Here is a 67,994-nt window from a genome sequence, read left to right as displayed (position 1 = left end):
ATAAGTCCCTTACCAAACAAAAAAAAACACTTATCCACCATGATCTTGCCCCTAAAACTGCACGAATTTTGGGCCAAAATTGCAAGTTTTTTTTTTCTCACCAAAATTTTTTGATCATGAAATAATGATATTTTAATAAGGGAAGTTCTATTCATACCTCCTAAAATGGTATTTGGACCTCCAATAATTTTTGGAAGTTTTTAAATCCAACTTTGCCCTTCTAAAAATGAACAAAATGAAAGATAAAAAAAAATAAATAAAATCCGCACCTTCTTCTATATGAGGATTATTGGGCAACTTTGATTAAGGTAGAATGTTAAAGATTGCAAAATAGAATAAAGGACAAAAATATAGAGAAGAACAATCAAGAAAATAATGATAGAAAACCAATTTCTATTTCCTATTCTTTTTGTTTCTTTCTAGTTTGGCTTAATTGCGTCACTTCATGGAGTTGATCGTTAATTGTTATCTTGGTCTCTTTTTATGTTTTTTTATTTTTTTTTTGCTAGAGTAGACTATGTTGCTAGTCTGATTTGGGTTTAGGGAAATTGATTTTGATAATAGTTGTACTGTGGTATTGTAAATTGCACGTTTTATTAAGAAATAGAAGGAGGTTCATAAGAGTATCCAAGCTTACAAGGTGAATGATGTTAACTGTTAAGTCATAGCTATGAACTGAGTTTTAAGTGATGAAAGAAAAAGATATTACTAGTAGATTTGTATTGGAAAAAATTGTGTGGATACAAAAAAGGGCAAGATTAGAAGTTTTGTGTAAATTTGAGAAGGGGAAGTCCAAATATCAATTTAGGAGGTATGAATAGAAACTCCTTTTTAAGCAGGGGCGGATCCAGTATATAAGTGGGGCGGGCTCAAGCCCGTCCGAAAAATTTGGGCAAAAAAAAAAACTAGATGTATATATATTTTTTTAGTTGGGTATTGTCTATAACTCCAGCCCAAGCTCGTCCAATTTTTTTTTTCTTGTTCACTCTACTAGTCGACTAACTCGACTTCGATTCTTCCCTCGAGACTTCGACTACGCTCCCAGCCTCCGACCCCAGTTCGTCACTTCGTCTAATCTAATCCGACCCTCGGCTGTCGACTCCTCACTCCTCCAGTCCTCCTCCTCCTCTAAACTTCTGCAAATTTGCAGCTCTGGCCTCTGGGAGTTCGATTCTTCGACTGCGCTCTAACCCCAGTTCGTCACTTCGTCTAATCCGACCCTCGGGCCTCGGCTGTCGACTCCTCCAGTCCTCCTCCTCTTCTAAACTTCTGCAAATCTGCAGCTCTGGCCTCTGGGCTCTAGCATTCTCGGCTTCTCCAAGACATCAACATCAATTTGGGGCAATGATTCAATGTAAGATTTTGTTTAATTAATTGAATCAATCCAATTTGGGGCAATTTATAGGGTTTAAGTATTGATGTGAAATTCATGTTCGTAGGTTGTATTCAGGTGAAGATTTCATGGATTGAACTCATTGAAGAATGAAGGTTGCGGACTTCGGGACTTGCGGTCAAATTCTCTTCATCTCATCGTCTGGAATTCTGAAAATCTGGTATGCAAATCTGCAATTTATCATTTTATTGTTTAATTGTTGTGAACTGTGGGTTAAATGTGATGTGGGTTAGTGGGTTTGAATGTTTGATTAATTGATTAAGTGGGTTTGAATGTTTGATTAATTGATGAAGTGGATGATCCGACTGGAGAACTTATAAATGGAGGTATGATTGTATGAAATGGGAACATATATGTGATCTGTCACTGAATTGTGATTGATTTGTGTAAACTGTCAAGCGGTTTCATTGAACCAACCTATTTGCTGCTTTTTTTAGCTGCACTTGTTGTCTTGTTTGATATTCCAAGTCTGGAAATACGAAGTGAACACAAAGGGATTAAGTGAATGTCTTGTTTGAGGGGTAAGGCTCACTACGTCCCCCCCTGACTAGGTGTATATTTTTCTTAAATTAATAAAATTCTCTCGCACTGTCGAGATTCTCTATAATATATATATATATTTTTTTGTTGAAGAAATCCCAGCCCGCCCAAAGTTTCAATCCTGGATCCGCCCCTGTTTTTAAGGATCATGTTTTAGTATACTAAGCTCATGTCATGACACATGTTAATTTCAAATGACAAATGGAGTTCACAAACTATTCAATGAATTTAATTTTCTATTATTAATTCATTAAGTGATTTGATCTTAGTTCTCAATTGCCAAAAAAAAAAAAAAAAGATTGGAATACGCTCATCTACCTATGCAACCCTTACGTAAGGTTGCTCCTTTACGTAAGGTTGAGTGGTTGACTTAATAAAATTTTTCACATTGGTCGGTGTATATTAGCGCCGTGGATTTACTTTGTACTGGAGTCTCCATATTATCAGGCCACTGAGAGGAGAAAATGTGTTAATAGAGTAAAGATTATCTGGTGCAAAGTGATTAAGTTAACGTGACAAGACCCACCCCGAATTCCACCCTGGAATCCGAAGTGGCCCTGCGGGACCCACCTTTAAAGGAGATTTACCAAAAATTTCGGCATAACCTCCCTTAAAAATGGATAACCCAAAATCCTGCGGAAAACCAAAATTCACTTCTAATAATCCAACCATAACTCCTGGAGCCACCCTGCTCCCAAATTCAACCAATCCCATCTCAAAGCTAATAACATCATACACAATCTCCAAAAGTTAAAAGTTACTACAATCACCAAAGTTAGGTCGTAGACCTCAAATATAATTCATACAAGTTTGGGTCACATATCTCTTAGTAATCAGAGCATTCTAGGAATATAAATAGACAAGGAGTGCAGTAGGTTAAACAGGTAACCTACAGAATGTGATGGCGGAAGCAGGTACGGTCACTATGGCTCACACTCGTACACCGAGCAGCAATACTGCAATCTGGGCATTTGAAACCGAAGGGCCCAGGGAAAAGTATATAAAAACGTTAGCGTGAGTGGACAAAAATAAAAGATTTTTAAACCAAATGGATTTTATACTTTCCCATATTTATTTCTTTAAAATTCCCGATGCATGCAATGATTAACAAAAATACAATAAGAGGAGTTTCGCTCTTGAAGGCCGACTAGCCCCGCTAGTCACATACGAATAAAAGAAAAGGTGGAAACTCCGATACTCAAAGAAATAGAACCAGCCCCGCTGGCTAAAATAAATCGGACTAGCCCCGCTAGTCGAAAATAGTATAAAGAGTAGGGGAAGACGATAGCCATACGAGTGAGCCACCCAGGCTCGGGTGATAGCCTCTCAGGCTAAAGTACTCCCATTACTCCCGTAATATACCCTTACGCCACTAAGTGTAGCGATAGGATACTGGGCTTCAGAATCACTGTCACGGAGACAGTAATCAGCGCCACAAAGCGGAGGGCTTCGGTGATCCCATCACCTCGCCACAAAGGCGGAAGATCAATGCTAGTAATGATAAGTCACCCAAAGTATGGCAAAAGAAAATCCGAAAACTGTATAAATCCATAAAACTTCCCCAATTCTCGTAAATGAATTTCCCACGACGTGTCCCACACGCCAAGATAATCTCATCATCAAAATAAATAGGATATAAATAAGTATAAAGATTTACTCCATCGAAATCTCATTTCGAAAAAATCTCATAAAAATCTCAAATCGCCGAATATAAATATAATAAAAATAGTATAAATCCGGAAATCACATCGGAAATAAATAAATAATGTAAGATAAGCAAAACCAATGACGTGACCCCGCACGCCATAAAATCTTCAAATAATCAAATATCCAAAACCATTTCTGAAAATAACCATATGCTCGGGAAAGTAATACGATAAACAAATTATTATCTCAGAAACAAATAAATAAATGCATGCATCATTCTTTGAAAATAAACGCCCACTCACGATATATGCTCAATCCTGACGTCGCACGGTATTTTCCTCGTATGGAGACTCCTCTCGTCCTGTACGAATAACATTCATAAATATATATAATTCACATGACGGAATTTTAACTTTACGATACTTATAATTGGAAATTCAAAACATCCCCCTTCCTAAAATCCGACTCATCAACTCTCTACAACATCCATCCTTAATACTCCAACATTAATCTTTCATCAATGTAATATCTAAAGTGAATCCGAAAGGAAATCGGCGATCGAATTCGCGAAAGTCAATAATTAATCAATTAAACTCAATTCGTAATTCCTCCTATTTCCACCAAACTTCATGCATTACATTCTACAATCGTTATAGGGTATATGAGATTAAAACTACAATTAAAACGCAGCTCTACTCGCCACCATGCGACCACTACCTCCGATGACCACCAAAGTCCGGCACTAGCATCTACACAACAGACCCAACAATTTTCCCAACTACAACATTATCCAATTTTACCTCGAAGTGGCCGAATCAAACCGGTGAAGAAATGCCCCGAAACCTCAAGAACCCTAGAAATGAAAAATTGTCAATTCGATCACTACAATGCAAATTGGAACAAACTACCTTAGGGGAAATGATCTCCATCAAAAACCAAACCTTCGATGCTAACCTGGTGGCCGGAGGTGGCCGGAATGGTCGGAAATCGGCGAAATCCCAAAACTGCAGCCGGAGCAATCTTTGCTTCGATCCGGACTTTCACGGCCAAAACTCCAAAATCCTAGGTCATTGGTTTCAAGAGCGGGTTGAGGCGCCCCTGTGGTGACCGGTTGCACGCCGGATGGTGGCCGGAAAGTGAAGAATCGGAGGGAGGAAGAAAACCCGAAGGGAAAGGGGGAAGAGTCGGGGGAGAGGAGAGAGAAAGAGGGGTGGGTTTCCGGTTTTGGAAACCTACCAGGGTAACTTTCCATATTTATTCAAATTTTACCATGAACAGTAATTTTTGTATTTCACTCATAACTTTTGCATACGAACTCCGATTTTTACGTACCACATATGCACACGCTCGGTTTAACGCCCTCTACAACTTTCATGAAGGAAATTTTCTCAAATTAATAACTCATAAAAAGTCAATTTTTAACCACCTCCTAAACGTTAAAATTATAACCGCGAACGGTAACCATAACGAATTTCACGTAACTCAGTAAAAAGGTATATCAGATGTGGGGTGTAACATAACGTATTCATGTCTCCAAAATACTAAAATAACAACAACCAAGCATATTTACGGATTTATGTATTATAATCATGCAGTGGAGGACTTGTAGAATCGTATTTAATTAATTTATTTAAGTTACCATTAGCAATCAATCCCGAGGGACTCAATCCAAACACATCTTATCATTAACCAAAGAAAATTACATCCGAAATATATAGTTAATACTTGAAACTTGAGAGTTAGCTACAGATAACCAACAATCCAGTTACAACAAAAATGATGACAATGTTGAAGGATGTCGACATAATGTGTGCCTCTACAAACTAGAGTTTAGAGTTGTAATAGGTAAAGGTTCTAGGTATTCAATTGTATTCGGATTCTTACATTTTGTGTACCTTGTAACTCCCTATTTAAAGGACCCCTATTATCAATGAAAATACGCAATTACAATTCTCCTACAACACGTTATCAGCATGACGCCCTAACCCTAGCCTAATAAAAAAGAAAAAAAAAACCCTAAAACAAAAAAAAACTCCAGCCTCCCTGCCGCAGCCTTCAACCTCTTGCCGAGTCTGCATCCCCCTGCCGCAGCCTTCCGCAAGCCACTGCAACCTGCCGCAGCCTTCCAGCAGCCTCCTGCAACAAGCCAACCTCCTGCCGCAAACAGCAAGTCCCTGTCGCACCCGCCTGCTCCCTGTTGCACCCGCCAGCAGCCCGCGCTGCTCTCTGCTTTCCTGCGCACCCTCCTGCGACTCACCCCCGCGCATCCTGCAGCCCCAGCCTACTGCAGCCCGCCCTACAGCCAACACACATGCAGCCCACAAACCTGCAGCCTGCCTGCACACCAGCCCGCAAACCTGCTGCTGCTGTACTACTGTAGACCACTAGCTGCTGCTGCTTCTACTTGTCGCTGCTACTCACTGCTGCCCTAACACGCCTGCTCCAACACGCCCGTGTCCTCAAGCCAAAATCATCACTATGTTTCCTGGAGAGTTGGAATGCCTTGTTGATAGTGGCACCACACATACTATATTGCGACATAGGCAACTATTTTTATGGATGACGCCTAGTCGATCTTCTGTGACTACGATAGCTGGACCATCACAATTGATTCATGGTCGAGGACCAGCTCAATTTATGTTGTCAAATGGCACAGATATTAATGTCACCGAAGCTCTATATGCTCCTAGGGCTGAAAGGACCCTATAGAGTTTTAAAGATATAAGAGCCAATGGTTTTCATGTGGAAACACATTGTGAGAATGGACAAGAATTCCTTTGCATCACCTCTAATGACTACGGATATAAATGAGTATTAGAGAAACTTATGTGTTGCTCTAGTGGGTTGTATGCAACCACCATTCGAGTCATTGAATCTAACCATGTCATGAGAGATGACTTATGGGATTCTGACACATATAGGCTTTGGCATGACCGTTTGGGACATCCAGATGGTGATATGATGATCCGTATATTAAAGACTTCACACGGACATCCATTTTTCAAAACGAAAAGAAGTCAGAACCAAAATTCGGTCCAAGGTAGGGCCAGAGCCGCCTACCCCATGCTGCCCAACAGTGGTATTGACACCACTAATGCCTCCTTGATTCCTTTCTCTACTTCTAAAGTCAATTGTGACTTCGTGGCTCAACCGGATTCTTCCATGGTTGCTTCTAAAGCTCATCTTTCGTTCTGCAAAGCCTGCTCTTTAGCAAAATTAGGATAGAGACCATTCTATGCAAAGGACACTAAACAAAATATTCCATTTTTGCAACGAATCCAAGGTGATATTTGTGGACCTATCCAACCAACTTGCGAACCATTTAGATATTTTATGGTGTTGGTTGATGCATCGACACGTTGGTCACATGTCATGCTTTTGTCCACCAGAAATGCTGCATTTACTAAATTCCTAGCACAAATCATTAAATTAAGGGCTCACCACCTTGATCATCCCATTGAGTCAATTCGTCTTGACAATGTTGGAGAGTTTACATCAAAAACGTTTGATGACTATTGCATGTCCATTGGGATTGAGGTTGAACACCCTGTTTCTCATGTTCACACCCAAAATGGTCTCGCAGAAGTTGCCATTAAAAGACTTCAAATGGTCGCTAGAGCATAGGTTATGCGCACCAATCTCCCTGTTTCTGCTTGGGATTATGCAATATTGCATGCAGCTGTGCTTATTCGTCTGAGACCTACTGCCACTCAACCCTTTTCTGCGTCCCAGATGGTTACTGGATATGAGCCTGATGTCTCACACTTACGCATATTTGGGTGTGCAGTTTATGTGCCAATTGCACCGCCACAGCGCACCAAAATGGGTCCTCAAAGACGATTGGGCATTTATGTTGGATATGACTCTCCAACCATCATCCGCTACTTGGAACCCTTGACAGGCGATCAATTTACCGCTAGATTTGCGGATTGTCACTTCGATGAGATAGTCTTCCGGTCGTTAGGGGGAGATAAGAACAATAATGTTCAACAAGAACGACATGAATTGTCGTGGTCTGTCCCCACTTTGTCTCATCTTGATCCCCGAACCGCACAGTCCGAAATTGCGGTGCGGAGAATTCTCAATCTTCAGAACGTAGCAGACTCTATGCCTGATGCGTTTTCTGATATCGCTAAAGTGACAAGATCACATATACCTGCTGCAAACGTGCCTGCAAGGATTGATGTCCCTAAAAATAGTGGACATGGCGCCACCCCTAGGGGTATTGGGCATGGCGCCGTCACCACTAATGGTGATGGCAATGTGGCTCGGGCCGGGCTCCCAGCAAGGAAACGTGGGAGGCCCAAAGGTTCGATGGATTCTCGCCCAAGAAAGAAAGCGAGTTTGGCACAAAAAGATCCATTAATCATCGACATAAATAACCTGTCTCATGAAGATATTCTGGATTATGGTTATGTCCAAGAGACATCATTGGGGGACGCTCCAATGTCAGAACCAATTCCAGAGAATAGAGAGATCTCCATGAATTACACTAGTGTACATGAGACGTTGAGTCGAGATTCTATTATCCTTGATGATGTGTTTGCATATTCTATCGCTCAAGGAATTGTAGAGCATGATGATACCGAACCTCGCTCCTTTGAAGAATGTCAACGAAGAGCAGACTGGCCTAAATGGAAAAATGTGATCCAGGTTGAATTGGATTCACTAACAAAGAGACAGATATTTGGGCCTATATTGTTGACACCCCCAAGTATTAAAGGCTGTTGGCCATAAATGGGTCTTTGTTAGAAAGCATAATGAGAAAAATGAGGTTGTTAGATACAAAGCCCGCCTTGTGGCTCAAGGTTTCTCACAATGCCCTAGAATCGACTACGAGGAGACATACTCTCCCGTAATGGACGTTATAACGTTCTGCTACCTTGTCAGTTTGGTAGTTTCCGAAAAACTTGACATGCAGCTTATGGATGTGGTTACAGCGTATTTCTATGGGGATCTAGATTCAGAGATATACATGAAGGTTCCAGATGGACTTCAATTATCCAAATCAAGTGGGTCTAAACCACAAAGCGCGTTTTCAATAAGATTGAGACGCTCACTATATGGATTAAAACAATCCGGACGGATGTGGTATAACCGTCTAAGTGACTACTTGATTGGGAAGGGATATGAGAACAATGAAATATGCCCATGCGCATTCATAAAAAGGACAAGTTCCGGATTTGCAATTGTAGCAGTTTATGTCGATGACATGAACCTAATTGGAACTCTGGATGAGCTAAAGGAAACTGCTAAATACTTGAAATCCGAATTTGGGATGAAAGATCTTGGGAAAACACGGTTTTGTCTAGGACTAGAGCTCGAGCACCGTAGTGATGGGATTATGATCCATCAGTCAGCATATACTCAAAAATTACTAAGGCGCTTTAATGAAGATAAAGCAAAGCCTGTGAGTACTCCCATGATCGGCCGTAGTCTTGAGCCTGGAAAAGATCCATTTCGTCCAAGGGATGAGGACGAAGACTTATTAGAGGCTGAAGTGCCCTATCTAAGTGCAATAGGCGCATTATTGTACTTAGCTCAATGCACAAGACCAGACATCTCATTCGCAGTGAACTTGTTAGCTCGACATAGTTCTGCGCCAACACGCCGCCATTGGATTGGCATAAAGACAATCTTTCTATACTTAAGAGGTACGATCGATATGAGCTTATTTTATCCCTATAGAGAGAGAAGAAATGACGGAACGGTGGGATCAGACCGCACAAGGCAAAATGCCACCTTTCGTGCTCCTTCTCCTCTCCATCAAAATGACAACGATGTTTTGATGGGTTTTGCTGATGCAGGGTATCTCTCTGACCCTCACAAAGGTCGCTCCCAAACGGGTTATGTCTTTACATGGGAAGTACTGCGATATCTTGGAGGTCTATAAAGTAGACCCTCGTTGCTACTTCCTCAAATCATGCAGAGATTATTGCTCTACATGAAGCCGTGCGAGAATGCATATGGCTAAGGTTTGTAGTTAGACATGTTCGAGGAACTTGTGGTTTGAAGTCTACCACAGATGAACCTACATGCATTTATGAAGATAATGCAGCTTGTATTGAGCGAATGAAAATAGGTTTCATCAAAGGCGACAACACCAAGCATATATTGCCTAAGTTCTTTTACAATCAGCAACAACAGGCACTTCTAAATATTGAAGTGAACCAAATCAGATCTGAGGATAATGTAGCGGACTTATTTACTAAGTCGTTACCTAAATCCACCTTCGAGAAACATGTGAAGAGCATCGGATTAAGAAAGTTATCCGAACTCCCATGATTGTAGCAATCAGGGGGAGATATTGACATCAGGGGAGGTATGATGTCTACATGTTCGATCTCAAAGAGTGAATGACGTGTTGTGCTCTTTTTGTCCTTCGACCAGGGTTATTTTTGTCCCATGGGGTTTGTTACCTGGCAAGGTTTTTTAACGAGGCAACAATCAAAGTGTCATCACCAAGTTTGAGCGGCACAAGGGGGAGTGTTGAAGGATGTCGACATAATGTGTGTCTCTACAAACTAAGGTTTAAAGTTGTGATAGGAAAATGTTCTAAGTATTCAATTGTATTCGGATTCTTACTTTTTGTGTACCTTGTAACTCCCCATTTAAAGGGCCCATATTATCAATGAAAATACACAATTACAATTCTCCTAAAATAACAACAACCAAGTACATCTACGGATTTATGTATTATAATAATACAGTGGAGGACTTGTAGAATCGTATTTAATTAATTAATTTAAGTTACCATTGGCAATCAATCCCGGGAGACTCAACCCAAACACATCTTATCATTAACCAAAGAAAATTAAATCCGAAATATATAGTTAATACTTGAAACTTGAGAGTTAGGTAGAGATAACCAACAATCCAGTTACAACAAAAATTGATGACAATACTCTTTATCTTTTTTTTCTAAATTTCTAACGAAAACAAATGCTTGAATTATTAGATATATCATGTAAGGAGCTCAGCTATCTAATCCAATAAGAGCTCTTGGAAGCTGGCTTTGTCATTTCATAGATGGAGCCTTGTCAAAATGGCCGTTGGAAAGCTAGCTTGTAGACTATGCACTACTGTAGACGTGCTGTAGAGCTCGGTCTCGGTCCCCTTCTCAAATGAACCTCCCCCTCTGTCTCTAGTCCTTCTCTCTCTGACCAGTCTCTTTCACTTGGTCCATGGGCATCTTAGCACGCGCTGCAGGTCCTGTTGCAGCCACTACTACCCAGGTACTAAAATATTGTAGGGCCGAAACTCCACAAACAAAATAACTTACCCTAAGCTAAAGTATGGGCAACTGGGTAAGATCAGAAGAAGAACCAAACATACCATTTGGATCAATAAGCTAGATGGAGGCATGTGCGTAGGTTGAATATAATAGTGCCCATATGGCCCTTCTTGGTGGTCACTACTCTCACTCCACCCCAATAATTGTAAATGAGAGAGGAGAGCATTTGTTTTTGGTGAAATCGTGTGAAAAGGTACGCATGGGGAAGGGTCGAAAGGATTATAGAAAAAGGACACTAGAATTCTAAAGGCGATTTTGACCCAATGCCATCATCCATCGGTTTTGCCCTTTCTGGGTTATAGAGGATGTGAAGCTTCCTATACACACCTACCTGCTTGCATTATGTTGAATCTTCATCCACTATACTAATGGTCAAACTAAAAGCTAATTAATCTTTTTTATTCCTGTGAAGAAGTCTAGCTAGTCATCTGGAACTTATCCGGATAAGAGATAAGATGAAGTAAGCGTTACTTCATCTTACATCTATAGCAAAACAAAATTTAATCCATCGTCGTATATAATTGCATGTCAAGATCACCCTATATCAATCACGCTAAACCCTGTTACCCCACATTTAGGCGTTTAAATCATGTTTTTCCTCATAATTATCACAGTTGGTATCTGGAATCATGATGTAGGTTGGATTATGCTTTGGGTTGGCTTGGTGCGGAGTAGTGTTATAAATGCACTTTTCTCTTTGGCTGTGAAAGTTTGTATTGAAGTTAGCTGAGATGGGACCCTAAACAAAAATTAATAAAAAAGAAAAAAAAAATTAAAAAGGCAAAGTGGTGGAGGAGGTTTCCAAGATGAAAAATTGAAGCAATGCGGTAGGCAAGTACCTTTTGATAGGCTTATCTTTGCCTTTTGTCTCTGCAAAATGAGAGGTCTCCTTCTACTCTCTAAGCTTTGGGTAAAAAAGAAAATAAACGTCACATTATAGAGCTTGTCATGCCACGCATGGATTGAAATGTTTTCTCCAACATGCTCAAGTGAAAATCATTCCCCTCTTGACCCCATCATAACCACACACAACTCATCCAGACACAAAGAGTTTCAAAGTTTCGATCTCTTTTCTGGATTTCACTTGTTAATCATGGCAATAATTCTTCCATTTTGTCAAGTTAAAGTTGGTCTGACTTCTGTTAGATTACCCAGTTTTCCTCATGATCATTTCACCAAATTCTTATTCCACTTCTGACTTCTATGTTCCAAAGTAACTTACGGAGCATTAAATAGAATGGATATAAAAACTCAGAGTCTCATAATTAATCTTCATGGGAAAGAGGCTCAGTCTATTTCTCACACCTTAATCGCATTCACATTCAAGTAGTACCATCTTCTTTTGTCCACACACATGCACCAAACTAAATATGAAACTACAGCATCATCATCATATGGTATGTTAGTGAGTACACATACCTACTCACGATGGTTATCTCCAGTGAAGATCAGATGGTTGTCTCCAGTGAAGATCAGGTGAAAGTCAAATTCAAAATGAGTTTAAAAATCTAAATGCAATGCAAGTTAGATTAGAGATGGGAGCAGTTAAAGACTTTTCAGGGTTCTAAAATTTCGGCCCGGAGCTATCTTAGCCCCTCATCAGTTGACAAGTTGAGATTGCCCAATGGAGGATCAAAGGCATTCGTTTATGGGTTGTAGCATGCGTGTCTAGGCCAAATACCTTAAAGAAAAATAGACCATTATTAATTTAAAAAGCCACCTAGCTTTCCCCCTGTAAACAATTGACCATAATCAAAAGAACCCATCAAACCAAAATTTGAATAAATAAAAAGCTGGAGAAGGAAAAGGTGCAAACCTTTGCTTCCGTCCCAAGACTCAGAGAAAACGATTGCACAGTGCTTATGCTCATTGCTCTCCACCTCTGTTTTCTGGGCACACTTCCCAACCTTCTCTATCTCTCTCTCTCTCTCTCTCTCTCTCTCTCTCGCTTCAAAACCGACCCAAAACGCAGAAATGCTGCAATATTCCAAGTATATTTTGTTTGGTGGAGATGGAAACAAAATATTTGCATGCGGATTTAGGCTGTAAAGTGTGAGTATATAAAAAACGACACACGAGTTGGGGTAGTCCAAGTTATTGTATTGACTATTGAACAATGAAGATGCTTTTTCAGTAGAGTGGTATAGGGTTTGATACTTTCCAAGTTGCAATGAAGAAGATGGAGACTTTACCTAGCTCACAAGAAAACAGATATGGAGTAACGGAATATGTCTTGTCGTCTTTTGGAGTGAGATAAACAAAACCATGGAGAAGAGGTTGTTCGCCGCTTAATTAGTGCTAACTGCCAAGGTTAATTAATTTAATGTAAATGGTAAACAACATAAAATTAACGAGGATTGTGAATTAGTTAATGTTAAGTTTAATGATGGACTAAAGCAAGTGCTCGTGAAGGCAATCGTTATTTACTTCTTAAAAGCATGAGAATCATTAAACTTATAAAATATATAACGCAAAGATATTGTCTAATTTCATGTTAAAATAATGGTGAAGCTATCTTTGCTTTCACCCAAAATTATTTAATGAGGAAAATAGTTTGACTCAGCAGCAGTGCGGCGTTCAGCATTGGTGGCGTGGGTTGACGATGGTAACATCATGCCAGCAGTGACTTGGCTCCATCATACTGGTGCTTGTCAAAGTATTTGATGAGACGAAGAATCTTGATGTGTGCCTATATCATATTCCTCACTTAGTGGCTAAAAGTTACATTTCAATTTTACTCCGTTTTGTTGTAAACTTCAAAATGACAGATTACATTTCTTTAAACGATATCTAAACATAGTGCTATAAAGATTTGAAAATTTAATTTCAAATTATTTCACTTCCTTTACACCTGTGAATATGTCAAAATCTTCATATCATAAAAAAATTATAAATCAAAACCGAAAAAACTACCGTTGTTCTTTTTGTTTGTGGAAATTCTTTGCCACTGCCCGTCCCCTTCAACTATTTCCTGATCAAAATCAAAACCCTTTTTCCATTTTTTTTTTTATAAGAAAAACACTTTTTCCAGTTCCAGTTGTAGATTTTGGCAGTACTTCTCGGTCTTTACTCTGTACTCTCTACCACAAGAAAACGAATACAGTAGCCAATCTGTGCACACATCACATTCTCTCTTTTCATTTTCATGAACAGTAACACCCATATGCTGCTGACTCAGCGTTCACCTAAAGAGACAGCGAAAATGTAGAGAGAGAAGCTCCTGCTTCTCTCTAACCCAAGCTCTCTCATCTCTACAGCAAACCTTTCTTCTTTGATTCCCTCACCCATCTGGTGACTCCTCATCCCCTGTGGTGACTCCTCATCCTGTGTGGTGATTCCTCACCCAAGTGGTGACTTGACTTCCTTGTTTGTTCCCCTTCCTTTGCATCTGAGTTTCAGCCCTCACAGATCAAATTTGTTTTTAGATCTAGATCTGGACAGATTTGTTCTCATGGTCATTCTCAGTTTTTGTTCTCCCTTTGCTCCTCAAGATTCCCAAACCGTGAACAAATCTCCTTCTTCTTGTCTACCTTGTCCTGCCATGGAAGATTTCGTACACCTCTGCAACCACCTCTTCAGATCTCAGTTTTCTTTGCTAAGATCTATTGTGGTTTGGTTGTTGTTATCCTTTTATGCGAGATCTTTTCGTAATCGGTCAACTGGAGAATGTATGGCGGCTCTGTCCGTATCCTCACCTCTGCAGACCACCCTTGGTTACCAATCCTTGCTCGCGATTTCCGTCGGAGCTCCGGTGACGATTCTGCTATGGCGGCTGCAAAGTGGAGAGGAAGAAGAAGCTTTGATTAGGGTTTGGGTTTTGTTGGGTTGCTTGGGCTTTTAGTTTTAATTTGGTTTTTTTTTAGTTATTATCCTACTCATGTCTTAATTCTTATGAATTTCTGACTTTGAGGGGTTTGTTGCCTGCCCTTGGCTTTGTTTGGGCCTCCATATGCCTTTTGGCTTTATGAATATCAGTTTCACGACCAAAAAAAAAAAAAATATGCTGCTGACTCATCATTTACCCCCCAACTTTCAACCAACCCATTTTTCCACAGTTTCTCACATGATCATTACACACATCTGTTTCAGGGTCCAAAGTTTCTGTATGTCCATGTCCCCAGAGAAAAAAGCTTGAAAACAATATTAATATTAATAATAATTACAAAAAAAACAAGATGTACCCCTCTTTATATTGAGCCCACTAAGCATCAAGCATTTCTCAGCTGTCCCCCCAAAACCCAATTCAATCCTTCTCTCAAGGTTGTTTCTTCTTCTCTGCACTAAACCCATGATTTCTGTACCATGGAAAGCCATTGCAATGGCTTTGGTTTTGCTACAAATTACAGCAGCTTTCCCTCTTTCTGGACTTGATAGAATTACCCGGTTGCCGGGTCAACCCCAAGTCGGGTTCCAGCACTATTCGGGTTATGTTACCGTTGATGAGAAAAAACAAAGAGCTCTGTTTTACTACTTTGCTGAAGCTGAAATTGAACCAGCTTCAAAGCCTCTTGTTCTCTGGCTCAATGGAGGTTGGTCGCTACTTCTTACTCACTGGTCTAAAGTTTCCATCTTTTTTTCTTTTCCTTTCTGGGTTTTGATTTTGGTGTACAGGGCCTGGTTGTTCTTCTCTGGGAGTTGGAGCATTTTCTGAAAATGGGCCATTTAGGCCTAGTGGAGAGGTATTGGTTAAAAACGAATATAGTTGGAATAGAGGTATGTACTTCTTTTGGGGTTTGGTGATTTCACTGATGGGTGGTTTCAGAACAATCCAATGGTTCTGATCGTTTGACATTCTCATTGATTTGATTTTGCAGAAGCAAACATGCTCTATTTGGAGACACCAATTGGAGTTGGGTTCTCTTATTCAACTGATACCGCTTCTTATGAGTCTGTAAATGACCATATTACAGGCATGTGTTTTTCTCATTCTTCTATTTGTCTACATTTTTGGGTGATTTTATTGACATGTTCTGCATTTGAATTTTCTTCCAAATCTTCCCTGAAAGTAGAAGTCTTGCATGATAAGAAAGAAAAAAGAACCCCCCCCCCCCTTTGTTTTTTTTTTTTCTCTCTTTAGTCTGTACCGAACGTTCAAGTCAACTCATGTTCCTATCATTTTTCCAGAAATTAGAAAATATTTATGTACGTTCTTTTCTTTTTTACCCCAAAGTTCCATTTGAAATCTTTTCATTTCTTTTTTATATACACTGAAGATTCAGGAGAATATTTCATGATGGGGATGCACTAAGTTATTTATTGGGTTCACTTTACAGATGTGCCATGTTTATGATCAGTATAGATGTTTTGGATTTTTCTTCTGAATTAACAAAAGTTTACCTTTACAGGCTACCTCTAATTTCTAAAATGTGTCCTTGTTATCTATCTATAGCCAGGGACAATCTGATGTTCTTACAAAAGTGGCTGGACAAATTCCCTCAATATAGAAACAGAAGCTTGTTTATTACAGGAGAAAGCTATGCTGGTATGATTGTCTTGTTTACTGTGAAAAATTACTGTTCTCAATCAAGATGACTATAATAACACTATAGAGGATCTGATACCTTTTTTGTTATTACTAGGTCATTATGTTCCCCAGCTAGCAGAACTCATGCTCCAATTCAGCAAGGAGTATCACTTCAATTTAAAAGGAATTGCTGTGAGTACTAGAATCTGAGTTTACCAAATTTCTAACTTAGAACTTTGTCGATGTCTATACTTTTGGACTAAAATTCTTGTTCTCATTGCAGTTGGGTAATCCAGTCCTAGAATATGCTACTGACTTCAATTCAAGATCCGAGTTCTTTTGGTCTCATGGATTGATATCAGATTCAACGTACAAAATGTTCACTTCAGTCTGTAACTATTCAAGATATGTGAGTGAATATTATAGAGGCTCGGTTTCACCTATTTGTTCCAAGGTGATGAGTCAAGTCAGCAGAGAAACCAGTAAATTTGTTGACAAATATGATGTCACTCTTGATGTTTGTATATCATCTGTGTTCTCCCAATCCAAAGTCCTCAGTCCCCAGGTGAATTACCCTTATCACAACATGAAACTCGGCCTTCATTTTCACACCAATGGTATCTATCTTCTAATTGATTTGACTTGTTTGTTCTTGCAGCAAGTTACTGAGTCGATAGATGTATGCGTGGAAGATGAAACAGTCAACTATTTAAACAGGCTGGATGTGCAGAAGGCACTTCATGCTCGCCTTGTTGGTGTTCGGAAATGGGCAGTTTGCAGCACGTAATTCTCTTCAACTATATAAATTTGAAAGAAGCTTGAACTGATAGCTTGATTTGCTTATTAATTGTCTTCTGTGTTCGTGACAGTGTATTGGATTATGAGCTGCTGGATTTGGAGATACCAACAATCACAATTGTAGGCAAACTCATTAAGGCAGGAATATCAGTCTTGGTTTACAGGTATATGCATGCTCTTTAAGTATCACTCCATACTTTTATGCATTTAGACAACATCAGTCGACTTTAAATTCTTCTAAAGGTCATGGAAGATCACTAAAATTTGAGCTTTTTTTTCACTTGCAGTGGCGACCAAGATTCTGTTATTCCATTGACCGGTAGTCGAACATTAGTTCATGGACTTGCAGAGGAACTAAAACTAAATACCACTGTTCCTTATAGAGTCTGGTTTGAGGGGCAGCAGGTAAATCTTATTTCAAATCACTAGAAGGCAAGAACTTTCAGGTGTCTGTGTTAGGAACTATGACCTGATAAAAGGATTTTCTCTGTTTTCAGGTTGGTGGGTGGACTCAAGTTTATGGTAATATGCTTTCCTTCGCCACGATTAGAGGAGCATCGCATGAAGCACCATTCTCGCAGCCTGAAAGGTCACTTGTACTGTTTAAATCATTTCTGGAGGGCCTACCGCTACCAGAAGCATTCTGATCTACTGATCAGTTAGATAGGGTCCAGATTGAGATTGTAAGAAGTTTGGTTGCTATCTGAGCATGGGAATTGCATTTGTTTGTTATTTGTTTCTTGTCACATAGGTTTGTCCATGCTGTGGAAAGTAGATGAGCTTTGTAAACATCAGAAGGAAAAAGAAATGAAAAGAAAGAAATGAAGTGCTTTATTTGTCAGTCTTCAAGTTTCCCTTTGTATATTAGTTTCAAATAATTGATGAGCTTCCTAAAAATTATACTAATTTAGAACTTCTATTACAAGAAGTTGAATGTAAATTCCTCCCATTGAAATCCATTGATATTAATGTGCAGAACTACTGTATGCCAATGAAAGAAAATGGAATATTATATATGCTTATCATTGTAACACAACATGAACAAGAAATCAAGAGGTTGCTAAAGAGTTCTTAAAGTAGTTGGAAACTACAACCGGAGCTTCAACCTGCATTTTCATAGAACTGAACTCCAATGCCAAAATGGGCTTTGATAGCATCACGGCTCTGGTAAGGTTCTGCTCATTGTCCATGAATTCTTTAGTTGCTTGATTCTGCGTATTGCAACTATGAATTTCTGAACATTGTTTGTTCTCGTTCTCGTTCGATGGCACAGGAGATGGCCCCGATACTTTAGCTGGATGCACTACTCGCACCCTATACAATAACCATGAAGCAGAGTTCGATAATTCGATCCTTCAATGGCAATTGATAAAGTATGAAAGACACCACATTCAACCAAATAAGCATATTATTTAACGCTTGACGAGCATAACCTGCAGTCGATCTGGCAAGAGTACTTAAGAAGGTCAGGATAATACTCTGTACGACCGCTGCAATTTCACAACATAATGTAATAAATCAAGGAAATCCAATTCCAATATCATAGAGAAGTAGAGAAAGAGACTCGCCACAAATCCAAGAGAGGAGCTTACCTAAAACTTGGAAGTGACATTTTGATTGCTGGTCCCATCCACTTGTTAATGTCCAATGCAGGCACTGCCATCACCATAAACCACGATGAACATGGATGATCAAATTATCAGAAGGATGAGATAGAAGTAAGTCTAAGCACGTTTTTAGTTAGAACTGATGTTCCTCTCTAACTAGTTCAAAAGGATGTCAGCATAACCTATATGGTATAAGAAAAGAAGAAAAGTTCAGATTTAACTCACCGAAAGTGGTAAGGTTGACATTACAGGTATCTTTTGAGGCTTGACCCATGATTTCAGTCACTTGAACATTCACCTGCTCTCCTGGATCAGAGAAACCACCCTCCATACCAATTAAGTTTAGAAATTCACTTTGTTTGGTCTTTGGTTTCCTTGAAACTGCTGTAATTCTCTGTTTATGCAGAAACCAATTGATTATAGGAAACAGTAACGGATTTCTTGCAAGTACTTAATAGAGTGAAAATGCATCCCCTTGTATGAAGAGTTTACAATGCAGAAACATATAAGCAAGGCAGAGTCATCGTTTGTTTGTTTCAAGATTTCTATGCAACTATATACAAATGCTAATAAATCAGAAAGAAAACAAATATCGCGAATACCTTAGAAAACCTTGCAACTTGACTTGGAAGGCCTACTTCCTGCAAGAGGGGACTGCAAGCAATTAAAATCAGATATATAGATTCTGAAGCTAAAACAAGTTCGAGGTAAAATAAGATTGAATGTTGCTTCGAGAGAAATGCAGCCTCCCACCTTTCGCCCATGATCACAAGCTTCTTTGCTATTCACAAGTACCTTTGCTGCCCATCTATTTGACAAAAACAAGTCAGAGCAGCTCTTCAATAAAGTACCCCATTCTATCATACATTCATAACATAGCTTTCTGCAACTACCTATATCATTCATTCTGACAAGAGTAAAACAAGGAAGGACCTGTGACTAGCCGCATTTTAAATACATGTATTCCACTTAAAGGGCAAGCTTAGGATTTGACTAGCTCAGTACAAACCTTTCCTAACAAGATTGTATACTTATCAACTCCATATAAAAAAAAAAAAACAAGAGAAAGTTGAGCCAAACATACGCGCAAGACGTTGGAGGGCTCCATATAAGTCCAGCAATCACAACAAGCTTAGTGGGAGAAATAAATGCACATGTCCTGTTAGTAACTAGTTGAATAAAATGGACAACTGTTGCGAAACAAAATGCTGAACCAAGACTGATGTAAGAATCTTGGATCAGACAAATAAACAGGGAAATATGCAAACCTCATCAAAAACTCCAGCTGGGCTGTCATCATAGTTAGCAAGAAAAAACCCGCCAAGAGTATATCTGCAAACCGCAAATATCTTTTGGTGATCAAATTCCCAAAACCAAAATAAAAAAAGTGAAAGTGATCCACAAAGAACAATGTTAGTGTTTTTACCCAAATGCTTCAACCAATCTGAACTCTTTAGGGATGCATGCTCGAATAGTCGCTGCCTTGACCAAATGGAGTTGATACAATGCTCTGATTCGACAAATAACCAAGGCAATGTGCAGAGCCGTCTTTCAAAATTGAGAAGAAGACAATAAATTAACACCGCGCGAGTGCTGTCAGGACACTTACCTGCCTTTGAAAATCCACGGAGGCTTGCCGTACTTGAAGGAACATTTTGTTTCTTCCACATCCATGAGCTTAGATTACTTGAAGAAAGTGCTTAACCCAAATACAACTTCAAAAGTGCTTTCAAGTCTGAACTGAATCCAGAGAGTTCCAGAACAAAAAAAGCTCTATGTAACACAAGGTGAGAAATGATAACAACCCAGGAGAAAGATTCGAAAATGAGAATAATGGATTGAAGCAAAGGCTGTCTTTTTGCTTGAATTATGAGAGGAGAGATGACAATGAAACCCAGAAGGGAATTGAGTGTGAGCAACGAATGGCTGTGAGAGTGAGTGAAAGATGAACTCTATAATATTTATAGGGGAAGAGAAAACAACAGGAGTGTGACGGGGATTGGTTAGCTGAACCATCAGTAGCCGTAGGAGAGTGGATAGGACTTTATCCAAACCATGAGATGTCATTTGGCGCCAACTGATGGTACCACTACCAATAACAATACCAATCCCAATACCATGACCATGTTTGTTTTCTTTTCCACTTTCAGTAAAGTGGTTTAATTGGTTAATAATTAACCATGCTGATGATGACGCAAACCTATTACATGTGATTTCCGTTTGTTTCTCATTCTTAATGCTTTGATCTAACCTAATCCCAAACTCTATTATTATACTGGTTGTTTGGAAGCTTTTGCTTCTTAGGTTATGAATCTTAGTTTTCAACCCCTTAAAAACCTATATAAATTGGGAAGTTGGATTCTTCTAAACAGTAAAAAAAATACATAATGCTTCTTCCTTTTCCTTTCTTCAATCTTCAGTGGATAAAATATTTACCCTGGCGGCTTAACTTTTACCAGAGCCATTGCCAATTTGCCACGACTGAACCACTTGCTTTGTTGAAGAGGTTATTACAATTTACCTTTCACCATTGGTTTTACCACACCAGAAAACAGCGCAGTAAAGCAAAACCATCAAAGTATGAGGCTTCAAACACCAAGTTGCCCAGAAACTTCGAATTCAACCAATACCTACTTTAGGAGGTTTCATCCACAGTTGTGCAAGTAATGGTTATCATTTATGATGATGACCCTAGTTTTTGGAGCCCACAATAGAGAGCGGAAATGATATCTCTCACACAAAATCTTGAGATTCTCATACACAGACGTGTCAACAGGACTCGTCACAGATAATGTCACTGTACCTTTCATACTTTATAGTTCCACTAAATTACTGTAAGTAGGAAGAAAAAGAGGTCACTGTTATTCTTACCTCAGACTTCACTCATCTTTTGCACTACAGGGTTCTCTGGCACCCTCTGGTTCGTCATTCGTGTACTTGCAGCTAACTCACGCTTCATCTTAATGCAGCAACCAGAAAGTGACGTGTCTGCAGTAACACATGAAATGGTGGGCTGCGACTCACATCTTGAGTTTCGATACTGCGGAACACAGTCAATGCTATAGAGCACCGTAAAACACCGATCGTTGCATAGGCTTCCATGGAATTGCGAAAGTTACCAATAATCTCTGCAAGAACACTCGCCCAACTTAAAGTGATGGAATCTGTTGGAGTCTCTCACAATAATTACACGCCTTGTCACCATGGAAACATGCTTTGCAAACTCATGACAGTCTTTGCAGGCCCTGATGTTCTTAAAGACCACAATAGAGGCATTACTTGGTGTGGAAATGAGGCCAAATGCTATAGCTAGTCTCTCACTATGGTCAAGAAGCTGTTCTTTCCTCTCAGGAAAACCAGAGAGTACATCCTCCTCAGTTAGAAGTGAATCTTCTGCATCCTTGAAAGAGATGCTTAGCTCATTTAGCTTTGAGTATATCTGGTCTATTTGAGAATGGTGCTTATCGCCAACTATAAACCGGTGTGTTTTGCCCTGGACAGTGATCCAGCTGCAACCTATTTCTTTCCGCAAGTTTTTTTCAGCCATCATTTTTCGAAAATGGGCGGCTTCTTCCCATTTTCCCAATGATGCATACAAGTTGAACATGATTATGTAACTAGCAGTGTCCTCTGGGTCCATCTGGAGGAGGTTTTCAGCTACAAACTTTCCAAGATCAAGATTCCGATGTATCCAACATCCACCTAATAAACTTTTCCAGCTCATTGCATCGGGCTCAAATGGCATACTCTTTATCAGTTTAAGTGCCTCCTGTAGTAGTCCAGCACGAGAGTACACATCTATCATACAATCGTAATGATCAATGGTTGGTTCCACATTATATACACTACTCATTGAATCCAAATACTGCTTCGCCTCTGTTACCAAACCTGAATGGCTGCAAGCAGTTAGAACTGCTACAAATGTAACTGAATTTGGCTTTATGCCAGAGTTCTGCATTCTACTGAAAAGCCGAAGAGCTTCAGAGGCATTGCCATGATATGCATAGCCACAAATTATAGCAGTCCAGGCCACAGTATCAGGTTTATCTATTGATTCAAATGCTTGATAGGCATAGTCCAATCTGCCACATTTTGAGTACATCGTAATCATTGCACTTGCTCCATACAAGAATGTGACAAACCCTCTTTTTATTGCGTCCGCATGAACTTGAGCTCCCAAATTTATGTCTGCAATTGCAGAGCATGCTTGAAAAACGCTTGTATATATGAATGGATTTAAAGTAACACCTTTACCAATTAAAGATTGAACAATCTCGAGACACTCCTCAAATTCACCGTTCTGGCAATAGCCAGAGATTATAGCACTCCACGAAACATCATTTGGTTCATTTATCCTCTTAAATGCTCGCCGAGCAGATTCAAATTCTCCACATTTGACATAGAAGTCCACTAGAGGAGTTCCTACAGAGACCTCAGAATCCAATCCAAGTTTAACACTGTAACCATGGATCTGCCTTCCAGCATTCAAGTACTCCAAACCAGCACATGCCTTGAGAACTATCGAAAAAACAAAATCATCCACCTCTACACTTCCCCAAACCATCTCAGCAAACAATTCTAAAACCTCCCCCAGCTTCTCATCTTCAGTATACCCCACCATCAACCCAGTCCAAGCTACCACACTCTTCTTGTCACCCATCTTATCAAACACTAGTTTAGCACCATCTAACCATCCACACTTCACATACATGTTTGCAATCGCCGTCTCAGCCGAACCACCAGCATTCCCAGTTCTTATAACATAAGAATGCATCTGTTTCCCAAACTCCAAATGCGAAAACTCATTCAACGACTTCAACAAGCTAGTAAAAATAGACGAATTCGGCCTAACCCCAGACTCCAGCATACCCAAAAACAGACCAACAGCTTTGTTCAAAACACCCTTCTCCACATAAGCGGATATGATTATAACCCAAGAAACCAAATCCCTGTGAAGCATTTCATCGAACACCTTCTGTGCATCCCTTAAACTCCCACAATCGCAGTACATCTGAAGCGCATCATTCTCAAGAAACTCCGCTGGACTCGTCACAGTTGTTCGCAACCACTCGTGAACAAATCTGCCATCCGATAACGAACCCATCAATCCACACTTCTCAAACAAACACCTGTACGACCGAGCACTAACCGCCACACCAGCCTTGTTCATTTGCTGTAGAAATTCTCGTGCTTCTTTCATCTTCCCCTGTTTCGATAAAGAAACCAAGTGAACATTTTCGACTTGCCCAGTCTGTAATTGTTGGGTATTCAACAATGGAGCAGAGGATTTTAGAGAGACCCATGATGGAATCTGAGCAAAGTTTACAGCTTTTATAGGGGGAGCTTTGTCATGATGATGACTTGAGGAGCAAGAAGGTAGCAGAGAACATTGCACTGTGATGAAAGAAGAAGAAGACATTCAAATTAAGCTTGTGACTCCAAAACCTTAACCACACCAATCCAAAAATTTCCAGCTCTCTTTGAATTTGTTGCAGACTTATGGTAGATAAGCTTTGACTTCTGACTTGGGTTTAGGGGAGACTAAACGCACCGTTTCTGCAACACACAAAAGGTTGGTCCTTTATTTCCTTCTCATACATTTCCACAGAGAAACCCAAAACCCTAGATTTGATTGTCATCGAAGCAATTGAAGATGATGGCTTCACTGCATTTCGGCGGCGTTAGAATTCGGAGCTATTCTGCAACTCCAAGACTCGCACACTCGCCGCGCGTGCGATGGCTGTCCTCCGCCGTGGCCTCGCAGTCGCGGTCGCGGTCGCGGTCGTTGTATGCGGCGGTGGAGAATGCATGTAAAGGCGGAGGCTTGAGAGCTGAGAGACGGACGAAGAGAATCGAAGCTGTGGTTGGGGAAGAAAAGAAAGGTGATGAAACGGCGTCGTTTAGCTGCGTGATGAAATTCGGAGGGTCGTCGGTGGCGACGGCGGAGAGGATAAGAGAGATTGCTGAGCTGGTTGTGAGTTTTCCGGAGGAGAAGCCTGTGGTTGTGCTCTCTGCAATGGGGAAGACCACTAATAACCTCTTACTTGTAATGCACTCTTCTATTACTATCTAATTAATTTTGTTTAGCTCTCTAATTGTAATTAGTTGTTTGATTATGAAACTGGGTGGGTTTGTTTTTTGTGGATGCCAGGCTGGGGAGAAAGCTGTCAGTTGCGGGGTTTCGAATGCTTCTGAAATCGAAGAATTGAGCTATGTAAAACAACTGCATCTCCAGTAAGCTCAATTTTTTTCCCCTTTTGTTTGTTCTTGTTTTTCAATCGTGGGTTAGTGGTGTTCTCTGAAAGGCTGTGTGATTTCGTTGCATGTGATCAGGACTGTTGATGAACTTGGAGTTGATCCTTCTGTTGTTTTGGGTAAGCACTTTCCTAATGGAAGGGGGAAATGTGTGCATTTTTCTGTTAAGCACTTTGTCAAAGGATGGTGGTTGATTGGAAAATTTGGATGTCTGCTTTTCTATGAGACGTTATGCAGGACACTTGCAAGAATTGGAGCAACTTCTGAAGGGGATAGCAATGATGAAAGAGTTGACTCTGCGCACAAGAGACTATCTAGTTTCATTTGGAGAGTGCATGTCCACACGAATCGTTGCAGCTTATCTGAATAAGATTGGTGTTAAGGCGCGCCAGGTATGTATACCCATATTTAGCAAATTTTTTTTGACATTATCTTTTGACATATCTATAATAGCTCTGTACTCTTCTTGTTTGTTTACCACTTAAGATCTTCTTTGATGATGGTTGCTACATAATGTGTTGCAGTATGATGCATTTGACATTGGTTTCATAACAACAGATGACTTCACCAATGCTGAAATTTTGGAGGGAACTTACCCATCTGTTGCCAAAAGATTAAATGATGATTGGATTAGTGATCCTGCGATTCCCATTGTTACCGGCTTTCTCGGAAAGGTCTTTCTGCAGCTGCTGGACAGAACTCCTGCTGAAATGCTTTCTTTAAAGTCTCAGTTTCTGATTAAGATAACATTTATGAGCTGGGATTTCTAACATTACATATGCTGTATTGATCATAGGCCTCAAAATCTTGTGCAGTTACTACCCTGGGTAGGGGTGGTAGTGATTTGACAGCCACAACCATTGGTAAAGCCCTAGGCTTGCGAGAAGTCCAGGTGAGATTAGATTTTGAATACATGCATGTACATGCTGAATTGTTGCCTGGTTGTTTATGGATGTAGCTAAATGGCAAGTACTTTAGTGGAGATTGTGCATCTATTTTGTTTGTAGCAACTGTATGCTAATACAGTCATTTTGAAGTTTTAAGATCAACATATATAGAAGTTAATTTGACAGTTCTAGCAGGTGTGGAAGGATGTTGATGGTGTTTTGACCTGCGATCCTAGTATATGTTCTAATGCACAACCTGTTCCTTATTTGACTTTCGATGAGGCGGCTGAGCTTGCATATTTTGGTGCTCAGGTTAGATGTTCTCCTTGAATGTTTGATGTTACTTTATATTCAGACTAACTCTGTCCATGGAGACTGTTGCCAAGTCTAGTTACTTTCAGATAATAAGCATGGCCAATTCCTGTTATCTTGTATATCATTTCTGATTAGAGAAATCGTTTACTTAGTAACTGGTATGGGAACTAGACATGTAGCTTTTTATTGGTATTGAATACAAATAACATTGAATGCGGTGAGCAGGTTCTACATCCGCAATCTATGAGACCAGCTAGAGATGGCGATATTCCTGTTAGGGTCAAGAACTCTTATAACCCTAAAGCTCCTGGTACAATCATCACTAAAGCAAGAGATATGAGCAAGGTTTGTAGCAGCTTAATCTTTTTTCTTCAGAAAATGAAATGTGTGAAAGAATTTGAACATTGTCGCTCTTATTTATTACCCCCCATGTACTAACACGTATCAAGCTTAGGCTGTTCTAACCAGCATAGTCCTGAAGCAAAATATCACTCTGTTGGATATTGTCAGCACACGCATGCTTGGTCAAGTTGGTTTTCTTGCAAAGGTGAGAGACTCATTGGTGGCACAGTATTGCCTTCTTCTTTTTTCCCTTTCTTTTTTCTTTTTTGTAAATTTTGATTGTAACTGATGTGATGATTTCCTCATGTAAATAGGTGTTTTCAACCTTTGAAGATTTGGGCATATCTGTCGATGTTGTTGCAACAAGTGAAGTTAGTTTATCTTTGACGTTGGATCCATCAAAATTCTGGAGTAGAGAACTAATTCAGCAGGCAAGCTCAGAAATTATGTTCTTTGTTTATGAGTTCTTGTTTGCTTACTTGTAATTCGTGTATGGCTATATGTATTATTTTCCATGGTCCCTGTCAATATAGAAATTAAGGCTGCCTGTTGCGAACTACACAATATGGTGCTCAACACCATAGACATCAAATATGCAGTCCCCCACCAACTTTTTTGATTATTAAGAGCCAAACTCTGATTTATCTGTAGTTAAAAGTGTTGTCTGGAACTCAGTCTGTAGGTGGTGACAGACCCGACTGATAATCCAGCCTGCCCTTCCCTGTAGTGGGTGTGAATTGTCACAAGAAAAGGGGAGGTTGGAACTGAAACTAATCCTGAACCTGCCCTCCCCATTATGCAGATTACGACCTCTAAAAAACATAAAGCTACCGTTGTTAAAATCCTAACCCCCTCTATCTTCCATATGTAACAGGAACTTGACAAAATGCAGGAAGAACTTGAAAAAATTGCATACGTAAATCTTCTGCAGAAGAGATCAATCATCTCGCTCATAGGGAATGTTCAGTATTCTTCATTGATTCTAGAGAAGGTGTTGTATTTCACTCTGCCATACTCTAGAATCTGTTACACTAGTGTTACTTTCTTTCATTGTCTTGCTATTTTTCTCTTCTTTCTTATCTGATATAATTTGTCTATTTCTTCTCACAGGCATTTCAAGTTCTTCGAACAAATCAAGTTAATGTGCAGATGATCTCACAGGGGGCATCTAAGGTCTCTTCATATCTTAATCTTTCGCAGTCACACTCATTCATTATTGTTAGCAATTTTTTTTTTTTTGCCCGCATTCTTCTTGCTGTCTGATACTTGATTTGTTATAAACCAGGTAAACATCTCACTGATAGTAAATGACAGTGAAGCTGAAATCTGCGTGAAGGCCCTTCACCATGCCTTCTTTGAAAGCGGTGACCTGTCTGAATCAGTACTAGAAGGTGGATTCGGGAATGGCGCAGCTTCACCATTGCCGGTGGAAACATCCATGATGTAATCCGACAGTTCCTTTTAGAGCCCATATATGCCCGTCGGAAGTCCTCGAGAACCTGTGAATTCTATGTATCATATTCTTGTCATAATGAACCGAAATCTGATCTTGATCCTGACAGTGCCGACTTATGATGAGCCATCACCATTTGAATCCCTTGAAAGCTTGTGTGTTGTTTCAAATGTGTTGGAGAAGTTTTAAAAAAAAAAAAATCATTGTGCAACGTAAATAGGTTTCTGTAAAAGAAGTCAACGTAAAATGGGAAATTCAATGCTTGAAAAAAAAAATTGGGATGATTGCTGGGGAAAAAAATTGACAAACAAAGACCAAGATGGGCTTCTGTTAGGCCCGAGTTCGAGGATTGGGACACAAACTATAAAATCCCATATATGAAGGTTACAATATAGCTCAGGTAGTCTTGAGCTTCAACAATAATGGTGCAGAGATTCTTCTCGGTGAGGCAAACTGACCTCCAACAAAACCACCCTATTATGCTTCTCTCTGGTCCTCCTTCATGGTATTCACAATCCCACTCTCTCTCTCTCTCTCTCTCTCTCTCTCTCTCTCTCTCTCTCTCTCTCTCTCTCTCTCTCTCTCTCTCTCTCTCTCTCTCTCTCTCTCAGCCTCTCTGTTTCTTATTGCTCTCTCTCTATCTTTTCTGCAGCGGAAAGACCTCTCTACTATTCCAGTTCGCATTCAACGAAGCCCACAACAGCAATGGACTTGTCATCTTTATTTGCAGCCGGCGCCGGTTAGAGGCAAAACCTCCTTATCTTTCCCAGGTACATTTTCTCTTTTTGTTTTCTCTGTTTCCTGTAAAATGCAGTATATTCTTCCAAGTTTTTAATGGTAATAATTTTCAGGGCGTTGATTCATCCTGTGAGACTTTTCAGCTCATTAAAATGAAGTGAGTTACTGACCCTTTGAAGCTTTATTGATCATAATGATGTATGGGGTTTCTGAGAAGAGCTTGTATATATATATGTGTGTGTATTATATAGGTATGTGGATGATGATGAAGGAATTAAGAAGTTCTTTGCAGCATTCCATCTGTATGACGAATTTCCTGTGTCGGTTGTTATTGATGATTTTGGAGATTTCTTTGAGGAAAGGTACTTCCTTTTCTTTATGGACAGAATCTGTGATTTTGTGTTTTCATCTTTGATTTAATTCTTTCGTGTTTTCAATTCAAGGAGCTGCCAACAGAGATATGGGAACCCACGAGGAAGAGACTTGGCAATGGTGAGGACACTGGCTTTGTGTCACAATGCCGTGGTTCATGCAAAGTGAGTAGCCTTTTTCGGTTATAATTGGTAACTTAATTCGCTGTTTTAGTAGAGGTATGTTATATGCTTCAATTTTAATGGTAGTAAAACAAGGCCGTGCAAGCTTCTGTTATCAGATACACACCATGGAGACTCCCCGCGGTTGCTCTACATCTACAAACGATGGGTTTCGACCATCTTCAAAATTCAAGGTTGGTTTCACAATATGATAATTATGCAGTTTAAGAATTGCCTGTTGTATTGCTGCTATATTTAAAGCCTAAAGAGCTTTGTTGAAGATTATGGCATATTCTTGTGTGTGTTTGTGCAGGTGAGGGCTCCGGATCATTTCTCCTAAAAGACTATAACCATTCAGGGAGTGGCAGCTCAAGGAAAAGAAAGACCGCCAAGTACTCCATAGCTCTCCAGTACCTTGTTTTGGAGGAGATCGATGAAGATGGTGGATAGTCGGCATATCGCATTTACAAATTACTGAAACCTCCATGACAGCACAATCACACTCTGTCAGTGTTCATATTTTGTTTCATTGATTGTTCTATCATCACAATGTTAGTTCTGTATAAAATACTTGAACTATGTGATCTGATCAGTACTTCAAGCTAGCAAAAGCACCGTCCCAGAAATTCTGTTTCATCTTTTCTTAGTACTATACTTCTAATCATCAGCAATTCAGCATGATCAATATCCCTTATTTTTCTGAGTTTTTCGAATATCAACTACATGCAACTGATATAAGAATTAGTAACTACTGAATTCTCCCAAGTAGGCTATTACAACAAGTTCAGGTACCTTAAGCAAGTTGTCAGGTACACATCCAAAGTTCCAAGTAGTAATTATTCACAAAATTATAGATAAACGTCTAGTATACTCCTTTCTGATACTCTGGCTCGCAAAACTCTCCTCCGAGATCATCACAAGCCTCTGCAGGGAAGACCCTGCAACAATTATCAGGATAAAATGTTTATTTACCACCATAGAAGAAGTTAAAAGATGAGTTGGTTTAACACTGTTTCTGTGATCTTACGTCTTGGGGCTGTCATACTCTAGATAATCTCTATCCTGCAGCTCTTTACCAGTTTTGGCTGCGGTGCTCTTCTCTTGTGGTTCAAGCTTCACTTCAGGATACATTTCGGCATCACAAGCATCTCCTCCGACAGTCTCACAAGCCTCTGCTGGAAAAACCCTGCAAATTTCACCATTAATTGTGCTTCATGCTTGATGAGACGTCAATCAGAAAATACTTAAACCAAGGAGAGAGAATTTCTGGATTGACTTACGAAGTTGCATTGGAGCTGTAATCAACTGTTGAAGGATCGGAGGTCACATTATTGGTTGCCTTGAGCAGGGGGTATCTCGAAGATTTTGCCCTTGGAGTAGTGGACCTACACGGCAAGACCAGGGACTTGGTGGTGGTGGTCGGTGTTAGAAGGGCAAGGAGTGATGGTGGTGAGAGCTGTAGAGTGGCCTGCATTCTGATAAAACTGACGGTTTCTGTGAGAAATTGGTATGCTGCTTTCGGAAGATCAAGGTTCCGAGCTGTAATATATGATCAGCTTGACCAATGAGACAATGACTTGTATGGATAAGGTGGCAAGATATTTTCTGAGTGAGGATAAGATTTAAATTATCTGCTTATCATGGTGTGAAAACCTTGAGAGGTGCCCATCAACTCGGATTTTTCTATCAAAATACTATCTATTCCTAATTTTCTAAATGACAATTTGTCAAATTGTGTTCTTTATCAATGTTAAATCACTAGCAAAATTAGAATTGAGTGCCCATGTTCATGCTCACGTCCATGCAAGCGAGGCTAATAATGTAAGTGAGGCTAATAGCCTAATAGTGTGTCTACAAGAGAAGCTAAGGACATCTAAAGATTTTTCCAATCTCATAGGAACCAATCCAAGAATTTTCTCCCGAAAAATATAAAATTTATCTAAGACCATGATTTTTCATCCAAAATTATAGAGTCTAGCACACAGATTTTTTGCCAAAATTGCGATATTTTTATTTTTTCACTAAAATCTTATCACCTTTAAATCATGATTTTTGAGCAATTTTAAAACTAATGGAACTCATAAATCTCAAATTAAATTTTTTTTTTTTTCAAAATCAGAAAACCGAGAAAAATCATAAAATCAAAATTTGAGTAGAGAGTTTTGCGGTCGGTCACTTAGAGTAGCTCTTGAAAATCATGTTTAACCTGTGCCATCAAAGAATTTCAATAAAATAAAATAAATTGTGGACCAAATTCGACACATTTTGAAATGCTATGGGTTTAGGCATGTCATGAGTCCAAGCAGCGTCCAATTAAGAGAGAGAGAGAGAGAGAGAGAGAGAGAGTAAAGTCAGTGTTAGCACTTTCGGAAATCCATTCTACTATTTTCTTGAATATTTAGAGGCTCGTTCCACGACCTTGAAGTGAAGGATATTACCTTTGGAAATCCATTCTACCATTTTCTTGAAGATTTAGAGACTCGTTCCACAACCGTGAAGTGAAGGGCATTACCATTGCACCACTTTGTTCATAAAGTCTCGATTTTATCCCCAAATTATTGCCCAAGAGACATGTCTTCCAATGTTTCCAATTTAATTTTGGAAAAAGCAAAGTACTCTTACCTATAAAACTTGTCTTGCATAGTGACTAAAAATGTTTCAATCATCATATTATATCCAGAAATCAAGTACAATATTACTGTCCGTTACTATAAGATTGAATGGGGAGTGTTTTTAAACAAATGTGGGAAAATAACCCCAGGTCATTTCCCCATACAGGGACATGAACTGGCCTCAAAATATTTAATTACTATAACTTTCAGTTCCATAATTCCATTTCACGTGTCTATGAAATTGTAATACAAGACTAATAAGAAGCCACGAGCACCAGTCACACCACCAATACTTGGCATTGTGGCAATGGGGTCAAAAGCATTGCTGCATTCACAGCTGGAAGTGGTTACCTCATCTTTTTTTACTCCCCTCATGCTTTTTTTCCCAGGCATATGCTAGTTTTGGCCCCAGATGCATGAGCTGCCTAGTTTCTCAATAACCAGGGCCACCACATACTTTTCCCTCCAGACTTTTTCCTGGTACACTCACATTTCCTGGTACACTCACATGTGGTGGATTCATGTTTTGACAATACTTTAGGCAAAGACAAACTAAATTAATACCGGCTTCCAGAACAGAATCATGAGGATCACAGCAAGAAAGTGAAAAAGAAACTTGCAAAGATGAATAACAGAAGTAGGGTTATCAAATGACTGAGATGCTCATGTTAAAGTCATGGCTAGTGAAGAAAAATTAAGCAGTTGGAAAAATAAGAAGCTTGATTCTATGCTTTAGAAGTTGTGCATTTACAGAGTAATGGTGACTGCGGCATAAGTCTGGTGAATTGTCTAATCTCGGGTTAAAAGGGCCCGATTCAAAAAGTTTTGTCCGGAAAAACCCTACCATCATTAGGAGGTGAAAACACAATAATGGAGAAAGTGTCCCACATGGGTTGATCTGGTCATTGTTGCTCTAAAGTTGAAAGTGTCCCCGACTGACTTGCAGCTTCTTCACTCGCAGCCAATATACACATAATACACCAGATAGCATACAATTCTTAAAAGAAATGTGCAGATTTCGGACCAAAACCTGAAGCAAATATTTCTGGAGTCTAGTTCCCCTAAATCTACAGAAACAGGAGCTTCAATCAAAATACTTACATTTGCTTTAAAAACTGTGCAGTTGGGTTAGCATGTGAACAAGTTCATCACTTGAGGGTCTTTCTGCTGGCACATCTGATAAGCATACGACAGCAATTCTCACCGCCATTAACATTTCATCTTCCTCTCCTTCTTCCCCAATAAGGCTCTTATCTAACGCTTCCCGTGCCTCCCCTGCATGCTGCAAGTGCCGCAGCCACCGTCCTAAACTTCCTCCGCTAGATGTTTCCCCAAAGAAGGGATCAGTTGGGTCTCTACCAGTTAGTAAAACTCCCAATATCATCCCAAAGCTGAAAATGTCGCTCTTATCAGTGTACCTGTTGAAATAGATTATAGGTGACATGAGTAAAAGAGCATATCTGATTCGATAGAGAATGTCCCAATTTTATTGGTTCTTCCATCCAACCATCAATAGTTAAACCTTCCTTCAGAAGGGAGGAGGTTTCTTCAAAATTAGCAATTTAGCACACTACAACCTGGTAAGTTCATATATCTAATATGAAGAAAATTGCAATGCAGCTAAGCTCTCATATAGCATGGTAGACAACTGCTACAAACAAAAGTCCATAACCCCAAGTTTGAGAAGTCCTTAAAATCTTATCAAGTTATAAAATTCATTGTAGAACCCTAAGTTATGAAATTGATATTTACTTCCTGAGTAAGAAAAAAATGTATTGGAAGAGAGCAGTCTGTTCTCCGGCACAAAGTAGAACAAAGCACAAAAAAGGAAGTGGGGCTTCAATCCTAAGCTATCCAAATCCTTCCCCAAACTTCAACCCTCAATCAACATATGAGAAGTGGAATACCAAACTCTTGTAAGTATTCTAACAGCAAAGAACTTGGTGGGAGATATGGGCACATATTATCAGAAAAACTCATCTCTCGAGTCCTAAAACCCAATTACTATTAGTCCGATGTATATATCAGCATAGCTACCTGAATAAAACGGCACCAGTAATTGTAGAGAACCTTAATATTATCAATTTTGGGAAATATCAGAGTTTTGATGAGTGTACCTGTCATTCTGGAAACACTCTGGAGCAGTGTAACCAGATAATGCCCCATCCAAATGGGGAGTGAGCTTAGCCAACCCATAATCTCCCAACCTCGGTTCAAACTCAGCATCCAACATAACATTTCTCGGCTTCAAGTTGTTATGCATAATCTGAGGCACATATGCATGAAGATACTGAAGCCCCTTAATCACCCCAACTGCAATACGAAGCCGAACCTCCCAACTGAGCTGCAACTGATTCTCCCTAACTCTATTCATAGCATCCTCCAGGCTCCCATTGGGGACAAAATCATAAACCAAAGAGAACCTATCGTGCTCGCGAACATAAGCCCTCAAACTCATCAAATGCCTATGTCTCAGGCCAGCAAGCACTTCCAGCTCCTGCTGTATCCTTCTCTTGGCAGACTTGCTCTGAGCCTCGGGTGAGCCACACTCGGAAAAGGGCTCCAGCTGCTTCACTGCAATAATGAGCCCATTGTCAAGCACAGTCCTGTAGTACTTGCCATTTGGGCTCGAACCAAGCAACTGATTCTCACTCGCCAGTGCTAATTGGAGCGTTTTCGGAGCGATTTTCGGGGAGAAAATTACAGGGCCCTTGAGAATTGGGGTTCTGCTAATGTAGCGAACAAAGCAGTGGACAATGAAAGCAGAGATAAGAGCAAGTATGAGTCCGGTCAACACTCCCAACACAAGACTAAGAATGATTCTTTCAAGCTCGTTGTTCTTGGAGTGAGGGTGCTTTGACGGCGATGGAGGCTCAGTTTCTTGGCACTGAATAGTTGAGCAGAACAGGAATAGCAAAAGCAGAAGCAGAAGCAGCCTAGTGATTCTACACTTGAAACTTGAAGTACTTCTTGCTCTACCCATTGGAGTGAAACAACAAAGCCACAAATCTCTCAAAAGTTGCAAGACAGTGAAAGCAAAGGAAGCAAGTTTCACAAAAAGTTAAACTGAAACCCACATGTTATAGTACCACCACCACAAACCCAAGAGAGCTTGAAGCTAAACAAATAAAACCCAGATGAAAATGAACAAGACCACCACTAAAGCTCTCAACTTTAGTCTCAAAAAGCTGAAATCTTTGAGCCTTTGTTTTTTCAAGGCTTTAACCTCCGTGGAGATTGGAGACGCAGAAAATGCAACCCAGTCCACCAGTGCTTAAAAGTGCAGAGAAAACCCATGAGAGAGAGGCTTCAAGTAGGCTTCAAGTAGGAGGAATATCACCTAAAAATCGAATTTTTCCTGGTATTTTCTCTCAAGAAAAGACGCAAAGAATCATATATTTCGTCACCTATTCGCATCTCTTACCTCTCCAACAACCCATCATCATCATCATCTACACTCCTTATCTCTGACTCTTTTACCATATCAAAAATATTACAAGTACCAAAAAAAACACCCAACCCAAAATGGTCGCCAAACAGAACAAAAGAAATATATGAAAAGAAAAGAGAGAGTTGGACTTGCCGATCCCTTAAACCATATACCCGTCCTAATACTACTACCCCGTACCCACTATTATTGTCCCTCAAAATGTTCGAAATAGAAAACAAACAATGTTTCTCTCTCTCTCTCTCTCTCTGTCTCAGAGGCTCCTCTGTTTTTTTTTTTTTTTTTTCCTTCTTTTCTCTCTCTCTCTCTCTCTCTCTCTCTCTCTCCACATGAGAGAACTGGGCTTCCCGCCTTTGGGACTACAGAGAGTGCCCCGTACTGAAGTGGGGCCCATGCGGCCACGTTGGCTCTGTGTCGCTATCACGAGGCCGAAAGCGAAACATCGAACTGTGTGAGAGACAAGGAAAGGGGAGGAAGGAGAAGGCCGGGGTCGATATCCACCGTTGGTTTCTGGGTTGTGGGAGGAGATCGCGACCGTTGAGAAAGAACCAATAGGGGAATTGATTCTGGTTGTTAACAATGGATAGGGGAGGGGATTTTACAGGTACCATTGTACCAAGTAGAAAAGTGTGTATTTGTTTTTGTTTTTTTTTGTTTAATGAAAGTTTTAAGGAATTGAAATGTGGAATGTTTTGTAGGGTGGAAATGGAATAATCTTTTAGGGTTTGCTGGGTCGTCGTCCCATGGATGGTTGGTTGGTCTGGGTTTTCTACTTTCCAGTACGTGTTTTCTAATTCTACCCCCATCATAGGTCTCGAAACAAGTGAAAGACCTAACACGCGTGCACATGTGACCAGGGTTTTTCACCACCTCCAATTGCCATCCTATTTCCGCAAGAAAAACCCTAAATACTTCTCAAAAACATTCAACAATTAACCCAAGTAAAACTAAAATGTTGTGTGTTTTGAACAAATGTATTGGTTTTTGACTTTTCGGTTTGTGTCAAGGGACGCTAATTTTGTCGCTGATACTTGTGCAGATTTAGGGCATCAGCGAAATAATTCAAATATTTGACTCCACTCCCTTCTTGAGAAGGTTTTCTCTGCTTTCAATTTTAAAATATTTCTCTAAAAGTGACCTTGTTAAAAGAACGTCAATGCTTTTATAAAAATTTTAAGTATTCTATGTTAAAGTACTTGAAATGCTTCTTTTAGAAAGCACGTATTAAAAACCATCAAAAAACTTAACTATTTTGTCAAACGTTATCAGAATATCTTAGACGGTTTAAAGACACTTTTATCGACACCGATAATAATGAAGAGTTTCTCTCCTAACTTTCTTTTTATTTAAGAAATAGAGAACAAAAGAATCATTCTGTAGCGCGGTTGAGTAAAGACTAACGATATCACCAGTTTCAAAATTTTGAAAACAAATTACGGAAAGCAGTAACCATTTGACTTGCAGAAGCAAAGCATACCAACTACGCGATAATTTGCTAATTTGCTTGCTACATAGTACATTTGAATGATAAGCCAAGAACGTAACATCACAGGATTCACATCTTGACTTGCAGAGGTGTCAGTCCAGACATTTCATTAATTCATTTTGTTGTTTAGTTCGCGGTGGGTGGGATTCGATAATTGAAATTCATTGCATTGTAATTTGACATTAATACCTAAATCAGGAAATTGGCACTGAAACTTCACAAATTTGTTACTTTCTGCACTGGTTTTTCTATTCGATTTTGCAAAGATAATAAAAGGAAAAAATAAAATAAAAATTGGTAGCAGAAGTGGTTCTTTTCATATTCCTTTCATCTTCCCCCTAAACCTATAAATAACAGGGTTGATCATTTGTGCATTCAAACACACCCACACAAAAAAATGCTCCACTAGAACAAATAATGTACAAATACACAATGGCCTAAACTAAATCGGTAAGTCCTCGCCAACTTCGCAAAGTAAGGAAGCAGAAAACTGAATAAACAAAAGACAACACCATTACAGACCCCCTCGGCTGAAAGCTACCGGAGGCTTTCGGCTCAAACCACCTGAGCCATCTTAAGTTCCAACCCTTGATAACCATTTTCAACTATGCCCTCATGGCCCATAGGGCAGGCATGCCATCCTACCACTCTCGAAACCCATAAAACACTGACACTTCATACAAAGGAGAACCAGCTCTCAAGTTTATGAACTATAATTATACAATGCAATACCTTTGTTTCTATTAATGGGACCATTCAGCATCAATGTAGTTTCCCTTTGGGTGGTTCCTAATTTGATATCTTATCCACGGGAGTCTGATAATATAGAAAGGACCTCGCCATCATCAAAGTTCGACTCAACTGCCAGCTCAAGGGGGGTTTTACCTTCCCCATTTAGTGCTCTTGGATCCGCTCCCCTGTAGATGCAGTAAAACCCCTCAGTAGCAGATCATAAATAAGAGGTAAAAACACAGCATTCTAAAGAAAATTGATGACAAACTAAACAAGAAACATTTGAACCATGCACAAATGGTATAACTGAATAACAAAATTTGCTTCATGTAACCATGAAATATAGGCACCTTGTAAGAAGCAATTTTGCAAATGTGTTTCTGCCCTTGAGAATACATCGGTCGAGTGGTGTTTGACCTCTTGAATCAGTCGCATTTACATTTGCTCCATATTGTAGGAGCAGTTCAAGCATACCAATGTCTGCAGTTTCACAAGCAAGGTGAAGAAGGGTGCACCCGTCGAGATCCTCCATAGCCTGGACTTCACTTGTACCACTCAAGTTTGAAGAGCTACCAGAAGACCTCTCCAATGAATCCCCAGCTAAGCAGCTAGAGCTTTGGTCATGGCTAGTCTGCTCTTGCATCAGCATTACTTTTGCAAGGGTTAAGGAAGAGCCACACGAGGCTTGCTCATACACCGCATTCACGTCTGGTTCAGAATTAACAATGTGACGATACACAGCTTTCTTGTCATTAGCACGAACACCCTCCCAAATCTGTTGTGCCACTAAATGAGTATATTGTCCATCCTTTGGCCTCCTTACAAAAAGCTTGTCTGCGTACTATGATCAAAATAAAGCACACATATAAGTCGGTAGTTCTAGAGTCCAAAATTTTCAACTATAGCAGGAACATGGGGAGATCAGTTGGTTGCAGATATTTTTAAACATATTCATTTTGCAATTATCTTATATGATAAGCCTATTTAAGCTGATCAAAATGAATTCAATTGAGCCTAATCCAGATAAAAGAGGAAAAATACACATAATTCTATGCCATTATTCTACTGCCCTTCTTGCATGATGCCAAAAACACAACTACTTAAAAGTATCAAGAACAGGGATAATAAGTATGTCCTAAAAGCTGAAAAGGGTTTGTAGTCTCCAATTACTCTTCAGTCTTCATATCTTAGAGTTGACCAAACATATTTCTTGCAATTGGGCTGACATTCTCAAACCTAGCATTGAATACTTGCATTGTTAGCCATTAGACCATAAGAATTAAAATCTCTTGATATATCAAGTTATCTACTCCGAATTTAACTTGCTTAGGGTTGGGTGGACTGGGGTCTTAAAATAATAGTAATAATAACATGGCCCCCTAGTAATAATAATAAAAAATATCTACACCTATACATCCACACATATCTAACGTATTGCAAAAATGTCAGTGATTGCTTCTGTTTTGAAGTATCCACTGTCAAGAAAGAAGCATGATTAAGTTGGAGGACGTACCTTTGCATGAATGAATTTCTCCTTTACCGATATTGAATCAGTCTGATTGGGTTTGCTGATAAAAACTAGCTGTGTTTTATCAGATTTATGTGACCTTCACAGGAAGAATACAAGTGAATGTTTACAACTGTCAAGTCAAGAAGAGTTGTATAAGATTACTTGCATGAACTGTAACAGAGAATCCCTACCCTGTGGCTATAAGATCAAGCTGAAAAGCACTTCTTGATTGCAAAAGTTCCTCCCAGACAGAGTTTGCAAAGGCATTACCCAATGACTGAAACAAATTAATGACAGAAGGCTCCCATACTTTGACATCCAGTGTCAGAGACCTTACCTGCAGTAAAAGTCACCAAGAACAAGTTCCCAGAAATAAGCAACCAGTACATATCTCTGTTTTTCAAAGGACCAGGAACACATATGATTACCATGTCCACTTTCCCCCAGTTGTAAACAAAAATTATCAAATCAGGACTTTACAGTCTACCAAGTTATAAAAATCGTCTCACAAATTCTAGTTATTTCCAACATATCATAGTTTTCTTTTACCAAATCTATTTGTATAGATAATGAATCGTACTACATTCGTACTGACAAATCATCATTGAAACAATGCAAATTGTGGGAAAATATTTTAACATGCCACTTGTCCATTTGCACACTCCATTCTAACTTCAAAGCCCTTTCTAGATGAAATCTAATTATGTTGATAATCAAACCAGATTACTGAATCCTTTATGAGGAAGGGTTCTTTGGACTCCCAACTATGCGTACCGAATCAAGCAACAAGCACAGACATAACATGTTGGTTATTTGACAAGCAAATGACAAAACAATTGTTTAAAGAAAGCATGCCCAAGACCATGAAAGAAAGAATTGTACTATTAACCTTTGAGATATGAACACCAAGGTTACGATGAACACCAGAACATTCGATGCAAACAAGAACGCCAAGATTTAATGATGCCCAATCTGGCTCAGGGGCACCACAATCAGCACATTTATCATTCCCACATACTCGTCGTAGAGTGTCAATTGTCTTCTCACTTCTTAAAGAAGACCGTTGCTGTTGCGAACTTCTTAATTGGCGGTGGTCAGCATTATTCAGGCCGCTCCTGTCCGATGCAAGTTCTTCAACTGCAGTGTGATCAAAATCAGAACTCTCAAACGAACTACTCTCACTGGCAGAACGACGATGGCTTCCCATGGGACTAGCAGGCAGAAACTGAAACACAATTGAATCAAAATCATCAACACAGCCATGAAATCAATGGCCACATATTTGATTATGTGAAAACTTCTGAATAATTACCCTCTCAGGAGCCTGAGAACTAAGTAATGAAGCAATAACCCCCGTTATCTTTTCAATCCAATCCATTTGATCAAGTGCACTCTCTGCCTGCACTGACAAGCATAAATAAATATCATTGCAAGAACTACAATTCTACAGTAACCATCAATCATTCACCTTGCAGGCAGAATCACAATCAAAACATTGGTTAGAAACTATATAAGAACTTAAGTCCAAGTCCATAAGGCCAGCTAAAGTGAATCGAACCTGCAAAGTATAGTTCTTTGTTGGTGAAATGATCCTGAAACAAAATCTTAGGTCCGACTGGTCAGCGTCAACTTTGATTGTTGATGTAAGCAGATTCACTGTGTGATGAGCAACAGATTTCTCATCATGCACTCCACCATGATAATGAGAAGAAAGCCAGCGACTCAACAGTCCAGAACCAAGCTCAGAACTATTCCTCTGACCAGAAAGTTGACTACCAGAGCCCTAGAAGAAAGAGACAAAACAAACGAAAATTTGATATTAACATCGAGCCCAGGAAAAACTTCAACCCTTTTGCCTCCAAATTATTTCTTGAGCAAATCACTTACAGATGATGATTTGCTGATTTGTTTCCGATAGTAATAGAGCATTCCTCGGCTATCAAGAACAAAAAATCTTCTTTTCCAGTCACCCCTCAAGTTTGAGGACCTCTTTGAGAGATAACCTTGCCTGATGGTTTGAACCTGATTAATGATAATTGTTAAATTCTTATTGTATTTTATGTACAGATAAAAACAAAATAAATAAATATAATTGATATCAAATTAATCAAGAAGAGCAGTATATAAACCTTTCCCTTTGCAGCAGATTGCATAACAGCCTCTATCATTTTATGTGAACTTCTACCAATAGCTTGTATCCCATCTCCATTAGGAGACCCATTAGAACCATTGGACGACCACCTACTCTCTCTATCGACCTGTCTTTTGTAATCTTGCATCCTTTCATTAAGAGCTGCCTGTTCATAGTTGGATCTTTCTCTTGACTGTTGAGCATAAGTCAAGACCTGAGAATAATACAAGTCCCAATTTTCAATGATTCTCATTGCAAACAGAAGAGAATTAATATTTGACAAAATATACACACATGTCCAACAAACCTGATTAATATAGGGTTCCATTTGATGCAACAACTCGTAACCCTACACATGGAAAAAGGCTTGAGATTGGTATACTAGCAGAAACCATGTGAAAATGACAGAAACCTGCCTTTCAATCCACACACCTGTTTGAAGTAACGAAGATGGGCATCCATTGTCCCACTGACCGCTTCCAGAAACTCAAACCTCTTTTTTGCTTCAACAGTAGAAAGAGCAGTCACCTGTAAATAAAAGATTCCTCATAAGGTCTCAATCTATGGGATCATTGATTGCCAAGACAACAGGAACAACAAGTACTTACAAGACTAAAACGAGCTTGCTCAAATGTAGACCTTGCATTATGAAGCTCCTGGAGTATCTCTTATTCGTGTTAGATGCTGAATAATGGTGAATTTCTAATACTACAGAGGACTACAGATTAAAACTAACAGTTCATAGTACCTCCTCTACCATGGTGGCTACATCATTCCTTGTTCCTTTTCTCAGTGAGAGAAATTTTTCGCGAGCCTGCAGTAATATAAGCATCAAACTACATAAGCAGAACTTTACATTATTCTCATATTGTTACACTAATCTAACTATAGCAGCAACATCTATCACATGTCAAGTTAAATACTTAAAACCATAGGCCATTGTTGCAGACTTGTACTCCTCTATCAAGGTATATGGAATTCCCAGACTATCCATCGATAAACAATGTCACCAGAGTTCTGTCATCTGTGTTGCAGACAAACAGAAATGTCTCTGGTGGATTTCTGCTGAATGTTAACTGGCCTCATGAACTATTTTACAGGCCTAAATGGATGAGTGAACTTATAGGCATACCTCAGACTCGATCAGGACATTAAGAAGATAAAAAGAATGTATTCCTACAATTGTCGGAGATTCCACTCATGTGAATGTCGGCAATTTTTTTTCTACAACTGCTCGTTCCAAATTAGAAATTTTAAAAACAACAAAAAGCTCCTTATATACAGGGAAACCACACAAGAAAGGAGGTAAAATTAATTCACGACCAGAATCACACACCTGGTCATAAAGAAGGCTAGCCTTGTCAAAACGTTTTCGCGCTTCCTGCACAAAGAGAATGATCATTCAACACTAAGGCACGAATGATATTAACAAAACCAGGAGATAGACTTAGACTGGTTATACAGAAAATGTGCACAAACCTTGACCTCATGCAAATCAAAATTCACAAATTGTAACAATCTGTCATTTAGCATATGCTCAACCTGGAAGAGAGAAAAGACAAACAAGTCATACAAGATAACTCAGGACTTGAATTAAACAATTCATCAAACAGAGCAACAAACACAGGGACTGGAAAAAGAGGAGCAAGACATTTTTTATTGAAAATAAACAAAGAGCATGAAAAACATTTAAAATATGAAAGGACTACGTAAGCTAATACACATAATATAAGAAAGACATTTGTAAACAGAAGCCTCAACATAACTGCCATAACATGTATAAAGTTCAGTTCCTGTCAAAAGTTAAGTAACCTATCAAAGGCAAAAGGTTTAAAAGATATAAATGATGGTTATCCTTTAAAAGGGAATTTATTGCAAGTCCAACATATGGAGCAAGCATTTCAACTTGATTCAATTCATTTTCTTGAACTGCAACCGGAATATTGTGATTGGAAAAACCTAGGAAAGCCGAATCAATTGGCTTATAGGATGGATTTGACATTTAGATTACAAATACAATAAAGTTATTACCTGGGAGCGAAGAACTTCCTTGTATGTCCCAATTTCTCTTAATGCGATAGTAAATTTGGTCATAACAGGGCCTAAAGGATAGAACAGAGCAATTAATAAAAGTTGACGTTTGATACGCTTCAATGAAATGAAGTGTGCATATGCAAAATTAGCATAAATCAATCAAGTTACTTAAGATGCCAACAAGTCAGCTTACCTCCAAAAGCGACACTAATTGGATCATTATGCCCCCCACCAAATGTTTCTAGGGCACTAGCAAAAGCAATGTCCCCATCATAAGCTTCCCCAAGACCTTCACTGCAGGCAAGGAATTGTAAGTACTTCCCTCTTAAACTCAATGTTCAAGTCTGGTAACAGCTCCCATACCGCAAAAGATGACCAGAAATGAAAAGGATGAAAAGATATCAGAAACAAGTAAGACATACGTGTATTTTCGACATCCTTTGTAAAACTTTAAACTTCTCTCCCTCAATGACTCGGCACTGTCCTCCATGCCCTGTATCTGCTTATGAGAACAACAAAAAAGCAATCAAGGGCTGCATAATTCCTGTACAGTTCAAAACTAGAGACTATGTCATGAACACAGTGACATGACAAACTTCCTCCGTCCATGACGATAGATATCTGGGAATTGCCAATGGAGATAGCAACATTCTCCTTTCATTGAATAACCATTACAGTATAACTCTATCACATGTGTCACGAAGTAAATGTGATGAGGACGGGCGGGGAGGGGGGGGGACTATATTTAACAATTTCTACATTGATATCTTGAGAGTGAGTCATATTAACTCTGCGCAGAACAGAAGCATATATTAAAGTTGGGGTATAATATACACCATCACCATCCGATTAACCCGCATATGTCTTCGAATGCAAAACTTCAACTTCTTCTACAGAATGCCGACCATCAAAAACTAATCTAAAAGCAATCGGCAATCGGTACGAAATTCGATTTATCACTAATAAGATTTCACTCTGTCTTCCAAATCAGAAACTACAAGCGACTAATAATACTACTAACGTCACTGCATTCTAATCCAACAAACAAATCAGCACACCAAAGCAATCGAAGAAATGCAGCAGAAGAAAGTAGCTCAAGCTCGGAAAACAAAAGCAAATTCAGAGAGAGAGAGAGAACCTGCTTGCGGAACATAGGAGAATCATCGAGCTTTGCGAAATGCATTTTTGAAGAGCTTGATTTATCCCCAGACTCGACACCAAATGTCAATTAGCATCACACCAATGCTCCATCTTCCCCAAACAAAACCACTTCACCAGAGATCCTCACCATCTATACCAACTCCAGCTGCACCAACCTCACCCCATTCATACCAACACAGCTCCAAACTTCTCCCAAACCAAAATTTATTCCGGCTTCAAAACCCTAGAACCACCAGTACGACCGGCCCAACCAAAAGACTCAAACACACAGATAGAGAAGAAGAAGAAGGAAGAATGAACCCTAAGAAAGGAAATTGAGAAACATATACATAAGGCCCTGTGACCTTTTCTTTTCTTTTCTTTTTTTCTTTTTTTTTTTTGATTTAGCTAAAGGCTTTGGGAATTGAGTGTGTGTGTGGGGGGGTCGATTTAGGCATATTTGGATTGTTGATTAACCTGGAAATGTTGAAGAGACAGTAAGACAGACACAGTCTCTTTGATAAATGCGAAGAATAATAACAACAACAACACGGCACAGCACACACAACCCCTTCTCTTCCCTTCCCCAAAACCCTTTCTCTTTTCTTTCACTTTCCTTTTTTTTCTTTTTTTTTTTTCCTAATTTAATTAACCCGCAGTTTAACCGCTGGCGATACGGCGTCGTTGAGGGTTAAACATCCTCTCGATTGCATCGGTTTCGTCCGTCGATCAGGCACTGTGAGAGTCCTCTGTAACTTTACAGGGTACGAAAAACGAGGACGACCGTTCCTGTATACGCGCTTTCACTCGGCGCGTGGAGGAAACATCGGAGACGCTTGCTGACTCGTGGAGTGGGGCCCGTGAGTACGGTTTCTTTCATTTCTTTACTCCGTCGTGGGAATCGGACCGTGGAGAGACGCCGGTTGCGCTCCACGCGCGTGGCCTGCGGAGTGGGGAGCGTGGGAGTGGGACGTTCTGGCACGCACACTCTAAGCACTTCATGGAGGTGGGGCCCCTGGATTAAATTTCCCTCCCATATATCCATGCCCGACACAGAAAACTGGAGTTTCGAATGGTAGAGTAAGCAGAATTTTAAAATATTTAATTATTAGAAATATATAAAAAATTAAATTTTAAAAATAATAAAATACCTGACAACGAAATTGCCTCTTTTTCTCAGATCTGAAAAATTAGGGGGAAAATTAGGAAAATGATCTATCCCTTTTCTCAAGTGCCTAAATCAGGTGGACCATGGACCACTAGGGTGGTCCTAATGGGTACTCCGATTGATGCTCCGGCTGACCACACTTTCAAGTACAGCATTAGAATTCAAGCAACGCTATGATGGCGATTAAGACTAAATTTGCTCTAAGATGTTTGGAGAATTTCTTACGGAAACTCAGAGGTTGAATATTGAGGTTAGTCGTACTCTACAAGTTTAACGGAACATAGCTTACGAAAACTCGAGTTAAATATCGGTTAGTCGTATTCTATAAATTTAACGGAAATATGTAATAAAAATGAGTCAGCTCATTTTATACGTTGTAACGTATTATTTAATGATGTCATAACAAAAGTCTCTAAAAAATATTACAATACATAAAAAATAATAAGGATGAAAATGCCCAATAATGGTGGAAAAAAGGTAAAAGATCTAGTATCAACTCTCATCACTTAAAAGGGTAACATTGAGAAAGAAAAAAGCTAGATGGAACTGTATCTCTTCAAGAACAATGACTTTTAACCAAAAATTATCTTTAAACATGATTTTAACTTAACGTGTCCATCTTTGTCCATATCGCATTTAAGCCTCATGGTTCTCACGATTTGGACTGAAGGATCCTAGATGCTACCAACAAGAGACAACATCACACCCACTCAGGCAAAGTTGTCAACCGTAGTTCTTCACCCAAACGAACAACTTCGTCACCAACAACTGGAATCAGCCCCATCCATCACGTGAAACCGAAAACCATATGATCGAAATCTCGGACATCATGATCCTTAGCACCTCAATAAAACAACATTCAACCAACCTTGATTTGACTTAAGCACGACATTGTCATATATACTCGACACTTGAGACTAGATAATGTACTTCAATCCATCACAATACAAAATAATTGAAAATAGTTACACGTTGTATAGTTCATCCAAGTATGATATCAGTTTATTATAAAATTGGTCTTACATATATTCTTTTCGATACTTATAAATAATGGTATAAATGAGTCAAACCCTTGTGTTATTTGTTTTTGATACTTACAAGAACAATCAGATTATTATATGTGTTAGAGTTAGTTGTGTCATTGTATGAAATTGTGGTTCGACTAATACCACCTTTTGTCTTCTTAGAAAATCATCATCCTAGCCATTACAAACTCGAGATTATTGTCCCTTGGCAGCATGCTATATATATTTTTATAGATGAGAATTGTCACCAAATTGCTAGTCTTACGGCATCGACATCATCAGTGTATAGGCCCAGACGTTTACCTTTTAAACGAGACAAACAATATAGGCATGATTGGCATAACTGCAGATGAGAGTGAGACAACAAGATTACCTTTCAATACCATTCCTCTTGTTTTGGTTAACAAGATTAGCAGCTTCGTGTTGATTTGGTATCACTTTATTTATGTCAAAGCCAGTCGCATCAATTTCCATTTCCACCACATATATTAAGATATCTGCCTCTGTTCGTCTATAGTGCTCCCGGACCTGATATTTTAAGTTCCGAGATAAAAAGTAAATATACAAAATGTAGGCTTAGAATTTCATGATTAATATGTTTTTTCTATAAATGTGAAAGAAATAATTTTTGGGGCCCTAAAGAAATTGTGGGTGGAAGTCGATTGGTTGAATAAGCTTATCTCATGTTTAGTTTTGTTCTAACTTCATGGTAACTAGGACTAAATTGTATCTATATATTATTGAGCACTGATTAACTGTGTCTGAGATGAAAAGAAAACCGATATTCTGAAGCACTATAGAATTTTTCTATGTGGATCAGTGAACGGTCATTAAAGCCTAATTGTATGAACGTGTACAAGAGAACACTGTGCAAAGTGAATGCTCACACAATGAGTAGCATTTTTCTTCGTGAAAAGAAGAAAAGCAAAAGAATGTGCGACTATGTATATCAGTGTGGAGATGGAACTGGCTGCACTTTTGGCTTTATGATCTTCGACCATGGCCTAGCAACGTTGTTCGCTTTTTGACCATTTCCGACTCTTTTCTGCTTCTCTCTTTCACGGTTGAAGCCCCGGCCCTTACCTTACCAGCACGATGATTAACCAATTAATTACCCAGGTAAAAGACTGATAGTAAATAAATTTACCCATTTTGCTAGGGGGTCGGCAGACAAAAACTTGAATTTAACCAAGCATGTGCAATATGACACAAGCTGGGGAATCTTTGTACCAGGAATTCAGGGTTTGTGTATATAGACATATATATATATAGTCATGTAGTGCAGTCATGATTGAGGAAAAATCATATAGACGGATCATGGAAATGCAAGGTCTTGTTTGCCTAGACTGTATTATTTTACCTAGACTCGACTATATATCTTTTAAAGTAAACTGTGAGAGTAGTACTCTCTTGCAGTTATGTGATTGCTGTAGCATTTAGTTGGATTAGTGTTTCGAGTACAGAATCCAATGCTTCTTCTTCAAGAGCAAACAGTTGCCGGCATTTGACCTCTAAGAAGCATTTCATCGAACAATGTCAACCCTTCAATTCAGAAGGACAGTAAGAGATGTGAAAGATGTAGAAGAACAATGTCACTAGTTTGTGTTTATTGTTTAGTTGTGTTTATCTAAATATCCTTGAAGCAATTTGTCGAACACTTAACCTCTAAATGTAAAAAAAAAAAGTTAAACATATTAAGTTATTGTATATACTTTAGTAGTGAATGTATGTTAGTGGGGTGATTTTCTTCATCTCAACTTGCACCCTCGAATCCACCAACATTTATTTTAACTTATTTATGAATAGCGACAAGATAAGTTGACATTAAAAATCTAACGATTTAGAGTAAAAATATCTAAAGTTCAATATGTTTTCTAAATGAACTACTACCTTTACATTAATTTATTTAAGGCATTTTGTTGAACATTTGTCTTCATACTTTCAAGAAAAATAGCAAAACATACGGAGCTGCTAGACATTTTATTGAGTAAACATAAATTAGAGTGGGGCGAATGGGTTCACTTCACTTGATACACCCCTGAATAGGTTAGTGTCGATTTATTTTTAGGGTTTTTGTCCATTTACCCCATTTCTAGGGATTTTTTTCCCACTTACCCCATTAAGTTTTTTAATTCCCTCTTACCCAATACACTCTAAGGGACTCTTCCCTAATACCCTATTAAGATTTTTTTTTTTTTTTTGATTTTTTTAATACCATTTTACCCCTCACCCTTTGTTACTTAGAGAGAGAGAGAGAAACCATATGAGACTTCGCCGGAGCCCGTCACCGGCCGCCGGAATCCAGTCACCTGCCGCCGGATTCCGGTCAACTTTCGCCGGATTCTGATCACCGATCGCAGGATTCCGGCCAACTTTCGCCGGATTCCGGTCACCGGATTCCGGCCAACTTTCCCCTAATAGACGTCTATTGCCCTCCAATAGACGTCTATCAGCCATGTATTGCCCCTAAATAGACGTCTATTGCCTCCCAATAGACGTCTATCAGCCATGTATTGCCTCCCAATACAATAGACGTCTATTGCCCCCCAATAGACTTCTATTGCCCCCCAATAGACGTTTCGATTATCGAAATGAGAACTAATCTTCCTATAATTAGACAAATAAAGCTTTGATTGAAGAAAAAAAAGAGGAGATTACATCAATTTAAAACGTGTATTGCCCCCCAATAGATGTGTATTGACCCCCAGTAGACATTTAATAAACGTCTATTACCCTCCAATAGTCTTTTTCTTTTTCTTTTTTCTTTCCTTCTATTCTTTTGCCCTCATTTTATCCAAAAAAAGAAGAAACAGAGTATGTATGCCCACAATTTCACAAAAGCAAAAGAGATGACCAATTAACTTCAAATTTCTTAGCCCTCAGCAACCTTTTCATGCTCCATTTTTATTATTTTTTGGACAATAGAACCATTACAACAGAAGAAGAAACAGAGTATGTTTTCCTCCTAAAAAAAAAAAAAAAAAAATCCTACGCTTTTGAAACAGAGAGAAGCAAGATGCCCGAACCCGAAACAATTCGGAACCTTACTGCTGGAATCGAAACGCTCAGTTCATGGTTCAGACGCTGGTGATTCCTACGCCCAGTTCATGTGTTCACCGTTCCAGGTAGACCTGCTGGACTCAAGGACCTGGTTCAGACGCTGGTGAAGTCTCCGGTGGGGCGGAGGCCGGCACGATTGCGATCTGGGGAGGAAGTCAGGAACTGAGGCCGCGCCATGAACTTCTCGAGCAAAATCTTAGATGCAGATTTGGAGGTGACGTAGATGCAAATCGTCGTCCAAGGCAGATCGAGGAAGAAGAGAGAGAGAGAGATTGATGATGAGAGAAGAGGGTCGAGGCGGAAGAAAAGCAGATTGAGGATCAACTAACCGAGATTTGCCGGAAGCCGGCTGAGGCAGCAGTTCTGTAGAGAGAGAGAGATAGAGGAGAGAGAAAGAGAGAGAAAGAGAGGGAGACGGCGAGGGAGATAGAGTGGGATGTAGTTTTCAATTTTATGGAGGCCAAAATCGTCATTTAGCTATTAAATGGGGTTAGTGGGAACAAAATTCTCTTGATGGTGTAAGTGGACTACTTTTAAGTCATTTTGGTGCTATGGGTCAAGGTCCCTTATTTTTATCTTTGAATAGTTTAATTTATTAATTATAGAGGTAAGTTTTCAAATTGGAACAACAGAATGAAAAGAGAATTGAACTTGTCTCCTTAGATCAACTTAAGCCTTTGCCATTGCTTGGCCAAAAGAGAAGACATTGCAATGATCAATCAACCAACCATCTCTTTTGGTTGAGACTTGGGGAAGAGGAGAAGCCATAATTTCAATCAAATCGAACACGTGTGATGCATTCAGTGACAACCAAGACCTATAGGACAATACAGACTCAAAAGGCAATAGATCATCGAAATTGCAATGCGAAAGATTTACGCACATAAAGAAAGAGAAAGGATGAAGAAAAATAAGCCAAAGAGAAGGAAAGGGGAGCTAAAGAACCGACAGATAACGACATCCCATATGAAGATGGAACTAAAGTGAAACATTGTGTTGCTTTTTTGCTCTTGAATATCATTAACTAGTTTGCTTTTGGGTTTAAACTATTAATCCCCGCTTAATCAGGCTGTAATATTTCAATGTCTTGCTACTTCACCTGCGTTATCTAGCTGCTTATCTTTATTGAGATGATGATAATAATAAATTATGGTGAACCAAATTATTAGAATCTTAAAACAAGTAAAACTTACCCGATTAGCAAATGAAATGCATTGATCTGGTTTATTGAAGGAAGAGTCGGCATTGAAACCGATTACGTTCGAATCACTTTGAATGAATTCAGGAAAGTTCCGAGCTGTTGGGGATAACATAGTACAAGTGGTGATGGAATGTGAAAAAAAGGACCCTTTGCTTTTTGTTGAAATACTTTGATGATAGAGTCATAGAGTAACAAGTGTACGATTATTTTTAGTGAGGTAGTTGCAGCTTTCAATTTCTATTAATTTGGTGTAGATTCGAACTAAGAGATTTGTTTGTTTACCTTTCTCATAATTCATAATGAAGCAACTAGAATCATATATAACACTCTTCAAAAATCAAAAGTGTTACCAAAGGATGGTAGTAGGTGTATCTGGTTAATTTAGCACAGTACCCATTTGAGCAATATTCATAAACAAAATTCTGAAGTATCACGCATGGTAGTAGAGGGTTCTGTTGAACATGGCCAGATCATATGGGGTCCTAAAGCATCCCACTTGTCTTTCAATTTTATCTAGAGCTACGAGAGCTGAGGCCCATTTAAGATCTGTGTCAAATCCCCAGTTGGCTATACAGCCTTGTATATATTTTGTGTTTTGAGCAATTATAGTGTGACCAAATACTCTAATTGTCCTTACTGAACTTGCAGAAGAGTCTGTTTGCATAGCTCCAAAACCCACCATTAGCTCTTACCTGGAGGTCGCATTCTCTCTTGTCATTTCTGGGTTTTCAAATCATGCACAAACTCCCCTCAACTTTACTCTGTTTGGATAGCCCACCAGAGATTGAGAATAGAAAAATGTCTCACTTTAATTTCTATGTAAAAGTCTTATTTCCTATGCTTGGTAACATATTCTGGGTCATGAAAAAGGAGGGGGAAAATGCATGTCTTGATCTGTTTTATTTGTGAAGACAACAGACTGTTCCTACTAAACTACTAAAGTATTAATGAAAGTAAGTGTATCGATGATGAACTCATATTATGATCCTTCTAAAAAGAGTTTTTCTAGACTTTCCTTCATGAACTGGAGGTGTTTAGGGTTACAGTCATTGATCGGTATTGAATTGAACAAGCACATTAAAGCCTAAATATGATTTCAAAATTAAAAAACACTTTAACATAACCCTCCTATAAAAAATACGACATAATTTTTCAAATTTTATCTCAAAATTCTTTTCACCTTTGCTTTTCAATTGTTGTCTCAAAACAATTATGCCGAATATGGTGAACGGTGAACCAAATCACCACCCCCTTAAACCAAGTAGAACTTACCCAAATGACCAAATAAGAAAAGCGAATCGATTCTCAAACTTTTATCACCCAAAATCTTAAACTACCCGAACCGGCCCAAATACTAGGTGCGAACCGGCCCAAATACTTTCCCTCCTAAAAGCTTATGATTCTGCATTATTTTGTTGTTTAGCTAAGAACTAAGAACAAACCTTACAGCTAAATTCAAATGATAGCATCAAATTATCAAAACGCCTAGTCGTTTCCATAGTCACATGCTCGACTTGCGCCAAATTTTAGGGCTTCCCAGAGTCCCCCCTCCTTTATAAGCACACTCACTCGATCACAGAGCGCCACCCTAGGGTTTCCCAGAACCAAAATCTCCTCCCCATCGTCTGCTTTCGATGTAATCTAGGAAATCTGTGATCTGCACCCTAGGTTTTCTTTACCAGAAAAGTTATGATAGGTTTTGTTCATTCCATTGCTGGATTCTGCTAATAAAAATTGGAAAAGAGAATTTTGTGATATTGGATTATTTCGAATCTTGAGTGTTATCTATTTATATATATCGTTAATCAGAGTGAAACTTTATTCGTATTTTGGATTTGATGAATTGCATGGGACTTACCATTTGTAATTTGTGTGAGGTTTGTTACTTTGGCATGGATCGAATACAAAAATAAGAGCTTCTGTTGTTACGTAGTTCTAGTAATCTATGCAATCAAGTTCCTACAGTTCATTATTGAGAATTGGAATTAATGAAGGAATAGTGATTGATTTAATGATTTGTATGGTATTTCATACGAGTAGTGATAAATGATCTGTAATTCTGTATGATATTTTTCCAGTCAAGAAGCAGGTGAATCATATCTGGCTCTGACGATGACATAAAGTTCTCAAATGAGGACTTGAGGGGACTTGAAGTCCCACACAACGATAATGCACTTGTTGTGAGCATGATGGTAGGCTGGACAAGATTTTATGCACCACGGGCTTCTCCCACAGTATCATTTATCTTTCCACTCTGAAGCGATTGGGGATCAGCAAGAAAGATCTTCGCCCCCAAAAAGAGACTCTGCGAGGTGCCTTGGGGGAAGAACACAAGTCGGTGGGGAAAATAACTCTCTCAATGTCACAGCTGGTGATAGGCCCCGATTCCGTACATTCATGGTGGAATTTGTGGTGATGGACAAGCCTTCAGCATATGACATCATTTTTGGAATGAAAGGGTTAGCTGAGATGGGGGCAGTAATCTCAGGATATCATCTGCTCATCCGCTTCAGGACTGAAGCTGGAATTGGAGAGGTCAGAGGAAGTCAACAGATAGCTAGAGACTGTGAGAAGGCTATCTTGGAAGAAGCAAGGCGCAAGGACCCTTCAATCAAAAAGGTGGCAGTGGTTATGTAGTTGCACAGCAGAAAGACTCCTTGGTTTGGACCCTAGTTATATTAAATCCTAGCAGTTTCAGAACTTCTATCTTATGCTTTCATCCTAACTTTAGTGGCTTATGTGCTGGTCCAAATTGCAACATCATTTTAATTTGTGAACCCTGTTTTTGGATATTTGTGCCACTTAACTAAGTGTTCTACATCCTTATGAATTGCGTAGCTTCATGCCGTGGAGGTTCTTTATATATTACAAATATTTGTTTAGTATTTACAACCTTATTCTGTGAATGGAATGGGAAGATTTGGCCAAAGAAGATGTTTGAGTAACTGGCTTAGATTCAGGCCCTTTGTTGGTACCTGTTTATGCCAACCACTCAAATGCTTCATAAGATATCTTCCTGATCAGTAGGCATTCCTATGTGGAATTTTTAGATAGTTAAGCATGTTTTAACTGTTGCCATCCTTATCATTGTTACTTGCTGCCTCAACCAAATGGAAGTAGCTTTGATATTCGGCAATTGCCAATTTTCTTTGGTTAATGCAGCATCTCTCTTTTTCTGCTAAAGAACTGATTAGATTTGTTCTCCCCTGGTTTACAAAAGATTGTGAACTTGATCTCTACTTTTCGGTGCAACATAAACTGGGGCTTTGAATCGGTGATGAGTAGGATGGTTAAGAAATCTCTTCAACAACATAACAGAATTGGGTTGTGGCAAGTGGCAACTGGTAGTTGGTCTAGTGGTTAAATAAATTCCCTTGAACAAAATGTTGAGCACACGTAGACTGTCTAGTATTAGTGATTTTCAGGATGAAACATCTTTTCGAGATGAAGACTAGTCTAAACATTTCCAAATGCTTTTCATGTCGGAAAGACCTGTGTTGGCTCCAAAAACTTGTGCAGTTGTGTGCCACATAACTGTGTTTATCTCGAGCCTTAATAGACAAGTATGAGAATGCATGCTTCATCATGTGGAACACGGTGGAAGGGTTTTGTTTCAAATATGAATCCGGCAATATTTCTATGTTCTTGTATGTCTGTCGATATAGAATTGTTCCCACATTTTTAGCTTTTATATCACGACATGATGACAGAATCCAGGTTTAGTGCGACTGCACTTAAACTCTCTATGTCTTTGGAGAAGGAAGGTGTTCACTAAATGGCTTCAATCCAGCCCCTGTGGTATATGCCTAGAGACGCAGAATCAAAGCATTTATGACCATGAAGCTTATCTACTGCCCTTTCTAATTTCTTTGGTCAATAATCTATCAACTGATCAGCCTGACAGCTTTGTTTAGGAGTAATGGGGGCTTCAGACATTAGTATATGCAAACTTCTTGCTAAATCATGATGAGATTTTCGTTTCCAACAAACATCTCATCACTGCAATTGTGCTAATGCATGTATGTGCATCTCCCCACTTTTATTTCCTGATTGAATGTCCTGGTTCTTGTTAGTATTGCATAAGACTCTTCCCATCCTATGCATTCCATTTTGTTTTGCTGCTACCGAGATCACATTAGTGTGTGAGATATAAAAGCAGTAATCCAAGACATAAGAGAAGTAAATTACAAATTTTATTAATTAGGATTGGTAGAAACACTAAAGAAGTACAAAGATCAGACCACAGAAATAACAGCAAAAATAAAATCACTAACCAAGTCACTGAAATCATTGTTGAGCTAGCGCATTGGACCCTAGCCTCTCGGTTCCAACATTCATATCTTAGTCATATGCCTAGGCTGTTAAGTCTTCTGTGCTTGTTCAACTTCAGTACTTCACATTTCATCCTATGAGGCAGCAAGTCCAGGCCCTCACAGTTGAATCCAGAGACTGATCCACAGTGAACCGGACCGATAACAGTATTTCAGTATTTATAAGCAAGCTATATAACTAAAAATCTAATCAAACTAGGATTAAGAAACAGAAACTAGTAAAAGGAAAATTTTATTGAACTAGCTAGGAAAGCTGTTGTAACCTAGACCAGAAAATGTAGCCAAACAAGGATAGATTAATTGGATTACTAGTAATAGAGGAAAGACGATCAATTAAACTAGGAAAACTGAAGTAAGCTAGAACCAGAACATGGAGTGACAGGGATTAAGAAACATAATCCAACTAGTAATAGGAAACACGACCAAACTAGGAAAAAGGAAGTAAGCTCAGAAGATCTAAACCAAACTATGAAATGTTCTAATCTGCAACTAAGATACCTCCATGGTAACAGTGCTACTTTTCATTCAAGAAGCAACTGATAATGTTTCGCCTAGTCGAGTTTGAGTATCAGATTCTTTTTCAAATTGAAGCTAGACTTAAGGGGACTTGAAGTCCTTCATGTTAAGTAACATGAATCACACAAGATCATATCACAAATCACATAACACACAAGCTGCACAAGTAGCAAAGGCAATTATGCAGCACACCAGTAGCATTCCTAGTCTCGGTAGGAATAATCACCTGGGTTGACACTTTCAATCCCTACAGCCACAGCATGTCCAAGAGCATTCATCGAGGAAGACATCTTCAAGGATCTGAACCGAGCAGCTGCACTATGGAGGAAGGTCTTCTATGCTTCAACACTTTATGCTTCAGAATGGGACTGAGAATGTATGCAAAAGGCAGTGTTGAACATAGGGACTTTCTTCTCCTTATATATTGGCCAAAACCTCATCCCGGACTCATCCCATAAGGAGTCCTAGTTTTACTTCATGTTTATCAGATAGGAGACTTAAGCTTTATCACTATCCCTTATGTTAATCAGGTCTTTAACAATAAGACTCCTACTCCTATCAAGAGATATACATCTCGATAGGTAACTGGTATTAGAATTACAATTACAGATTTCTTGTTATTCATTTAGTTAAATCAATTGCTCCATTTACTTAATGCTTTTAGATAATGTTAAGTCCCACTTTATTCCAACAGTTCCAACACTTCACACTGAAACTTTTGTCACTAGGGAGGTGTCTGATTTTACACTCAACAAGGTTCTCGTTACCTCAGCTGCTCAATTCAGCTTTTCCCAATTTTCTATACCTTTCAACCCTGGCACAAATGGCCCAGGATCACGGAAACTGAATTGGGAGACAGGCTAGCCAGTGGAGACTATAAATCACCCTGCCACAGCTGGAGATAGCTTCAAAGAAATATAGGGCGAGAGTTTTTGTTTTCTCAAAAGCAGTAGTCTTAAATTCCCCAAGTTAGGATTGGGTTTGTCAAACAGAAATAAACACCGAGTAACAGAGAGCAGCCAGATGCTGAGAACAAAAAAATTAAGACGCTTTAATAAAAATAAATTTAAATGATTCTGATCAAGACGATGACTTGATAATGATGGAATATATTAATCTTTGTTAGCAATTTGAATCTGTTATATCAATACCTACGGTCTAAGCAATTAGGCAGCAATAGCTCTCAGAGAAAGAGATACTTGTTAGCCCTAAATTGAAGCCAACAAACAAAAAAGAAACGAATGAACGAACTTATTAGAGAAGAACAGTGGACTGACTGCAATTGCACGCTCTAGACTAGGTTTACTTCTCAGTAGTAAAAAGACCAAAGTCAAAATACCCTGGAATTAGCTTCTGCTGCTAGCTAGGGATCTGATTTCATGAACCCAAAAATGCAGAGCTACAGAAGGCTTCAAGATGGGGCTGGTATTATAAATACACTGATCTCATCTTAGTTAGCCATGGAACTATGGAAGTATGGTCAGTCGAGCGATCTAGCCCCAAGAAGAGATCAATGTATGCATGGCTCAAGTCAAGCAGTCATGTATTAGACTATTAGATCTCTTTTAGTATTTAGATTTGCTGTCTCTAAAGAGAGACACATTAAACATATACAACAATGCTTGTCACTTTGATGTTCTTTTAGTATATATTTTGAAGACAAAAATTCAAATGCAACAGAGTCTATGTTGACTATGCAATACTTTCAGTCAGTTGCACTATTTGAAGCAAGCATATAAGGCCGTTCGGTGGACCATAAACATATGTGCAGGAAGAAAATGAAGCACGATTGGCAATAGATATGATTATGAAGATAAAACCTTTTACTTAAAACTTATCTTTCTCCTTTTCAATATGTAACCATTCACATCAAGCAGAAGTCTTTATTTTAAGATTCAAAAACAACCCGAACCCAGAAATAAACAGTAAGAACTAAGCAGATAACAGAAATAACGTCACAAACTAAATCATTAACAAAGTAACTGGAATCATTGATGAGCGCATTGGACACCGGCATCACCATGCATGTCCTCATCTTCCTCTTATGCCTCTTGAGACTGATTTGCTTTCTTTTTTCGCATTTCGTCCTCCATGTTCACATCATACAGCGTAGTCTCATCGCATTCGTCTAGCTCCTTATCAGTAAGCGGTGACTAGTCAGACCCGCAAGGCAGCACAGCCTCCAGTGCCTTGCACAGTTCGGGGCTCAAGGAATTTGGGTACGTAACAGTGAACTGAACATACAACTTGCCCTTAATAAATGGATTCGAGTATATTGGCATGCCTTCATCATGTATAGCTTTGCACTGATTAGGATTGACAACTTCTCCAGGTTCAGACTTAATCAGAAGCTGCCTACCGTCCAAATGTGTCAACCTAAATTGGAACCCCAGAGTGTAAGACTAAAATGGACTTTATCATTAGTTTACATCGAGTCATCAACAACTTACCAATTTACGCAGAATAAGTAAGTGGAGAATTTTGAGACTTTAATTATGTATAATTTATTTATGGTGTATCCACGTAAATTATGGAGAAATCTAATATGACTTGGTTATTAAGTTAACCTAAAAAGATATGCAATTATAATAGGGATTTAGACTTGAATTGTTTCCTTTATGGGAGGTTACAGAATATCCAATTCTCTATATAAAGCTTGGGTCCCTGCACTCTCTCATATGCTCTCGGTAATACAGTCTCTTACCCCATACAAGAATATCAAATATTGAGATGCAGTGCAGAAGACTTATGCTTGGATTGAGTGGCCATTCAGTTCAAAGGTTCATAATCCATTTCTAATTAATTTCTTGTTCTTACTTTTATACAATTGTATCTATATTCATTGTGAAGCGATCTAATGGCTTTTAAGTTTAAGATTACACAGAGTGCCTCCTTTAGGGACAATTTATGCTTAATTATTAGGTCATCCCCCTGTCACTTAAACTTGGGATGCTCCTTCTGTTGGACAACAATAACAATATTACCTGTGATGGTATTAGGCCCTTTGTGAGCTTCGCCAGGGAATATGATCTTCTGCCCGTTTTTAATTCCTATATCCACGTGGACTTCCAATATTTTCTTCTCCAGCACAACCTTGTCACCCTTGCACTGCTGGCAGCGGTCCTCGGCACGAATGGTCTGGCCAGTGCCCTTGCACTCATAACAGTAGTACTGCGTTTGCTGCGTCAAATTTTGGCTTAAATGGCGTACAGTGACTTTATAACCATGCCCTTGGCAACCACGGCACGTCCTTGAAGCACCTGACTTTGACCCTTTGCCCTTGCACTTGGTGTAGATCTTGTTGCGAGTGACAGCAAGCTTTCTGGTTGTGCCGGTCAGTGGCGGACGCACGTAGGGACGAGTGGGGGCAGCTGCCCCCAGTGAACTTTTATTTTTGTTGAACCGGTCTCCGTTTTGCCCCCACAATCAATATCCAAGATTCCAAATACTTGTTCTTCTCCTTCCTCCGATCTAATTCCATCTGCATGCTGGCTTTTCTGTCATCCCTTGCTTAAGTGACCCCCTGATTCGGATTTTGTATCCACTGATCTGCACCTCCATCTACTTCTCATACCTTGATTCCGGATCGATCAGGCTCCGAAGTACAAAGGTTGGCCTGAAAACGAGTAGGACAGGTTTGGTTTTGTAAGCTTATTTGCCATTTGAGATTTTCAATTTTTGATTTGATGTCATCGTAGGTTGCTGGGGTGGGAAAGAGAAGAGGAGGGATTCAAGATTGTGGTGGACTTCGGGGGGAGGATTTGGGTTTGTTTCTGGAGAGGTGGATTCGAAAATTTTGATCGAGTTTGGGGGATAGTTTTCAGCAGGAAAAGAGGTGTGTTTGGTTTGGGTTTGTATGGGTTGTTTGAAATTGTGGTTTTGATTATGAAATCTATATGTATTTGTTGTTTGCTTTACAATCTCACTATTTGTTTCTGCAAAATCAATTCATATTAGAGATCGATGTTTGGGCTTTGGAGCTTTGAGACTGCCAATATAATTAAAGTAGTGTCTAGCTTTTGCTAGAGATCAAGATGTACATTGGTTTTGGGGTGCTAACATCTGCTTAATTTTCTGGAGCTTTTTTACTTGCAGATTAGCTACTACTTTGACAACTATGATGTTCCTCAGGGACAGTTGTTTGAATTTCAAGTCCATCTGCATAGCAGCAGAGTATTCATGGGGGCTGTTTTTTTATATCTATTTGATGATGCTAGTGATACATCAGATGATAGATCGATGGTCTATCATGATAAGGTAGTACATGCTCCTGGTTCGTCATGTCAAAAGCATGGGAATGGTCCTCTGGTTGGGGTGAAAAGATTTATTTCTCTTGTTGGCGGGTGATATCTACAATATAGCAGTATATGTTTAGGTGCTTTATTCACAATTCATGTACTAAATGAAAATCTATCAATCTATTTGATATAAAATATAGCGATTGAAGTTTTGTTTCATTTATACGAAGTTTTATTTTATAGTCGTTTATTTTTTTACTGCCCCCAGTGACAAATATTTATGCGTCCGCCACTGGTGCCGGTGTAGAGATCTTCAAGAGAAACCTTGAGGTGATAGATCCCATCCTCTCCCCTTCTCTGCCTCCGGCCTTCCGACTTGGTGGTGTAATCGCTCTTCTCATTTTGATATCCCCCAAACATCTTATCATGTATTTTGCGCAGAAACGAAAGAAGATTCATTTGATTTTCCTAAGCAGTCGAAAGTACTTGTTGAGTTTGTTGTTTCAAAGGAGGTCGTTATCTATAGAGAATAGAATGAGGTAGGCTAGACCTAGCTAATAGACCTAGGAAAATGTAACCTATCTAAGAAAACAAAATAGAATCCAATTGAGAATAAAACATTGTCCCACTAGAAAGGGTGCAATCTCTCCCGATGAATCTTGAACCTTCTTGTCTATTGGGATTTTTTTCCCGTTTACCTCATTAATTTTTTTTAATTCCTTCTTGCCCCCCCCCCCCCAATAGACCTTTATGGCCCCAATAGAGGGATAATAAACTTATATTGCCCCGCAATAGAACTTTTGGTCGCTGGAATGGGAACTAATCTCCCTAAATTTAGACAAATAAACTTTTATTAAAGAAAAAAGAACGAGGAGATTACATCAATTTAAAACGTCTATTGCCCCTCAATATAACTTTCAGTTGCCGAAATGGGAACTAATCTATCTAAAATTGAACATATAAAACTTTGATTAAAAAAAGAGAGGAGATTACATCAATTCAAAACGTCTATTGCTCCTCCATAGACCTTTACTACGAGATAATAAAATGTTTTTTTTCTTTCTTTCTCGGACTTCTGCCCATAATTACCAAAAAAAAAACTAATTTGGGCACCCAGAAAATGCTATGGGCACCTATGTCTCACTAGCCATTTTGCAACGACTCCGGTTGCAGCCGTCAAACTGATTAATCTCAAAAAAGGCCATAACATATTAATCTCGACTCTGGTTGACCATTTTGCCCATAATTCCAGTAATTTTGCAACGACTCCGGATGACCATTCGCCCTCAAACTAATTTGACTTCGATTGCAACAACTTCAATCGTAGCCCGGGGCCGAAGATACAATCAAATCAGCGTCTTCGGCGATCCGGCCGATACGGCTTTCTTGCGTGTCTGCTTCACCAAGCACAAGGTGAAGAAGGCTTTCATTCCGATTTTCAGAGCCTGCGGGTGAGCGATTGGTTGCGGAGAATTTCAATCATGCCTTAGTGGATATCTGTGCTCGGAGCTCCGCCGTCCATGACTTGGCCAGGAGATTCTCAATCAACTCGGCCGAGTTGACTTGGACCTCCATCGAATTGTGGAACAGAAGCCGGACCAGGAACCCAATGACGTATCGTAGACCTACCACTTAATACTACAAGGCCTTTTGAAATACGATTTTTAGAAAATAAGAGACAAGTAAAACTTTTAGGAAATGACTTTCGATCAACAATCTAATATTCAAATTAACAAATCTGGAAATATTTCAAAATAAAGTAGGCAAGTGCACTGTGACTCCTTAGGGCTTACATCATAACCGAAATAAAAGGAGTTCAACAACAACAATAAAACATAGAGTGAGGTGCGCTCCTAAACCCGGTCAGGGTTTGACACCACCGCAACGCAATCGGATTCCGAGAGAGAGAGAGAGAGAGAGAGAGAGAGAGAGAGAGAGAGAGAGAGAGAGAGAGAGAGAGAGAGAGAGAGAGAGAGAGAGAGAGAGAGAGAGAGAGAGTGTGTGTGTGTGTGTGTGTGTGTGTGCGCGCGCAAATTGAAGGGATGAGAGAGAGGGGCATGATAATAGTTATTTAATTAGATGGAGGGTAGAATGATCATTTTATTATAAATTGATTTGATGGGAATAAAAATTTGTTGATGAGGTAAGTGGGATAATTTTAGCTTATTTTGGTGTTTTGGGTAATGACCCATTTCCTAAAGAGCTAAAGTCTAATCATTTTTTTTAGGCTAAATATTGTTTAGTATCCTGTGGTATGGGCCCAACATCAATTCAGTCCCTCGACTTTCAATTTCATCAAAAACACACCCACAATATCATCTTCTGGTCTAATAGGTCACTCCAACTCAATTCCGTCAATTTCAGATGTTCAGTTGCTGACGTGGAGTTCCAACTCATCAAAAGTGGGGCCCACATGATAGTAAAATTCCCAAAATGTCCCTGCCCTATTCTAACTCAGATCACTGCTCTAAATCCACATTAATCCTCCCCATTACGCGACACAAACTGTAATACAGTCCCATATTGAAGTTGTTTGGAGAAAGCAAAAAATTGAAAACCTAAAGAATCGAATGCGTGAAGAAGGAGAAGGATAAACCGATTGAAAGGCCCACAAAATCGACAAGCAGAAGACCGATTGAAAAGTTGGATAAGGTTTTGATATGGCTGACAACATGCTTGATGTTTGGATACCCAGAAAAACGAAGGATGGAGATGAAATCCCTCATTACGGTGATTTTGGATTTAGGATTTTGCATTACGGTGGTCAAATCTTTAGGTTTTATGGATTAAAGAGTCGGGTTTAAGGTTTGAAATTAAAACCTCAAAATTTCAAAATTGGGGAAAAAGGGTTTCTGGGTTTGGTTTCAGAGCTTCTAAAGTTTTTGGGTTTCGGGTTTTAGTATGATGTGATGACTATGTTGGTTGCTCTGGGTTTCGGGTTTTAGTATCATGTGATGACTATGTTGGTTTCAGAGCTTCTAAAGTTTCTGGGTTTCAGAGCTTCTAAAGTTTCTGGATTTCATGTTTCTGGAGTTCGTTCTAAAGCAATGTGATTGCAATTTTTATCTTGTATTGGTCCTAGTCTTTTACCCAAACCATTATCGGTTTTGTCAATAATGTAACCTCAAAGGCTTGTTATCAACCCCACCAATTGAGTGTGCATTGACTTGAAAGTTCCACTTTCTGATGCTTTGTAGAGGGATAGTAGTAACAGTAGGAATAAGTGAATAACGTTGTCTTTGCTTTTCCAAGTTGCAAAGTATGACTTTTCCAAGAAGCAAAGTTCTTGTGTACTTTTTCAACTAGATCAAAGTGCTTACTTGTGTTATTTTTTAAAACTAGAACTGAAATTTATTCTACTTCAGAAGCTTATATTGTTTGTTTGTGATATAGGGTTTTGAAGTTTAAAAGTAACTTACATGTTACAGGAACATGCTTGAATTCCGACAGAGCAAAGTACAATATAAAATAATAAGTTTACCCTTTCCAGAAACATGCCTTTTCTATTTTGACTTCTATTTTTGTCTCATATGATAGATTTAGGTTCTCTTTTTGTCTCATACTTACTCAATCCTAATAATTATGAAGATGATGCCGGCATATAACACTAAAAGATATTTTATCTTTGGGTCATTTATGCTTCAATTGTTGTCTGTTTATGAAGGCTTGACCCTTGAAGTAGGTGATTAAAGTATGCAGGTGCATGTGAAAGTTTTTGGGGATAATGAATGAGGGTTTTAATATTGCTGCTGTTATGGTTTTGATGTGTTTGTTGTTGCTTGTGGTAATAACTGACATGCTTTATTAAATTTGTTTTTTTTTTTCCTTCCATACAAATAATCTTTATTACTTCACGCTGAATATATATCATGGGGGGAACATATTAGGAAACAGGTACGTAGGTGGGAAGATATCATTCTATGATCATGTCGACAAGGATAGGATGTCGTTGACCGAGTTAGATAACATGGTCCAAGGGTTGAACCCAGATTATGCCGGTACTAGGATTGATTATTGGTTTAGTATAGGAAGTGAAGATGATGCTATGACAAAAATAAGTTCAGATGCAGATGTGATGACTATATTATGTTGTGTACCAGAAATGAGATTAGTTGTTCTTTACTTAGATCACATTCATAGAGGTGATGATGGCTTAAATGAAGACGAGGTCTACATGTATCCAGCTGGTTTTGATGTGTTTAGTTAGTCGGGATCTTCTAGAGTGGTGATTGAAGAGCTCCCTGATGAGCCGAGAAAGAAGCCTACATGTGTTATTGAGAAGATCATTGATGAAAAAAAGCTGCCTATTTGTGAGACAAGGGAGACAGGGCAGTTGGGTATAGTCATTAGAGAGGTTGATGATGGCATCCCTAGTCAAGGCAGCAAGGTGGCTAAAGCAGATCCTAAAGACAAAGGAAAAGCAAAGATGTACCCTGAGGGAAGTGCTGTAAAGAAAAGTATTGACGGTGTAAGTGGTTTAGAGGAGAAGCTGCTGAAAGATATAGATATTCTTGACTACATGCAGTCCTTCGGGTTCAACCCTGAGCAAGTAGATGAAGTGGAGTTTGATGGCAGTGAGAGTGATGAGGATGATGACTACATACCTGCAGCTGAAGATGATGAATATGATTAGTATGGTGTTGATGACGATGATTGGTTAGAGGAAGTTGATATAGGGTTTAAGGTTAATGGAAATGGTGAATGGGTAGGACCAAGTAAAGAAGCTCTGAACAATGTGGAGATAGAAAGTGGAAAAGAGTTTGTTGATCAAGAAGATATGTTTGGACCAGCAGAGTCCGATGATGAGAGATCGTGCTTGCTTTGAATTATGATGGTGAAGAGGAAGTGTTATTCCCTGAGTTTAGTCCCGAAACAGATATGAAGGATCCAGTCTTCAAGAAAGGGATGATATTTGGCAACTCTGCCATTTTGAGAGAGGCTATAAGGGAGAGGGCTATTAGAGATGGTTGGGAGGTATTTTTTTTAAAAAAAAATGACAGGAAAAGGGTGAGGGATATATGCAAGTCCAAAGACTGTCCATTCGAGTTGTATGCATCTATGATGCAACATCAAGACTCTCTTATGATCAAGATTTATGAACTTGAACACAACTGCACTAGAGTCTTTGATAACAGCATGGTCAGTGCTAACTAAGCGCTTCATGGAAAGGATAAAGCTAAACACCGGATGGAAGCCAGGTATCCATTTCTAATCTCTTCATGCTTTTGCTCATTTTGGTTGAGATGCTGAAACTTGATAAGTTACTATTGTTTGTGTACTTTTATGATATTTTCATGTTTTTTTGCCATGTTTGGTTTGTTACAGCTATTAGAAATGAGTTAAAGTTCAGTTTTGTTTCTTATATTTTCATATTTTTGCAACAAGTGCATGAGTTACTGTTGATTTAAGTTAAAACGTCCATATTTAAGCAAAGTTTATTGTGTTGTAGCAAGTATACGAGTTAGTGTTGTTTTCAGAAAAAAAAAATTCCAAATTTGAGCAAAGTTTATAAGGTTGCAACAAGTTGTTTGTTGTGGTAGTGTTATAGTAGTGTTATGGGAAATTTTTTTCAGAATTGAGCAAAGTGGATAAGGTTGTAGCTGTTGCAAGTTTGTATTATATGAGACGAAACCTACAAGTTAGAGTATCTGCCATGTTTGTGTACTATCTTTAGAGTAGTTTTGTTTGTGTGCTATCTTTAGAGCAGTCAAACCTGCAAGTTAGGGTACAGTTTTAGAGTAATTACCTGTTTACTTGATATATTTGCTTGTTTCGATGATTACTGAAAGTTGAAAAGTTAGAGTACAATTATTTCAATGGTTGTTGAAAGTTGATGCCAACAGACTACAGTTTTACGATACTTGTTTTGATGGTTGCTGAAAGTTCATAAGTTAGAGTTTTTTGTTTTCAGAGCTATATATTTTTGCTTTAAAAATAAAAAAAAATTATGGTTACTGAACTTGGTATTGTTGGTACTCTTTTTTTGCTTATTTTGTTGCAGAATCTTTGGCTCAAACTATGTCTTCAGAAGTTAGAGTAAGGGTCTCGAAGTAGATGGCTTATCGAGTAAAGAATGCAGCCCTTTTAGTGTTGGAGGGAACCATCATAGAGCAGTATGCCAGACTCTGAGATTATGGGAATGAGCTGAAAATGGTGGACCCTTCTACAACTGTCGACATAAAATGTGATTTCAGAAAGAAGCTTCCAATCTTCAAGAGGATGTACATCTGTCTTGGAGCTCTTAAAAATGGATTCAATTAAAGAGCGATGTAGGTCTGTGATTGGGCTAGACGGTTGCCATTTGACGTCTGCATATTGGGGTCAGCTCTTGACAGCCGTTGGAATTGATGCCAACAACACTTCATGGGTGATTGCCTACACAATGGTGGAGATGGAAAGCAAAGACTCATGGACTTGGTTTCTAGAGCTTCTATGCAAAGACCTAAGTATACTTGAGGATGGAGCAGGTTGGACTTTCATCAGCGATAAGCAAAAGGGTTTAATCCCTGCCTTTGAATAAGTGGTTCAATCGGCTAAGATTAGATTTTGTGTGCGCCATATGTGGACAAATTTTACGAAGCTCTTTCTGGAAAAGGTACTAAAGGATCAAATGAGGAGATGTGCACAGTCAACTACACTTCCTTACTTTGCAAAGGAAATGGAGGAGATGAAGGCTTTGGATAATGAAGTGTACAAGTGGATGACACGTAAGTTTTCAAGATTACAAAGTTTGTTGTAAATGAATATGCAATAGGTATTGCTTAATGTATGTGATTGACAGACTCGTAATGTATGCGATTGACAGACTCGTAATGTATGCGATTGACAGACTCGTAATGTATGCGATTGACAGACTCGTAATATATGCGATTGACATACTTGTAATGTGCGATTGATTAGTATAACTATTATGTATTGCCTTTTGTATACATGATGTAACCCTATATAAACCTCATGGTGAGATGAATACAATACAATTATCCAATTCTCTACAACACGTTATCAGCACGATACTCTAACCCAAGCCCTAGCCAGAAAAAAAAAAAAAAACAAAAAAAACAAAAACAAAAACAAAAACCCTAACACCCGAAATTTCTTTCACCAAAAACTGCCGCAAGCTCCTAGCCCTTGCTAGCCATACCGTGTGCTGCTCCTGCAGCCCTTGAGCACCCGTGTGCCTCCTACTGCCCCTGCAGCACGCTCGTTCCTGTGCAGATCAGCCTGTTTTCACGCCCCAAAACGTCTTGATTGAGACCTCAGATCAAAATCCTTCCTTCATCAAAGTTGTTCATCCCTGCCTCTTCTATCTTAACTCCAAATTTCAGCCTTATTGGAGTCGTTTTGAGATCTGTACACCATTCAAAGTTGGAGCTATTCAGAAGCGAATCTACTCCAAATTTCAACAAGTAAGTTTTAAAGATTAAAGTTCCTGCTTTCTTGTCTTTTAAATTCCTTTATTTTCTGCAGGATTTTCAATATACGAACATGGGTTCGATTATTTAATAAAGCGGAATTGTGAGGATTCACGCTTAACGAACTAAGAGTGTTCGTATGAACTAAGAGTGTTCGTAATGCTCGGACTAAGAGCGTCCGTAAGCATCAAATTGTGATCATATAAAAACATTATTGTTTGGTCTACTCCAAAAGAGATTCTTGGAAATTATTTTCTTGGTAGCATAGCTCGGAAATCTTATTATTTTAGTTTTCGTGGAAGTTTAGCTTCGAAACTAATATATCTTCTCTTCTTATTTTCAGGATGTCGAATGAACCTAGACTTGACTTTCCCATGCTTGACTCAACAGGCTCGGATTACCACAGTTGGGTAACCGATGTTGAGAACCACCTCACTTCAAAGGGAATATTATCCATAATCCAGGCACCTAACCCGGATCGTGTGTTCATGCGAACACCTACAAAGCATGCTTAAGCAGTTCTCTTGATGCGACGCCATATGGACAAGGCACTCAGATTGGAGTATATGTCGATCAAGGATGCAAGAGAGCTATGGGTAGCGCTAGAAGAGCGCTTTGGCAATGTGTCACGCCCCTGATTTTACACACATGAAAATCGATATATATAATCCCATAATTATACAT

At 39.1% G+C, this 67,994-nt stretch overlaps 8 protein-coding genes and 2 long non-coding RNA genes across 18 annotated transcripts; 5 read left to right on the top strand and 5 right to left on the bottom strand.

Moving 5' to 3' along the window:
- The first annotated feature begins 1,300 nt into the window (after positions 1-1,300).
- LOC121052677 lies at positions 1,301-1,885 on the top strand. The gene is made up of 3 exons (XR_005809781.1): positions 1,301-1,354; positions 1,440-1,553; positions 1,687-1,885. It is a non-coding gene; the product is annotated as an uncharacterized LOC121052677 (long non-coding RNA).
- A 12,073-nt stretch (positions 1,886-13,958) lies between these two features.
- Positions 13,959-17,977, top strand: LOC112197886 (serine carboxypeptidase-like 45). Its single transcript, XM_024338826.2, has 10 exons — positions 13,959-15,403; positions 15,486-15,587; positions 15,689-15,784; positions 16,264-16,356; positions 16,454-16,530; positions 16,622-16,903; positions 16,997-17,121; positions 17,208-17,300; positions 17,424-17,541; positions 17,634-17,977. The coding sequence occupies exons 1-10, from the start codon at positions 15,163-15,165 to the stop codon at positions 17,781-17,783; spliced, it is 1,377 nt and encodes a 458-aa protein (XP_024194594.1). The 5' UTR covers positions 13,959-15,162; the 3' UTR covers positions 17,784-17,977.
- An 88-nt stretch (positions 17,978-18,065) lies between these two features.
- Positions 18,066-20,679, bottom strand: LOC112197887 (protein NEOXANTHIN-DEFICIENT 1). Of its 8 annotated transcripts, none has more exons than XM_024338827.2 (10): positions 20,353-20,672; positions 20,170-20,253; positions 20,012-20,075; positions 19,828-19,902; positions 19,497-19,551; positions 19,346-19,384; positions 18,969-19,137; positions 18,729-18,792; positions 18,570-18,626; positions 18,066-18,450 (listed from the first exon to the last, which is right to left on the bottom strand). In XM_024338827.2, exons 1-10 carry the CDS (start codon positions 20,411-20,413, stop codon positions 18,186-18,188), a joined length of 933 nt encoding a protein of 310 aa, XP_024194595.1. In that variant the 5' UTR covers positions 20,414-20,672; the 3' UTR covers positions 18,066-18,185. The 8 variants fall into 8 exon arrangements, with proteins under 8 accessions (XP_024194595.1, XP_024194596.1, XP_040374032.1 ...); XM_024338828.2 differs by having other exon boundaries at positions 19,828-19,874; positions 20,353-20,670; XM_040518098.1 differs by having other exon boundaries at positions 19,828-19,874; positions 20,012-20,253; positions 20,353-20,673.
- A 560-nt stretch (positions 20,680-21,239) lies between these two features.
- Positions 21,240-24,196, bottom strand: LOC112197884 (pentatricopeptide repeat-containing protein At5g13270, chloroplastic). The gene has a single exon (XM_024338823.2). The coding sequence runs from the start codon at positions 24,160-24,162 to the stop codon at positions 21,859-21,861; it is 2,304 nt and encodes a 767-aa protein (XP_024194591.1). The 5' UTR covers positions 24,163-24,196; the 3' UTR covers positions 21,240-21,858.
- A 170-nt stretch (positions 24,197-24,366) lies between these two features.
- Positions 24,367-28,146, top strand: LOC112197885 (aspartokinase 1, chloroplastic). Its single transcript, XM_024338825.2, has 13 exons — positions 24,367-24,789; positions 24,895-24,977; positions 25,077-25,117; positions 25,236-25,390; positions 25,523-25,672; positions 25,795-25,890; positions 26,081-26,197; positions 26,426-26,545; positions 26,655-26,747; positions 26,857-26,973; positions 27,417-27,533; positions 27,653-27,715; positions 27,828-28,146. The coding sequence occupies exons 1-13, from the start codon at positions 24,397-24,399 to the stop codon at positions 27,987-27,989; spliced, it is 1,707 nt and encodes a 568-aa protein (XP_024194593.1). The 5' UTR covers positions 24,367-24,396; the 3' UTR covers positions 27,990-28,146.
- A 198-nt stretch (positions 28,147-28,344) lies between these two features.
- Positions 28,345-29,791, top strand: LOC112197888. Of its 2 annotated transcripts, none has more exons than XM_024338832.2 (7): positions 28,345-28,500; positions 28,648-28,765; positions 28,847-28,890; positions 28,985-29,095; positions 29,177-29,269; positions 29,354-29,460; positions 29,580-29,791. In XM_024338832.2, exons 1-7 carry the CDS (start codon positions 28,418-28,420, stop codon positions 29,714-29,716), a joined length of 693 nt encoding a protein of 230 aa, XP_024194600.1. In that variant the 5' UTR covers positions 28,345-28,417; the 3' UTR covers positions 29,717-29,791. The 2 variants fall into 2 exon arrangements, with proteins under 2 accessions (XP_024194600.1, XP_024194603.1); XM_024338835.2 differs by having other exon boundaries at positions 29,386-29,460; positions 29,580-29,721.
- Positions 29,792-29,996: 205 nt separating this feature from the next.
- LOC112197889 (light-regulated protein 1, chloroplastic) lies at positions 29,997-30,795 on the bottom strand. The gene is made up of 3 exons (XM_024338837.2): positions 30,547-30,795; positions 30,294-30,452; positions 29,997-30,204 (listed from the first exon to the last, which is right to left on the bottom strand). The coding sequence occupies exons 1-3, from the start codon at positions 30,738-30,740 to the stop codon at positions 30,129-30,131; spliced, it is 429 nt and encodes a 142-aa protein (XP_024194605.1). The 5' UTR covers positions 30,741-30,795; the 3' UTR covers positions 29,997-30,128.
- Positions 30,796-31,932: 1,137 nt separating this feature from the next.
- On the bottom strand, positions 31,933-35,626 carry LOC112197252 (inactive leucine-rich repeat receptor-like protein kinase CORYNE). The gene is made up of 2 exons (XM_024337872.2): positions 33,996-35,626; positions 31,933-33,296 (listed from the first exon to the last, which is right to left on the bottom strand). Exons 1-2 carry the CDS (start codon positions 34,859-34,861, stop codon positions 32,987-32,989), a joined length of 1,176 nt encoding a protein of 391 aa, XP_024193640.1. The 5' UTR covers positions 34,862-35,626; the 3' UTR covers positions 31,933-32,986.
- Positions 35,627-37,171: 1,545 nt separating this feature from the next.
- On the bottom strand, positions 37,172-44,952 carry LOC112197251 (ADP-ribosylation factor GTPase-activating protein AGD3). Its single transcript, XM_024337870.2, has 19 exons — positions 44,358-44,952; positions 43,642-43,718; positions 43,413-43,513; positions 43,217-43,287; positions 42,665-42,727; positions 42,522-42,566; positions 41,934-41,999; positions 41,794-41,841; positions 41,618-41,713; positions 41,493-41,534; positions 41,184-41,399; positions 40,942-41,076; positions 40,613-40,837; positions 40,367-40,453; positions 39,944-40,279; positions 39,246-39,391; positions 39,058-39,151; positions 37,895-38,385; positions 37,172-37,729 (listed from the first exon to the last, which is right to left on the bottom strand). The coding sequence occupies exons 1-19, from the start codon at positions 44,400-44,402 to the stop codon at positions 37,615-37,617; spliced, it is 2,499 nt and encodes an 832-aa protein (XP_024193638.1). The 5' UTR covers positions 44,403-44,952; the 3' UTR covers positions 37,172-37,614.
- A 13,687-nt stretch (positions 44,953-58,639) lies between these two features.
- On the top strand, positions 58,640-60,127 carry LOC121052812. Its single transcript, XR_005810136.1, has 3 exons — positions 58,640-59,270; positions 59,359-59,495; positions 59,756-60,127. It is a non-coding gene; the product is annotated as an uncharacterized LOC121052812 (long non-coding RNA).
- Positions 60,128-67,994: the final 7,867 nt, after the last annotated feature.

This window comes from Rosa chinensis, chromosome 4 (assembly GCF_002994745.2).
Source record: "Rosa chinensis cultivar Old Blush chromosome 4, RchiOBHm-V2, whole genome shotgun sequence".
NCBI lineage: Eukaryota > Viridiplantae > Streptophyta > Magnoliopsida > Rosales > Rosaceae > Rosa > Rosa chinensis.
This window is presented reverse-complemented; position numbering and strand designations above follow the sequence as displayed.

What these genes read in the sequence shown, in the direction of transcription:
- LOC112197885 (XM_024338825.2), top strand. Translation starts at nt 24,397, where the DNA reads ATGATGGCTTCACTGCATTTCGGCGGCGTTAGAATTCGGAGCTATTCT. An exon ending in GTAAAACAACTGCATCTCCA is followed by an intron (nt 24,978 to 25,076) that starts GTAAGCTCAATT and finishes GCATGTGATCAG; the next exon opens with GACTGTTGATGAACTTGGAG. An exon ending in TTACCGGCTTTCTCGGAAAG is followed by an intron (nt 25,673 to 25,794) that starts GTCTTTCTGCAG and finishes TATTGATCATAG; the next exon opens with GCCTCAAAATCTTGTGCAGT.
- LOC112197886 (XM_024338826.2), top strand. Translation starts at nt 15,163, where the DNA reads ATGATTTCTGTACCATGGAAAGCCATTGCAATGGCTTTGGTTTTGCTA. An exon ending in TCAATTTAAAAGGAATTGCT is followed by an intron (nt 16,531 to 16,621) that starts GTGAGTACTAGA and finishes TTCTCATTGCAG; the next exon opens with TTGGGTAATCCAGTCCTAGA. An exon ending in AAATGGGCAGTTTGCAGCAC is followed by an intron (nt 17,122 to 17,207) that starts GTAATTCTCTTC and finishes TGTTCGTGACAG; the next exon opens with TGTATTGGATTATGAGCTGC.
- LOC112197889 (XM_024338837.2), bottom strand. Translation starts at nt 30,740, where the DNA reads ATGCAGGCCACTCTACAGCTCTCACCACCATCACTCCTTGCCCTTCTA. An exon ending in TACAGCTCCAATGCAACTTC is followed by an intron (nt 30,453 to 30,546) that starts GTAAGTCAATCC and finishes TGAAATTTGCAG; the next exon opens with GGTTTTTCCAGCAGAGGCTT. An exon ending in GAGTATGACAGCCCCAAGAC is followed by an intron (nt 30,205 to 30,293) that starts GTAAGATCACAG and finishes TAATTGTTGCAG; the next exon opens with GGTCTTCCCTGCAGAGGCTT.
- LOC112197252 (XM_024337872.2), bottom strand. Translation starts at nt 34,861, where the DNA reads ATGGGTAGAGCAAGAAGTACTTCAAGTTTCAAGTGTAGAATCACTAGG. An exon ending in GAGTGTTTCCAGAATGACAG is followed by an intron (nt 33,297 to 33,995) that starts GTACACTCATCA and finishes CTATTTCAACAG; the next exon opens with GTACACTGATAAGAGCGACA.
- LOC112197884 (XM_024338823.2), bottom strand. Translation starts at nt 24,162, where the DNA reads ATGTCTTCTTCTTCTTTCATCACAGTGCAATGTTCTCTGCTACCTTCT.
- LOC112197887 (XM_040518096.1), bottom strand. Translation starts at nt 20,413, where the DNA reads ATGTGGAAGAAACAAAATGTTCCTTCAAGTACGGCAAGCCTCCGTGGA. An exon ending in ATGTCACTTCCAAGTTTTAG is followed by an intron (nt 18,627 to 18,728) that starts GTAAGCTCCTCT and finishes GTGAAATTGCAG; the next exon opens with CGGTCGTACAGAGTATTATC. An exon ending in TCTTGCCAGATCGACTGCAG is followed by an intron (nt 18,451 to 18,569) that starts GTTATGCTCGTC and finishes GTTATTGTATAG; the next exon opens with GGTGCGAGTAGTGCATCCAG.
- LOC112197888 (XM_024338832.2), top strand. Translation starts at nt 28,418, where the DNA reads ATGGTGCAGAGATTCTTCTCGGTGAGGCAAACTGACCTCCAACAAAAC. An exon ending in AATGCCGTGGTTCATGCAAA is followed by an intron (nt 29,270 to 29,353) that starts GTGAGTAGCCTT and finishes TTTTAATGGTAG; the next exon opens with TAAAACAAGGCCGTGCAAGC. An exon ending in GACCATCTTCAAAATTCAAG is followed by an intron (nt 29,461 to 29,579) that starts GTTGGTTTCACA and finishes GTGTTTGTGCAG; the next exon opens with GTGAGGGCTCCGGATCATTT.
- LOC112197251 (XM_024337870.2), bottom strand. Translation starts at nt 44,402, where the DNA reads ATGCATTTCGCAAAGCTCGATGATTCTCCTATGTTCCGCAAGCAG. An exon ending in CTAGCCTTCTTTATGACCAG is followed by an intron (nt 42,000 to 42,521) that starts GTGTGTGATTCT and finishes ATATTACTGCAG; the next exon opens with GCTCGCGAAAAATTTCTCTC. An exon ending in AATCTGCTGCAAAGGGAAAG is followed by an intron (nt 41,077 to 41,183) that starts GTTTATATACTG and finishes ATCATTAATCAG; the next exon opens with GTTCAAACCATCAGGCAAGG.